The sequence below is a fragment of the Tasmannia lanceolata genome, unplaced genomic scaffold (genome assembly GCF_043159265.1).
Source record: "Tasmannia lanceolata isolate RefF3 unplaced genomic scaffold, GAP_Taslan_0.1 ptg000015l, whole genome shotgun sequence".
NCBI classification, from domain to species: Eukaryota; Viridiplantae; Streptophyta; class Magnoliopsida; order Canellales; family Winteraceae; genus Tasmannia; species Tasmannia lanceolata.
In genome coordinates this window covers 36,794,991-36,865,799 of record NW_027518692.1, presented here as the reverse complement: position 1 = coordinate 36,865,799, position 70,809 = coordinate 36,794,991, and the positions used below count along the sequence as shown (strand labels likewise).

Here is a 70,809-nt window from a genome sequence, read left to right as displayed (position 1 = left end):
TGACATATAACCCAACACTTTGCTACAATGGAACAAAAAAAATTGCAGGGCATATCCATGAAAAATAAGACCAAAAATAATGGTCAAGACAGTAATGAAATAATGCTTACCTAGGGACATCCGTGGAAGATGGTTGTCCTGATGGACGAGCATAATAACCACCATCAACAGCAACATAAGGTGAACAATATGTTGCTCCTAAAGCTCCAGCAGCACCTGCCAAGACCGGCAGCCTGGAGATAGAAAATACGACATCATTTTTAAAACAATTTCCAGAAGTATGATGTGAAGAAACAAATCAATCCTAACGTCAAAGCATATTTTTCACTGAAAGACATGCAAATTTGGCAAGGAACAAAGAGTATCTTCTAATGAGCCAATCAACCATTCCTCAAACATCAGAAATGCGTGAGCACATTTACACTCTGGTAAAGGTCGTGTACAGAAAAAGTTGCCAAACAAATGGCAAAGGGAGCTACTTCCTCATGCATCAAAGGAAATCGAGTAAACTAAGAGAAAGAATCCGAAAATGAAAATAGCAAAAAGATAAGAACTAATAAGCAAACTAACTCACCAAGTCATCTCAGAATTACCAAAACCAAGTTGTGGTTGGGCAACATATCCAGGAAGTGCCATTCCAACAGCAGGAACCCCAAGGCCACCATGATGCTGACCCCCAAATTGCATAACTGTGGATGACAACACACACAACATACGAATTTTAACTAGAAAACCCATAATCAAACATAACTCTACAGACATTTAGTTAGTGAAGACAATTATTTCAGCATATGAACCAAATAAGTGTCCTCTTGTAAGAAATTGAATAATAAATTAGATGAATTTCAATTTCAGAGTTTGAAAAAAATTGTTTTAAGGGTTCGTTCAACAATATAATGCCCCATAAAAAAAAACAATATAATGCATATGACTATACGAGTAAGCCCAGAAGCTTTACATGGCAATAGTGCAGGAGTGCCAGGAAAATTTTGATCACCGTGAGAAACACTCATAGCCCCTGTGGCTCCAATAATCTGGGGCCCATTGTACAGAAAAGAGTCCCTTCCACTTCCTTGAATACTGGTTTTTCCCTTTCCAACCAAAGCAGACTTAGATTTACTCGATCCTGATAGGGATTCAGCACCCTCAACTTCAAAGGAATTGGTTGATGGACGTTGAGAAGAAGAAGACATCTGAGTTCCACTACCCAGACGCTGACCCAACTGCTGAGTAGAAGCGATTAAAGTAGGCTGAACAGGACTCTGAGTTGACCTTTGCGGACCAACAGTGACCTGTGCCTGTGAAGAAGCTCGATTGACTTGGTCAAGGGATGAGGTTGCCTGGTAGTTAAGCTGACCTGAGATACTTAAACCTCTGCCCAGAACACTGGATTGGAGTGATTGAGTTGCGCTAGCAAGAGAAGAAGATCCAGAAGGCTGCAATTTCAAATTGGCCAACGGCTTCTCAGAAACGGGACGGATAGGATCGTCCATATAAAGCCTATCCTGGACAACAGAATCAACAGTGGTTTTCCCTTTCAGCAAGGCACCAGAGCGTGATGCTGAGATATTCTCCTTCAAAGGCACAGAAGGAGAGAGGTTCCTATTGATACTTCCAGATTGTGCATCCTTTTTCTGTGTTACAGGGATATCTTGATTGGAAGACCCAAAAGGGTAAAATGGAGGAGAAGCAGAGCTCAAGCTTGAGGCAATAACATTTTTGCGAGGAAAAAGTAGCTCGGTTTGTACATTGGATATGTGGGATGATAGTCTCCCTGAATTAGCATTTGATGTTGTGTCAAAAGATTTTCTGTATCTGCATGAGCAATGTATCAAGAAAAAACGTAACCAGAATGATACAGCCAAATTATCAAATAATAATAATAATAATAATAATTTTAGAACAGAATAATTATTATTGTTATTATAAAAGAAAAAGAAAATATTTGCATACTGTCTGTTTTGAGTTGCATGGTCCTCAATGGTGTTCTTCACAGGAGGTCGGTATCTTCTGGGCCCTCTTCCCCTTACACTCTTAGACACATTTTTCTGATTGTTAGTGTCATCATAATCTCTGGACCTATTTCCTTTTACATATCCACGGTCTCTACCACGGTTTTTACCCCGACCTCTAAAATGACCTTTAGAGGTTCTCCTTTCCTGGGGAGAATAAGAACAATTGTGAAAACATTTTTTAGATGACAGTGCATAAGATTGCAGAGACCCTTGTTAGCTCTATATAATACACAGTTCTTTCCCTGCATACATAGAAGCAAAACCAAGAAACAAAAAACATGGCATCGCAAGGGAAGGTATGAAACAGTTCACCTCATCATACTGAGCATCTTGTAAACTCATCTCTTCAAACCTATCGTGCACCCATGCCCGATCATCTTTAGATTCCCACAACTTTCGTCCACCACCAGGAGTGCGCCTACTAAATGACAGACTAAAAACAATTATCGTATATGAACTCTGATGTGGCAAATGTAAGATGGACAAGCTATGGTAGCATAAGGACAATGAGGAAATAAGGACAGCTAACAGCCTAACACATGCAAGAAAGAACATCAGAACATAGCCAAGTACAGTGCCAATTAAAACAGTGAATTCATTGACAGTGAGATATATAATGAGAATCCAAAAAGTACAAGAAAGCATAGAAAATTGTGGAGCCAGGCATCACTAGCCAAAGTCAACTTGGCTCGAACCTAATGTAAAGTGACGGATAGCCCCTACTCAGTATACATTCAGCTAATACTGAAACATTAAATGTTTGCTATTTTTTATATTCCATTTCCTCGCTGACTTGAAGCTAATGTAGCCTGTTCTTGGCTTGGGAATAAGAATCACTTGATATGACCAGCCAATAACTAACCCAGAATTAGAAAACTAATTGCCACACAAACATTAGAGGGAAGGAGGGTATTAATGTAGATGCCGCATGGCTATTCAGCAGGGAATAATCATAATCACATTTAGTGCCGTTAACACATTGGAGACCGAGTTTCCTCAAATTAACTCATTGTCCTCTTCCTTTTTCTCTCATTCTATCAATCTTCTACTTCATTTTCTGTTTTGATAAGAACCATTCAGATAACGCATGTGTATATTCTTAAAAGAAAGTAAAAAAGGATGCAAGTTTCAACAATTCTAGATAAGAACTGAAAAAAAAGGGACATTTTAACCTAGCAAAAAAAATATATAGAATCACAGACAAAAAGAAGTACCTCTGCCGACCTCCGCCACGATCTCTAAACCTATCATCATGCATGTAGAAAGCACCAACCCTCGGCACAGAGAATGGCTCGCTCTCCTTCTTCTCCTCTTCTCCCTCATTCTTCTCGCTAATCCCCGCCTCCTCTCCACCGGATCTCCGTTCATCCCCGACGGATTCCGTCACGTCAATTCCAACTCCGGCATGGATCCCATCTCCTCCTTCACTAACCCTAACCTCAAATTCTTCCTCTTCCTCTTCTTCTACACCTTCTTCCTCCTCCTCCTCCTCTTCTATTTCGGATTTGTAATCTTCATAAACTGGAGCTCCACCGTGACCGTCTGATTCAGTGTCAGATCCGATCTGGACCCTCTGATCTATCCTCGATTTTGTCTCCCTCTCCTCTTCGTCATCACTCGCCTCTCTCCGCCTCATAGATAGAGGCAAAATAGCCTCTTCTGGATCGCTCTCATACTCCAGTATTACTTCTCCTTCGATCGCCATTAATTCTTCCGAAACCCTAACCCTAATTCCACTGAGAATTCCCAACAAGTCGACGATTTTCTTCAAGACTTCCTAACCCTAGCAGCGATCAGACGGAACGAAATCCGAAAAGAAGAATCGAAATAAAAACCCTAATTTTGACGGAAAAGGAAATGAAAGACCCGGTGAAAGATTTTCTGATCTTCTGAACTTTCACTCCTTATAAAAATCTTATGCAGGAGAGATAGATTGCAAAAAAAATTCTATCTTTCCTGTTTTCAATCGGGCTTCAAAAGATGAGTAGTTGCGCAAAAGGAAACGGATTTTGTCGCTGATATTGTCACTATCTGTTTTGATAATTGCACAAACTCAACTTGTCTTATCTTGTTTAATTGATTTTTGAGAGCTTGTGGGGGAAATGTAATACTATGACACCTTCGAGTTAGCGCAATTATAAAAATAGGCAACTTATATTGGCACTACCATGTTTTAATAATGAGAATTGCTAGCGTCCATCACAGAGGGCATTTCACAGATAGCATGTTCCATCTGACATGTTCCATCCGACAGCACTCAGCAGCCATTCAATAGGCCACATGCGAATGCCTTCTGCGCATGTCAGAGCAGCCACCTCATGAATGAAGACAAAATCTACTCGAAAGTGAGCATGTGTGGCTGCTGTGACATACGACAGAACATCTGCGAAATGCCTTTTGCGATGTACGTTGGCAAATCCCGCTCCATGATTTATTAGACTCCCAAAATATTGGGAAATGATACGAGCACAACTATGTTTTAATAATTGCACAAACCTAGCTTGTATTTTCTTTTTAAATCGGCTCTAAGAGCTTTTTGGTAACTCTAATAACCTTTGACAGATCTTTAAATATTAAAGAGATGAAACGAGTCAGTGTAGATATCATTTCCCATAATACTTTATAAATTATGTTTTGTAAGTAATATATTTAATATGTACATGTAGATATAAAGGGGGAAATGGGGAATAATATTTGCATTACCATATTTCAATAATGGCACTACCAAAGTTGTTTTGCACTTTAAATTAACTATTTGTGGCAATTACCATCAGCATCCGATCCGAAAAAATTGTAAAACTAAGTTAGCAGTGGCATTATTGAGATATGGTAATGCAAATATGAGAAATTATATGGTGGCGACTGTCGAGTCCAGTCAAGGTGGTATGATTGAAGTACCATCCTTGATATTTGATCCAACAGTAGCCTCTTAAAAAGTGTGCTGCTATTGGATCAAATATCAAGTGTGGTACCGCTATGACGATACTTGACGGTCGGGCACCATATAAAAACTCTGCAAATATCAGTCCCGTTTATAAAATACTAGATAGAAAGAACTTTTATCAAATACAGATGGAACCAAATTTCCTGAGTTCAACTAATGTGAAAAACTATCTTAATTATCCTCTCCTGTTATGTGGTGGATTTCTTATTGAGCCTCCACATATTGTATACGGTACTCATATAACACAACTTGCACATATACAGTCTTTTACTGGGCATCATTGTTTAGTAAAACTTCGAAGTTATACAAACATTCAATTGAAGGGAAATGATAATTGCGCCTCTTTTCATCGCTTGGGACACCCAGTTGCATTGTACGTGGCAATCAGGTTACTTCATTCCTTAAATGTGAAGTACATCAGCCCCTTTGCAGTCATAGATACATTGTAGCTGGGTGTCCCAAGTAATGAAAGGGGCAAATTATTATTTCCCTAAATTGAATGATGTCAGCCACTTTGGTGCAGGGATCATGTGAAACGATCAATTCCTCAAAAAGCTTAAGCTGTTGGAGATGGCATGATTAAATCTTTTATACTTTAACACTCGTCCTCACGTTTGACCTTTTTTTTCAGGGTGTTGTACACGTGGCACACGTGGCCCCTGTCTTGGGTTGGCTATAACATGTGGAATTTTAATATCACAGAGTTTTGAACCTAGGAACTTTGCTCTGATACCAGATGAAACAAGCAATTACTCCAAAAGCTTAAGCTGCTGGAGATGGCACTATTGAATATTTTAAACTTTAACAGATTAACTATATCTTTCATATAGGACAACCTAATCATCAGACATTTAATCTATTCAATAAAGGGTATTTTAGTCATTTGACTTTTACGATACAATCGCATCGGAAATGATGTTGACGAACTTTTATGGTAACCGATTATTTTGATAATCAATGGTTGGCATAATCGGTTGCCATAATCAGCATCACTTGCTGAATAATCTGAAACAAACAAGGCCAAACGAAACGATCTTTCAGGAAGTATTCACATCACCCTCGAGCAAAAATAAAGATTTTTAAGGTTCCTAATGGACGGTTACAAGCAAAAATTCTTATAAATTGAAACAAGTGCTTTTGAGCTACGACCTTTCCTTCCGATATCTGGGCTTCAATCAAAATGACCAGGTTTTGGCAACTGAGAAATGTAATTCCATTCTTTCCCTTGGATATGATAGCGGCATCCAGGGGTCACAGACCGACCATAGACCCTTTGAAAGGATCCTTGAACAACTATAGGGTCTTCTAGAAATCATTACGAAGCACTACTAAAAGATGTTCTATTTTTCCATAGAAATGTGTTCACTCAAGAAGGGTTCATGAAGATGTTGATCGTTAATGAGAGGACTCTACCTAGACTTCCCAATCAAACACAGACAACGGCCTCCTCCCTTAAGCACGCTTAATCGATCGGTCCCTCGATCGGGGACCTCACTGCACTGCTCTCGCACGCACGGGGAAGGGAGAGGTTTCGTACTCGAGCAACCCATGCCGTGTTGCTCGAAAGGAATCATTCCTTCATTTCCTTCACAAGGTCCTCCCACATTGTAATTTGAGGACAACTTGCATCCTCCGATCGTATGCGCCACCATAGCTTTGCGTCACCAACAAGGTACATACTGAACTCCACCTTGTCAACATCCTAGTAAGTGGTAACTTCCAAATTCAGACCTTGGAATTAAAAATGGGCAATCCTGAGCCAAATCTTGTTTTCTGAAAACAAGGGTTCATAGAGCGAGAATCAAAAGACTCTACGCTCGATTCTCGAGATTCATGGGCGGTCTTGCGAAGATCTTCGATCCGAACCTTCGCTTCGCATCTACTCTCTCTTAGAGGATGAACCACGCCTTCGCTATCGCTCCTCGCTTCGTTGCGAAACGAGCCAAGAAACTCAGGGCATAAGGGCAAGCTTTGCGGTTAGCAAGAGCTAAGAATCCATAAAAGGAGAGTACCAATTAGATTGGCAATGTGCGCTCCTGTGGGAGTCGAACCCACCGCATAAGAGCGCTCGATCAATGAGCTATTATGCACTCTTTCAAGGGTGGCTGCTTCTAGGCATATTTGGATTCCACCAATTGGATACAATCAAGTGTAATTTGATGCAACGAAAAATTTTCTTGGACCAAATAATAAATGTGATCTACAATTGGCAGCCCCTGTTAACTTACCAACTTCTCCAATAGCTCAAGCTGTTGGAGAAAGGCAGTATTTAATCTTTTATACTTTAACACTCCCCCTCACGTGTGGCCCCACTTTCTAGGGTTGGCCTACACGTGGCACATGTGGCCCCACTTTTGGGTTTAGCCATTGCATGTGGATTTTGCTATCAAGGAGGTTTGAACCCAGGCATTTGCTCTGATACCATGTTAACTTACCAACTTCTCCAATAGCTCAAGCTGTTGGAGAAAGGCAGTATTTAATCTTTTATACTTTAACACTCCCCCTCACGTGTGGCCCCACTTTCTAGGGTTGGCCTACACGTGGCACATGTGGCCCCACTTTTGGGTTTAGCCATTGCATGTGGATTTTGCCATCAAGGAGGTTTGAACCCAGGCATTTGCTCTGATACCATGTTAACTTACCAACTTCTCCAATAGCTCAAGCTGTTGGAGAAAGGCAGTATTTAATCTTTTATACTTTAACAGCCCCTCTATTAGTAAGGTGCCTTACTACTTAACTTACAGTAAGTTATAAGACGGGAAGAGGGGGGGGGGGGCACTGTATAATAGGGGCTCGCTTTTGCAGGCAGGAGTTTAAAAAAAATGAACTTTGTACAGAGCATCTCGGAGGAAGATGAGCAATTGGAGTGAAAAAACAAAGATTTTATCCATTTACCACCGATCTGCAATATACCTTTGTTACCGTGACGGATGTTAGGGGGAATAAAAAAATTGGGGTCAAGCCAGGGCCAAAGATCGTAGTTCTCAAACAAGTAATCGAAAAGATTCTAGAGCATCCTCGGGGTCAAGCCAGGAGTTCGCCTTTGAGTTCTAGTTGTGAGTTCCAGTCTATAAGATGGGACCTGTATTTCTTTAAATGATTACAGAGGGAATGCAGTGCCTAACATGGATATATATGCTATGATTTTGAAATTAGCAAGGTTGAAAGCTGAGTATTATGATAAAGTTGTGCTATCAGGTGTATACATTCGAGTGTTTATGGCAAGCAGGCAGGAATCTCTAGAAAAAGAATTAGAAAGAAAGTTCAAATCGAGAATGGATAGTCTTTTGGATAGCTGCTAAAGAGGAAAGTTCCAACTTCCCAAAAGCAATCAGTACCTCTAAAATAGAACTCGACAAACTCCCTTCTAAGAAAAAGGCTGGGCTTGCATCATAACAATTTCCCTTGGGTTCGGTACAGTTATAGGTCGCACCTTCCCAGGCTTCCCTGCTTTGGGGATGAACAATAGATGCATTGCCGAGAATCGGAAGGTGCCTTTCTTTTTATAACGAATCCTTCTTTCTTGCTCTAGCAGCCGTTTTCTCGTGACGCAATAGCATTGAGGAGCTGGTCATCCTCTTTCAGGCTAGGTGGTGATAGAGTAAAGCGGAAGCCATCCCCATTCGCAACTTTCGTTGATGTAGCTCTTCTCGTAGGTGAAGTTAGCTTATGCTAAACTCAAGCTGATGAATACTGTGTAATAAAAGCTATAAATTAATCTGTTTCAGTTACAAAATTGCAGTTTTGTAATTGAAGCAAAACTACAGAAGTAATAGAGAAGAGAGAATGAATCTGAAGAAGTTTGAATTGAATTAACCTATATATTTATAACCAACCAATAGTCACTTTCTATAGACATGTCTTTTCTAAACATCATCAATGAATAGACATGTCTATTAGAATTAATGCATTATTTAGAACAGATGCGTTTGTTCATTTGAATCAATGCACAATTTCAGAACAGATGTGTCGGTTCATTCGAATAAACATGTTTTTATGAAAACTAGTTTGAAACAATATGATCGTTGATATAAAATCATGACTATTCACTAAAGATTGCAATGCTTAGTTATAGAATCATGACGTTCACTAAAGATTGCAACTTTTCAGGAATATTGCTTTATGAATTTTGAAAAATCCTAAATATATTGAGATTTTTTAACTGGAAGTGATATAATCGGCCCCTGCATTTAATTGGACATCCCCATCTAGTCTATTTATATCTACACTTTTACACTAGAGAAGGCTGTCTCTAGTAAAAATTGGTCGAACATATCATTTCCCATTGTTGCTCTGTACTTTGCAGGGTACGACAAACGATTGGGGTTGGATCACACAAACCACAAGACCCCACATGTAAGTAAAGTGCTTATTTAAGAAAGGGCAATGATTTTTTCGCACCCACTGTAGGATACATCGCACTCCTTTTAACTTGATTTGACGTAAAAAAGCGTGAAAAGTCTGCCCACAATTTAAGTTAACAGTGGTGCGTATTATCCTATAAGGGGTGCGAAAAAATCATCTTCTTTAAGAAAAAACAGAGACTTTTTGTATAGATCGTCATCGTCTTCCCAAAACATAAAATCCCCAAAATGATCAAATCCATGAATTCCCTTGCTTTTCCCCTGCTCTCTTCATTCTAATTACTGGATTTCTTCACCTTTCTATACGTTTCAGCACTCGAATTTCTTCATCTACATCCGAATCTGAACCAGGTCAGTTATCTTTCTCCTTCCAACCTTTCTGCAACATATTAGGGTTTCTCGGTTTTTCCTCATTGACTTTACTCTGTATCCAATCTCTCTCTCTCTCTTGATCGGAATGATATCTTTCAATATTATTGGTAGTTTGTCATTAGATATCGATCTCCATGTATAACATTAAACAGGCCGAATTTAGGGTTTTTATATTATCATTAGATCTCTACCTCGATGTATGAAATTAAACCGGTAGAATTGAGGGTTTTTATAACATTTCCTTTTATAAGTTATCTTCTGCAGTTTACGGGTGTGTCTGAACCTTCCCGTGCGATTATGGCAGATTTAGGCCCTGTTTGGATTGCAGAGAAAACATTTCTGGTGAAATTTTTTTCTTGGGAATTTTTTTTCATAAATTGTAGGACTATATGAATAAAACTTAAATCACACTGCTAAAATTTATCATTTCCACGTGTAATTAAACAGTTGAAAATTTTTTAAAAATTGGAAAAATGTGTACTTTCCAAAAAATTATTGCAATCCAAACAGAGCCTTGGGGTGGAAATGTTAAATTAAACAGACAGAATTGTGGGATTTTATACCATTTCTTTTGATAAGTTATTTTCTGCAGTTTATGGGTGTATCTGAACCTTCGTGTGCGATTATTTCTGATTTAGGGCTTTATTGATTCTATTCCACACATTTCCATATGGCTAATGGAATTATGGAATTGTAAAATTAAACAGACAGAATTGAGGAATGTTATACTCTTTCTTTTGATAAGTTATTTTTGTGCATTTTATGGCTGTCTCTGAACCTTTCCGTGTGATTATTGCAGATTTAGGGTTTTGTTGATTCTATTCCACATATTTCATTATGGCCGAACACCGTAATGGAAATGGAAAACCGTCCGAAAGAAATGCTGCTGGAGCATCCAACGCTTACACAATCAATATTGAGAACTTCCAAAAGAGATTGAAAAGTTTTTATTCTCATTGGAAGGATCACAAAACCGATCTTTGGGCCGATTCTGATGCCCTCGCGATTGCAACGCCTCCTGTTTCAGATGATTTGCGGTATCTCAAGTCATCGGCTCTGAACATTTGGTTGCTTGGGTATGAGTTCCCAGAAACCATAATGGTTTTCATGAACAAACAGATCCATTTTTTGTGTACCCAAAAGAAGGCGTCTCTGCTTGAAACCCTAAAAAAATCAGCCAAGGAGGCCGTCAGTGTAGATGTTGTGATACATGTTAAGGCAAAGAGTGATGATGGGACCGCCTTCATGGAAGAGATATTTCAAGCTGTCCGTGATCAATCCAACGGTAACGATGCGCCCGTTGTTGGATTCATTGTGAGAGAGGCTCCTGAAGGGAAACTATTGGAAACATGGTCTGAGAAGCTCAAGGGTTCAAAATTCCAACTCAATGATGTAACAAATGGGTTTTCTGAACTGTTTGGCATCAAGGACAGCACCGAGCTTACAAATGTGAAGAAGGCGGGGTTCTTAACTTCTTCTGTGATGAAGCATTTTGTCGTCCCCAATCTCGAGAAGATTATTGATGAGGAGAAGAAGGTCTCCCATTCTTCACTTATGGATGACACAGAGAAGGCCATACTTGACCCAGCTAAGGTCAAGGTCAAATTGAAAGCAGAAAATATTGATATATGTTATCCTCCAATCTTTCAGAGTGGGAGTGAGTTTGATCTCAAGCCAAGCGCTTCGAGCAACGATGCAAACTTGTACTATGACTCGACAAGCGTGATCATATGCGCTATTGGCTCTCGCTACAACAGTTATTGCTCGAATGTTGCCAGGTCATTTCTAATTGATGCCAATGCTACTCAGAGTAAGGCATATGAGGTTCTTCTCAAGGCCCATGAAGCAGCAATAACTGCACTTAAGCCGGGAAATAAGGCCGGTGCTGCTTATCAAGCAGCAGTTTCAGTGGTCGAGAGGGATGCTCCGGAATTTGCTCCCCATCTGACCAAGTCGGCAGGGACTGGGATTGGCCTAGAGTTTCGTGAGTCGGGATTGAACTTAAATGCAAGGAACGATAGGGTGTTGAAGGTGGGAATGGTATTTAACGTGAGCCTTGGATTCCAAAACTTACAAGCTGAAACCAAAAACCCGAAGACTGAAAAATTCTCGCTGTTGCTGGCAGACACAGTTATTGTCAGTGACAAAGTTGCAGAAGTCGTGACCTCGATTAGCTCTAAAGCAGTTAAGGATGTCGCCTACTCATTCAATGAGGATGATGAGGAGGAAGAAGCGCATCCGAAGGTCAAAGCTGAACCTAATGGTACTGAGGCATTCTCGTCAAAAGCAACTCTGAGGTCAGGAAACCATGAAATGTCGAAGGAGGAGCTAAGGAGACAGCACCAGGCAGAGCTTGCACGGCAGAAGAATGAGGAAACTGCACGGAGGCTCTCTGGTGTCGGTTCTGCAAATGGCGATGGGCGTGGTTCTGCAAAAGCTTTGGGTGATCTGATTGCCTACAAGAATGTAAGCGATATCCCCCAGTCAAGGGAGTTGATGATACAGATTGACCAGAAGAACGAATCTGTCCTTTTACCGATTTACGGAAGTGTGGTGCCTTTCCACATCGCCACTATCAAGAGCGTTACCAGCCAGCAGGATAGTAATCGAACTTGCTATATTCGTATAATTTTCAATGTGCCGGGGACCCCATTCAATCCTCATGATGCCAATTCTATGAAATTCCAAGGTAATATTTATCTGAAGGAGGTTTCTTTCCGCTCCAAGGACCCAAGGCACATTAGTGAAGTGGTGCAACTGATCAAAACCCTGCGGCGGCAAGTTGCATCGAGAGAGTCAGAGAGAGCTGAGAGGGCGACGTTGGTCACTCAGGAGAAACTTCAGCTTGCTGGCTCCAAGTTTAAGCCAATAAGGTTGACAGACTTGTGGATCCGTCCTCCATTTGGTGGGCGAGGAAGGAAGCTCACGGGTACTTTAGAAGCTCACACTAATGGGTTCCGATATTCTACCTCGAGGCCAGATGAGCGTGTAGATATCATGTTCGGTAACATCAAACACGCCTTCTTTCAGCCGGCAGAGAAGGAGATGATTACTCTTGTGCATTTCCACCTACACAATCATATCATGGTAGGCAACAAGAAGACCAAAGATGTCCAGTTGTATGTTGAGGTGATGGACGTTGTGCAGACCTTAGGGGGCGGGAGGAGATCAACTAACGATCCTGATGAGATAGAGGAAGAGCAGCGGGAAAGAGATCGGAAGAACAAGATAAACACGGATTTTCAGAATTTTGTCAATAGGGTTAATGACCTCTGGGGCCAACCACAATTCAAAGGTCTCTATCTCGAATTTGACCAGCCCCTGAGGGAGCTTGGGTTCCATGGAGTCCCTCACAAAGCATCTGCATTCATTGTCCCGACATCTAGCTGCTTAGTGGAACTGATCGAGACACCATTCTTAGTCATCACCTTAAGTGAGATAGAGATTGTTAATTTGGAAAGAGTGGGCCTTGGACAGAAGAATTTTGACATGACCATTGTGTTCAAAGACTTCAAACGTGATGTCCTCCGCATAGATTCTATTCCATCTGCATCCCTTGATGGCATCAAAGAGTGGATTGACACGACGGACCTCAAGTATTACGAGAGCAGGCTGAACTTGAACTGGAGACCGATCCTGAAAACAATCACCGACGATCCCGAAAAGTTCATCGAAGATGGTGGGTGGGAGTTCTTGAACATGGAGGTGAGCGATTCGGACTCGGATAACTCAGAGGATTCTGACAAAGGTTATGAGCCTGAAGAAATCCAGTCCGAGTCCATCTCAGAGGAAGAAGATGCTGACAGTGAGTCATTGGTCGAGTCAGACGAGGATGAAGAGGAGGAATCGGACGGAGATTCGGAGGAGGACAAAGGGAAGACATGGGAAGAGCTGGAGAGGGAGGCAAAAAATGCTGACAGGGAGTATGGCGATGAGTCGGACAGTGAAGAGGAGAGAAATAGGAGGAAGGTGAAAGCTTTGGGCAAGTCTCGTGTGCCTGACAGAAGAGACTCGAGAGGTGTCCCTGCTAAGAGGCCAAAGCTGAGGTAAATGTTTCTTCTGAGCAAGTAGTCTTTCTTAGTTGGGACAATCTTCTATTAGAATATTTTACCCTTTTGTCATGGTCTGTTTTCTGGTGTTTTATCTGTTCTGTTTTTCAGTTTTATTGAACTGGAAATATGTGTGAGTAGGGTCTTAGTTACCCAGTTCAACTTGTACATTGACATGGATTTGATGGAATGAAACATGATGGTCACTTTATCTTTTCTGTTTGTTCTACTGATTTGAGTTATTTTAGTTGCTGTTGTTGGGTCTTTGTAAGATCTTTGTAGAGAAGGACACAAACTTCTGTGTTATTTATTGGTTTAGTGTATGCTAACACCATGCTCCCCGGGTGTCAAAAACCTTTGACTGATGGGTGCTAGCAGTGGAACATTTTCGGCACATTTGTATCTTGAGCTTCCAAGTTAATAGAAGCTTGAGCCCTGCTAGTGTCCTTCATGAGGAATTCTACAATTGGCCAGAATACATGGACATTCACAAATGCTACCTTATTGCCTTACGCGGCCTTGTTGTGCATACCAACCATGTTGTTTGAGTTGCACATGTGATGCAGATTGTAGGCCCAATAAGAGGCATATTTGCCTGTTAGGATTTTATTTCCATGTTATTTAGTTTCTAGGATTTTATTTTAATGTTTTTAGTTTTTAGGGCTTTTATTTATTTCCATGGAATTTTACTTCCATTGCCTACACACACACACACACCCACACTTACACCATGACACAAAATCTTCACATTTGGAGTAATTTGTTTTTCTCCTGAATAAGCTCTTGTGATGACCAGTTGGTTCTTGACGTAGTTTGACAGTGTAATCCCTTGTTTTCAACAATAGGTACCATAGGAGAATCTAACTTCATCTTCATAATCAACATCATAGTCTGCTATAGATCTTTTGCTATGAACAGAACCTTCTTATAACTTTCTATAGATCCACCAGGGTTGAACTTAACTGTATACACCCTCCTCAAACCCTCCCTTTAGGAAATGGAACAAGTTTCCAAGTCCCATTTGTTCCATGCCTCTTCCATAGCATTTTTCCACTTGGGTAACCCAATGCTTTAGCTAAATTTGAAGGTTCTCTAAATACGGGTATAGCATAAATCAATAACTAATGAATGCTAAGGCATAGCATGATTAATGGATGGTTATTTCATGATCTTGTTCCTTAGATGTAATTGAAAAATCAAGATTGTTGGGCAAAGAAACAATAGCACACAAGAAACATGAGCCATTTGATATGGGATCATCAATGGCTTGCTAGGGTGTGTTTGGCGTACCGTTTGAAATAGCGTTTAAAACGCCGTTTTGCAAAACGGTGTTTTGGTTCAAAACGGTGTTTTGCCAAACGGCGTTTTCATGTTTGGTTGGCCAGATCAAAACGGCATATTAAACGGCAAACGGAGGTATTGTGTGTTTGGTTGCAAATGCCACAAAACAGAGTTTTAGTGGTAAAATGACCAAAAAGGGCATTGTTTGGTTGGCCTCAATGTAACTCAACTACTCTCTCATTAGGCCAAATATTAAAAGGTCATTAGGATCTCATTCAAACACTACTAAAATTAAACATCATTGCCAAAAAAATACAAAACAAAAGGTATAGGGTATGCTAAAGAGGAGGTGGGAAATCATTTTCAATTCAGGAAAAAACATACAAGTTTCTCACATGGTGATGGGTAGGGTAGTGGACTAGTGGGTCCCACTATCATATCTTAAAAAAGTGGGACCCACCTTTTGACTCATAAATACACGATATCCTCATAATTTTGCAGGTGGCCCCACTATCTTTCACATCCAGATTATTTGTCGGTGGTTCGGCCGATAAACTCTGGTTCCGCCCACTGCCTATCTTCCACGGAGCCATTACGAGACGTGTAATCCAGTAAAAGAGAGGTCTTTTTTCAAAGAATTATGCATGTATAGAAGGCCCCTATGGTCATATTTGTATGGCAAGAATTTTGTGGAAAAGTTAGGGAAGGAAAAATATTTCTAAAATTTCTTACTTTTTTTAGGCTTGAAAAAAAGATAATCGGAACAAACCCAATTCAAATTTTGTTTAGAGAGACTTACAATTTATGATAATATCCTTCCAAATTAATCATAATCAGAGATTTTGTACGGTGTAATGTAAGCTCTTCCAAAAAAACAAAGGTGTAAAAATGGGTTTGGTGAGGGTAAACATGTAAAAACCCAAAATCCAAAACTCCGTTCAAAACGGCGTTTTGCAAACGGACCTCTCCCCCTCCGTTTGCAAAACACCGTTTTGAGGGTTCAAAACGGTGTTTCAAACGGCGTTTCAAACGGAGGCTGCGCACCCAAACACTCCCAAACGGCCATTTGGCCCCAAAACGGTGTTTCAAACGCCAAACGGCGTTTTAAACGGTACGCCAAACACGCACTATATGTTCTTCTTTTGTTTCTAATATACACTTAGTTTTAGGCCATTGAGCCTTGTCCAAAGAAGTGTTCTCTCTTGGTTCAGAATTGTGACCAGGATGAACAGACGAGTTGAGGAAGGATCAATTTCTGATTTGCTTCCTTCATCACCCCACGTACCCAAAGGTAGTTTGTCTTGATCTCTTGCAAAAATTTGTCGCCATCATTACGAAGTGTGTCTTGATCTTTTAGATCTATAGACATCACTAAAAGGTGTTTGACTTGATCATTTGGATGGATCTATCAACATCACTAAATAGTATTTTCTGTAATCTTTAGTGACAGTTGATCAACATTCCAAGTGTGGATTTTTATGAATCTCTCTAACATATCTTTGAAGGCTTCAGAAGATATCTAATTATAATGTTTTACCTTTTTAGTGTTCTGAAATAGATTTACTGATTTATACTGATAACTCGATGAGATAAATTTATTTATGAGTTATAGTATTAACTTACTCACTTCTTCACGATCAAGAGTTGGGGACTTGTGATTTCTTAGGCATTCTTAAGAAGAGTCAAGGACACTCATCTCGGATTTGAAGTGCAAGAAATATCTTGAGATCAAATAAAGTCCGGCTTAGTTGAATCCTATAGATTGAGTTACAAGATCCATTTGGACATTGAGAGGCTCAAATCATTTTGAAGAAGTGACAAGGAGATAGGCTGTCTGATGGGGATAGTAGAAGCTACTTTAGTAGCTTTTGGAATAAGATTGATTATAGATTTTTTTTTCTCCCTTTCTTTTTTCTCTCCCTTTCTTCCTCTCTTCTCCTTCTCTTCTCTTCTCCTCCTCCTCCTATTCTTTTTCTTATTCTTTCTCCCCATCTCTTCGTCTCCTCTTCTCCCCCCTCTGTCTCTCCAGGCCCGCGTCACTGTCTTTTTTGTAAAGGGAGAAATTTCTGTTCTTCTCTAATATCCCACATCGGGAAGTGAAAGAGATGTGGATGGGCTTATAAGGACTTGGTCGCCCTCGCCTTACGGGTAGCTTTTAGGGGTGAGTTCTATGTGGGTCCCAACAAATAAGGCTCTAGCTTCAATAACATTTGAGTCACAAATTCCCGTCAGCCCGAGTAAAACATTATTGTTCTACCATTTGAGCCACAGATGATTCCTCCAATACCTGATGGGCCTGGTTTACCTTCAGAGATCCCGTCGAAATTCAGTTTGAACCACTTAGTTGGAGGTGATTGCCATTTTGGGGTGATGGTAATCGTAACTCTTTTTTCTTGCACAATTGTTTGTCATTCTCTTAAATTGTCTCCCACTTAGTCGCTTGATCCTAGTTTATCCTTTCATTCTCAAGATATTCTATCGATTTTCACATCCAGTAGAATCCTTCTTTTATTTCTTTCCTTCCAAATATGCCATGTTAGTGCACAAGGGAATGCCTTCTAGAGAGCTTGACCGGTACACAGACTTGGGAAGATTTTCCTAATGGATCTTTTCAAAGCCTATGTAAGACCAAAGCTATTGATAATTGCCTGCCCTTTTCTCTTACATTTTTGGCACGGGACAGATATCATACTGCATCCATCCAAAGATCAAGGGGACCGCACTACCATATTTTGATAATAGCATTACTCACTTCTTTTTTTAATGGTAGCGTGGATGTGTGAGCCATTATCAATATATGCTAATGTGGGTATCAACAGCACTAAGCATTATTAATAAAGTGAATAGTGCCAGTATCAAAATAGGGTAGTGCGTGATATCAACTGCCAAGATCAAGCCTTAAAAATAGATACCTGGTGTGGGACACAGACTTATAATTAAGATTGGTCCCGACGGTGCCACCACATAGTCAGTGGTTTATAACTAATGACTTTCTGTTTAACAATGCCACTCTTTAAATAACACACGTTGCCTTAAAAGATATCACGAGGTGACTCTTAAAATAATCAGTCCTCGTTGGGAGATGATACTAACTTATTTTTACTATTACGAGAAAACCTAGACGTGCTTCTCTGTGATTTAAATAAGCTTTTTGGAAGCTTAAACTCGTTGAACATTTGCATAATTATGAGAATATTTTGTTAATCTAAACTAATGGTACTGATAGACCAGGAAGACCATCTCGTCCTGATGAACGAAAAAAGACCATGACTTGTGCGCAGGGGGGCATATCTGCTTGCTGATCAGGACCGTCAATCTGATCAGTCATCACAGGATGATCAAATGGGTCTTGGTCTGATGTAGGGCTGCACATGGTTCGGTCCGGTTCGGTTTAACGGAATTTCTTAAACCGAGCCGATCCCATCGGTTTGGATTTTTTTGAAACCGTAACCGAACCGATTGGCAGTTGAACTGAACCGAACCGAACCGGTTTTGACCGGTTCGGTTCACGGTTTATCTATATTTTACCTATAAGTAATGGGCAGTCGTAAATAGAAAAAGACATAATGGATTAATATTGGGCGAACCGTTTGATTTTGGGGATAATGGACAACTTTGGACCATTTGATTTTGCTGATAATGGACGAACCGTTTGAAGTTTGAAGTTGAATGGCAAAAAATACTAAAAAGAGATATCTGAACCGGTTCGGTTCGGTTTTCATATCAATTGCCTGTTCGGTTCGGTTTTGTTTTGTGGATTAATATTTTCTGAACCGTGAATCGAACCGATTGGATCGGTTTTGTGAAAATCGTAACCGCGACCGAACCGGTAGATATAAAAACCGAACTGAACCGAATGGCCCGGTTCGGTTCGATTTATCGGTTTGAGCGGTTTTGTTGTGCAGCCCTAGTCCGATGCCAGATGGAGATCCAAGTCAAGATCAAGTCATGGAAAAAATCAACGGCTTGCATACATATTAAAGGATATCTTTTTATTCTTGCTCGATCAAAGGGCTAGAATCATCCAATAAGGAAAACGATGCTCATTCTTAAAATTTCTTTGGATGTAGGGACTTTTTTCCATGAAAAATGAATTTTATAGGGTTTGATGAACTCATACTACCAGGATTTTTGTTTCTAAAATTGAAAAGTTTTCTTCTTTTTTTTTCAAGAAAAAAATGCAATAAACCTAATAGACCCTGAAATTTTGTTGTCCATGAAATATTGTTTCCATGAAAAATATTATTTTTCATAATTTTCTTTTCCCTATTTCCAAACACCCCTAAAAGGTAAAGAAGAACATATAAAGCGCACAGTTAAATGCTAATATTAACACAAGGGATTGCATTATCAATTCCATTCATACAATTCAATAATAAATTATGGCCACAAAGGGAAGTGATATTTACGCCCCTTTTGATCACCAGGGACACCCCGCGCCAGTGTACGTGGCAATCAAACCAACTAGATTCTTCTGAAGTCAAGTACATTAGTCTCCCTCTAGTCATTGATACAATGGCGCTGGTTGTCCCTAGTAATCAAAAGGGGCGTAAATATCACTTCCCTAAATTATGGGCAGTGCTGATAAATCGACCCCTTTTTAACGAAAACGTTAGGACGTGTGAATAGAGTTTTCATCTGCCCTTAAACACCGTACGGTGTACGAGTGTACGACACACGCACTAACGTTTTCAGTTAAAAGGGGTCGATTTAAGATATACGGGGGTCGATTTATCACTCCCTTAGACTATGGCCCATTTTGAATGTTCTTATCGGTGGGCATGTACAAAAAATGGGAGATGACAAACACGTTTAGCAAAGGTTGCATTGTTTAGTCATTTTTGGCTGCGCTTTTGTGCCTTTTTTTTCTTTGCATAGAATGAATAAAAACGAAGAATGCATTTGCCAAATCTGACCCGTTCCACTTATTTCTCAAAATCCCAATTTCCAAGCAGCCAAAACGGCTAAAAAACACAACCTAAAACGATTCTGTTCTCCCCATTTCGCCCACTGTAGAATGTATAAAAAGAGAATCATTAAAGAACACAGCCTAAGCAATGTTTGGCAATCATGAATTTTTTTATTATGGAATATTAACTTACCAAGTGTTGAGGGACGTGTAGGTAGGGAGAGTGGGAGAGGGGGAGCATTAAGAGGACATGAGTGAGGTTATGGTGCCAAGTGGCTAGAAAATATGGAAAATATTGAATAGAGTTTTTCTTTTCCCTGTTTTTGAGCCACTTCTTGTTGAGCTGGCGATACAAAATCATCTGTTCCATTGCATTTTTGGAGTGGGTCCCCCTTGGCCCTTCTAAGTGGGATGTGTTCTCTGTATGTACGGTTTGAAGAAGAAAGGATAACGTAGAGAGGAGAGAAGGCTAGGGCAAGGCAAGAGGGCTTTTTTCTGGGAAGCCCTAGGATGGCTTTTGTGGTGAAGAAAAAACAAGATTTTTCTTCTTGAGGAGAAAGCTATAGAAAAGGCAATAAGGGTTTTCTCTTGGAGGCTCTATGAGGGCTTTTGTGGTGAAGCAAGAGCAAGGAATACTCAAGGTTGAAGAGAAGGTTTAGAGCAAAAAGATGGGTTTTCTCCTGGGCTCTTGAATGGCCTTTTTTGTGGTGAAGCAAAAATGGTTTTTTCCTCATCTTCTTGTTTATCAAGGTATATTCTTCTTTTTCCATTATTCTTGTTCTCCATTTAGTTTTATTCTTTGCAAAAGAAGCATTGTATTGGAGGATTTTCCAAATGAATTTTCCTCATACTCTGTGTAGAGAGTTGATGGTTGCTTTGAGTTTGCATAGAAAGTTGGAGAGAAGGGTTTTAACTGTGAATTTTACTGGTTGAGGTAACATTGTATTATTTTGGTTTTAAATAGTGGATTGAATGTTTCTTTATCTGTGGAATAGCCCATTGTGGTGAACCACTTATATTTTTGTTTTCTTGTGGTTGCTTGTGATTTGCTCTCTTTGAGGTTGTGGTTTCTTGGTATATATTTTCTCACTCTTGTAATGCAAGATCTTGAGTATTTCCGTGTGTTCGTCAGTGGTAGATTGGAGGATGTTATTGGCGGGTCTTGGCCCCAACACTTCTCTCACCCACTCCTCAATCATGCCCTCTCAAATCTCTCCCTCTCCTACCACTTTATAAACTAATATTCCATGGAAAAAACCTTCACGGCTGCTTGCAAGATTTTTTGGAAAAAGTTTGGACGGGAAAATATTTCTACTTTTTAAGAGATAACTTAAACCAATCCTCTTCAATTTTTACCTAGAGGGAGTCCTTCAATTAATGATAATATCCCTCTAAATTAATCGTAATAATTTTATTTCTCTCTAAATCATGAAAAGAAAAAATTGTAAGATTTTTTTTTTCAACAGAAATATTTTTCTTGCAGTCCAATCTGGGTCATGTACAGTCTAATCGGTCCTTTTATTGATCCACCTCCACCAACATAAGAGGGCATTTCAGTACTTTTCCACACATCAATAATTTCATATCAGGACCGGCAAAAACCGGTCTCTCTCCGCCAAAGCCGGCATCGTTTCCTGTTTTTGACCACACACCGAAAAATAGGAAAAGCAAAATCTCTCTCTCTCTCTCTCTCTCTCTCTCTCTCTCTCTCTCTCTCTCTCTCATATTTAAGAAAAAAGCATAGAATTTTATGCACAGAAAACCCTAACCAAATTCATGCGTCTTCAAAATCTACCCCTGCTTTCATCATTTCCATTACCAGATTCCTCTCTCTTCTGCTAGATTTCAGCCCTGAATTCCTCCATCTTCAGCTAAATCAGGTCAGCTCTCTCTCTCTCTCTCTCTCTCTCTCTCTCTCTCTCTCTAACTTTCTGTTTTTTTATTAGGATTTCTCTCATTTTCCTCTGTGATTACACTTTATTTGCTAATCTCGCTTCTTTGTCCCGGATCCGTGCCTTAAAACTGTTGGATTTTATATCTATTGTGTTATTCCTGTTGCATCTAGTTATGTTCTTCAATTCTAATTTTGGTCGACGATCTAGTTAGGGTTTTGAAAGCGATTTGTGTTGATGAAGCTCATTCATTTTTATTTTTTATTTTGTCTTTTTCTTACAGAGCTGTGGGAGAATCTGAGAAAGATGGCGAATCGGATGAAGGAAGACGAGAAGAACGAGAAGATCATTCGTGGTCTTTTGAAACTTCCTGGAAATCGTAGATGTATCAACTGCAACTCTCTGGTATGTTCACATTCTTTTATCACTAGTATCATTTCTCAAGGAAAATATTTTCTTGCCAAATTTGTTTCTTTTCAAGATTTAGAGGGAAATGATATAATCATGGTTAATTTAGAGAGATATCATCATAAATTAAAGGCCTTTCTAAGTAAAAATTGATTAAGGTTGGTTCAAGTTATCTTTTTTTGTAAGTTAAAAAAGTAAGCAATTTTAGAAATATTTTCCTTACCAAACTTTTCCAGAAAATTCCTGCAATCCAAACATGGCCTTTACTTGCATGTCCATATTTCCGGGAATTTGAATTCTGAGTGCTATACTTGTGGGATCAATGTTAGAGGAAATCGATATAGAACTGTATACAAGAATATGCGATTTCTATTGTAAAATCCATTTGTAATTGTGGGGAAATTCAGTTTTCATGATGCGAGCTGTTGATCAGAATAGAGTGAAGACTGACAAAATTGCAATTTCTAAAGAAAATAATGATGGCATTAACCCAACGAAAGGCTAGAATATCTCGAGTTCATCATCCTTGCGTCGTGATTGTACGAGTAGAAGGAATTCCAAATAATTGGTGGTTCTAGTGTGGTTTGATGTGTGCGGGTGGGTGGCAGGTTGAGGGGGTTTCTCTTATGAATCAAGATGCCTGTGTGTTGCGGGCAATCTATGTTATAATTCTAGGTTATTTACCGGTTTTGATGCTAACACAGTAGAAGCTGCTTTTTACTTATTAGTTAGTGTACAGACATCCAGAAAGTTTCTTTTATTTTTTATTACCTTGTTTAGTTGGCTAAATCTGAATCAACCGTGTAAGAGAGGCAGTGTGAGAAACTTGGGTTTCATTTATTGTCCTCCTCACAGACCATGACAAGATGATAAAAAGCCATGGCAAGATGGAATCATATACAGGACAGGAGAAGTTGATATTCTCCAATTCCTTCAAAACCTAGAGTTTGTAGTGAATATAACAAAACAATTGTTAAGGAATAGGAAATCATGGAATAATTTGTGCTTTACATAAAGGGTTTTGTAGGGAGCTTGTGTGCTTGATGAAATCAACTATTTTGTTCTATACTTGTCAATGAAAGTACGAATGGATGATTGCATGAAGTTGAGTTTCTATTGAAGAAAGACAGAGAATTAGATTTTTAAGGATAGGGAAAAAAAATTCTCGAAGATCTGAACTCAAAATGCATTACACTTTTCCAAATGAGCAAGCAAATAGTGTGAAAACAAGTAAAAATATCAATCATCCTTTTTTTTTTTTTTTTTTGAATGGTAAATTAAGAAGATCATTTAATCTCTTGTGGGAAGCCTTATACACTCCAATGGTTGCTTCAACTAGTTGAGAGTTGATTCCATCCACTCATCTGGAGGGGGAGGTCATGATACAGGTTCTTAATTTATCTCTCGTTGTAAGCAGTACATTTCTGCCAATGCTGAAGAGTGAATTTTATATGTAACCTTTCCAAAAGGAAACTAAAGTAATGATATGATGAAATAAAATAGGTAAAACACTAACACAATTACATAATTGGCACAACATAACCATTCAAAAATTGGCACAAAATAAGGTACTGATGGTAGACACTAGTTTCAATATACATCAATTCATGTATTCATGTGCACAGTTAAACTAATTAAAGCTGGAAAAGTACATAATAGTGACAACTTAGGGTGTGTTCTTTAACCATTCTCATGATCTTCATTCTGGAAGCCCGAATCAATTCTTATTCTTTTGCTTATTCGTTTGAGTGCTTCTGGAATTTGAATCACGTTTCTTAACTCAACTCAACTCCCTTCTTTCTAAGCATTATTTTTCTGCATTAATTTTATAAGAATTAATGGATAAATAGCAACCCTTAATCAATTCTTATGCTTTGGGTATTTGGGGAAAGGTAGATAGCATTAATTGTATTTATATAAAAAAAAGGAAGGTCCCCTTTTCATCCACAAATGCACAGAAATTCGAGTCTTCATCATCATCTCCTTTTCCCCCGAGCTGTCGTTAGGAGCTTCGGCAATGGATGGATCTATCAATATTGTCATCTTCCTTTTCTTTCTTTATTAACACATTGAAATCAGCACTTGATAGAGGCAGTGCTGATAGAGATGCAATGCTTCCCATTTCTCCAAACCTTTCAGCAATATCTGAATCTCGCCCAAGGCATCCATCACAGAAGGGAAAAGATGAAAAGATGTTGATACCATTCTGTTACAAATATACCTATATGCTTGGGTCCATTAGGGTTTCTAAGGCTAGGTTGTCTTTCCCTGTAAATCCATCACAGGATATAGTTTTGGGGAAATGGGTTTGGAAAAATATGTACTGATCGGGAGAAAAAGTTACAAAATCTAAGATTAGATGAAATTGGAAATGGGTAAAGATAAAAAAAATGGTGAAAGGGGTAGAAGCAAAGAGGACTTGCCCTGGACTCGCTCCATCTCCTATATGAGGGTGAGATTTCTCATCCTTTGCATGCAGGGAGAGTTCCGGTCATCGTTGGCTTCCCAGTCAAAAGAAATGTCCTTTGAGTTGGAATCCATGCCCTTCGACTTCGCCAGTTTCGGAGTTGTGGGCCGGGGTATCAGAGATTAAATCGTAGCAGAAAAATGAGAGGAGGGTTTTTACAGGGAGGACACAAACCTAGCCCTAGAAAACAAAGATCTAAGTTAGAGTTTTTACCCGAATAAATGAGTTTGGGGGACTTTAGATCCAAATCCGTCACATAAGATAGGTTTCTCTCCATTCCTAGTCGTCAAGGAGGAGATGGGAACGGCGTGTGAGAGGTAATAGAGTTTTTTTGTCGAGATTATGATAGCGTGGGCGAGAGTACCCCGACAAATCGTTTCTTATTCTTCAAAGCGAGAAAAAGTCGCTCCAAAATATTTGCTGCCTAAGAATTAGTATTGATGTTAAAAATGGGTTGACATGTGGTAAAAAAACACGATTTAAAAAAAATAAAATTCTATGGAGTGAAAAAACAAAAAAATCATTCTAGAGAATGGTTAAAGAACGCACCCTTAGTCACTAATATACTAAATAAATAATTCAATTAAAGGTGGAAAACACTGTAAGAATGAAGGCAATGATGCAACATTTATGTAATTAACATTAAGTGTATTCCTTACTGGAAATAGAAATTCATGCAAAAAGAGAACACAGGTAAGAAAAAAGTCAAAAAAGAAAAGAAAAGGAAAACAAACAAGCACAGGACGGCCCTTTCGGACGGGCAGGCCGGCCTTGCTTTGTTTCACAAAACATCTAATTTTCACAAAAAAATATAACTAATCTTATAAACACTTTTCTAAGATTTTGTTATATGAATACTGAAAGCCCGAGAGAGTAATTCCAGGAAGCGAAGCAAAGTGAGAGAACGTAATTTCACGAACGCTCATTGGAGTTGACGCATTGCACTCCTTTAGTCTCTCCACTGGAGACTTTGTCCTTCTTTCTGCTCTTCTCGAGACTCTTTTTTGCGGAAAAGAAAGATTCTCAAAACCAAAGACACGGAGAGGCCCTATTAATAAGGTAGAACACAGTCCAGAAAGATAGAATAGAAAAGAAAAAGACACTGAAGTCAAAGAGTGACGGCTCGGTCGTTCTCTTGTAGGTTTGGTCTCGCTCTGTCTAATGATTCAACTCTACTTTCATACTATTGCTGCTCGACAGCTATAGTTGAAGCTCCCAACTTGACCTTTACTAAGCGAGGAGCTTTTATTCGCTCTCCCCATTATATCGATGAAGTCAAGTTCCGAGCATTCACTCGCTTTGTCTCACTCTTAAACTCTCGTACTCTACTCAACACACCTTGCTTTTCTGATCTTGCCTGTGAACTTTATCTCGATTTAGGGCGCTTTCTGTTCTCATACCGTACTTGTATCACTCTTTCCTGCTTCCCATTACTCATTTATAGGGCACTGCCCTTTACAATTGCTGTCAAAAACACGAGCAAGAGAGCGATAAAGACTCGAACAAGAAAGATAAGCTTTAGTGCCATTTAAGTCGTGTTCTTCCCCTAGAATATTAACTCCATGAGGTCACTTTGTCTCAATAATGAGCACCTTTTACTGGAAAGTGCTCATTGCCTTCGGGCACGACACACCAATGACTTTGTTGACAAGAGAGAAAAGACAAGATTGGATTTCCTGCCTACATATAAATCAAAATCAAAATCAAAGAACGTAAAATTAATATCAAACATAAAAGAATATATTTACTGAAAATGAAAAATATGACAAATGCAAAATATGTGAAAATTTGTAGCAAAATGTGGCTATTTAAACACATACATATGTGGATCATGCTCAAAACATGTAGATGTAGGTCAATGACAATTAAAAAATAACATATGTTAAAAAACATGTGGAATGCTCCTGTTTTTTTAGGATTGGTATAATAGAAGTGATATCTAGTTATATTTACTTTATAGCATAGTGCTATAACTTAAAAAAGTCAACTTGAAACTTGGCGCATTGACTCCACTCGACAGAAAATTGAGTTGACTTGTTGAACAATTTCGTAGGTGTTATATATAATGAAAGGAAGAAAAATAATTAAATAACCGATGTTGGACCCGTAACTGTGACCTAAAATCTAAGGCCAAACATACTGCATTATTATGCGATGCATTTCTACTCTGTTATGTTACAAGAAATGTGTGCGTGCGCGTGCGTGTCTATGTATGCACATATACACACACATAAAACATGTGTCCATTAATAGAAACATGCACTCGACATTTTATCGAGTCGACTGACCCATTTTGATTCGAGTCCACTTTCGAGTTTTTAAATTATGGTTGACAAATGTGGGTATGGAAAAGATTTCTTTAGATAGTTCCATTTAATGAAGATTAGCAGGGCTAACATTTTTCTGTCAAGCAGGGACCACAATATGTGTGCACGAATTTCTGGACATTTGTCTGCACAGCCTGTAGTGGAATACAGTAAGTGTTAATAGCTGCTTTCTTATAGCTGTTGTCTTTTCTGTTCATGTGTTGATTTATTTTCACATTAAGTGCTTTATGGCTTCTCTTATCCCTGTACATGGAATCAAATTATCTTTTACAATTTTAGACATGAAATATTGAATCAGATTCCTGATTCTTTTGGATGAGGGAATCTGGTACATAGGATTGATTTCGTTTTCATGTTAGTTCCAGGTGCTCAAAATTATATTTCCGCTTAACAGACTATTATTATACTGATTTATAACTGAAAATATTTCCAGTCGAGAGTTCACCCACCGTGTGAAATCAGTATCCATGGCTAAATTTACTTCTCAAGAAGTTAGTGCTCTTCAAGGAGGGGGAAATGAGGTACATGCATGCATTTTTCACAACCAATTAGGATTTGTTCTTTTCAATCTTCCAACAACCATCTTAAACATCTCCCTCTCATTAATAAACGAAAAAAAAAAAAAACATCTCTCACATTGTTGGACTAATCTTTTATCTCATTTCACAGAGGGCGAAGGAAATTTATTTCAAGGAATGGGACTCACAAATACATTCTGTTCCTGATAGCAGGTTATTACTGAATCTATGTTGTATTATCTTGAGAAACTTACAAATGGATGAAATTCTGATCTGAGTACTTGATTTTAGCAATGTCGAGAGACTCAGGGATTTCATTAGGCATGTTTACGTGGATAGAAGATATACGGGGGAGAGGACTGTTGACCGGCCTCCAAGAGGGAAAGTATGCTAAGTTGTTATTTTTTATGAAGTTGTAAATATTTGCTATTCATTATTGTGTTTCTACTTTATACTATGCATGTTTTTTATGATTTTTTGGAGCCCTGGACCCACTTTCATTTGTTAAAAATGTTGTTTTTCTATACCATACAGGGTGACAGGGAGGATTCTAATGAAACCAGGAAGTTGGATAGTTATCGTGGTGGCTCTCGAAGCCCGCCATATGAGGAAACATATGAACGTCGTTACAATGAACAATCTGGTCCCGGTGGAAGGAATGATGATAGAAATTATAGAAACTATTCTGATGAACGAAGAAGTCCGGGATACGAGCAAGAAAGTGTAAGGTATGGTGATTACAGGAAAAGTCCTGTCCGCTTTGAGGTTGTTGATGATAGGGTTCGAGATGATAGATTTCGAAATGGAAATCAGAATAGGAGATCTGAAGATCGGAGGCTTCCTGATGGTGCATCCCAGCCAGAGGGTAGGTCACCAAACCATCAGAAGGGCGTGGATATATCCAGTCCCCCGTTGGTACGCCCTGTTAGAGATATTTTGGGTGAGGATACTCCACCTCTACGTATAAGTGAACCTCCTAAAGCAAATGGTGGGAGGTCCCCTGATGGTGCTGCGCATACACAGGTGGGTTTTCTGCTGAATTCTCTGCTGAATATGTTTTAGATTTGAGAAAGTTCTTCTACTCCTTAGTGTTTCTTGGTCACTTGGCATGTCTACGGTAACACAAAAATGTCTACATTGGCATTGGTTAAAGATCATATTTACTTTTAATAATTTTTATATTTAATTGCTTGATGTTAAAGCACATGGTTGTTTAAATGCATGGGCAAACCATAGTGATGTTACATGGCTATGCTCATATCTTTCAGCAAAAAAGAAAAAAAGGAGGTTATTCATAAGTTCCATATGACAGATATTGTCTAACCTTTTGTGGTTCTTTAGTTCTCCAAATGTTGACTCTACTCATAATTTCAAGCAATTTTAAACACATTTTCATTTGTTCTAGATCTGAAGCATATTAGTTCTGCAACAGATATGAGTCGGAAATCAGAATTGTGTGTCTTTTAGGTGCTTCTGTTGGTTTTACTTTCTTTGAACAATTTATCAACCCCAAATAAGTGTTCGCTAATATCGTATTAAGGATTTGTAGTCTACACCATATTGTCAACGTAGTAATTTTAAGGATTTTCCCAGCATGCTCCCATTGCCTTACATCCTCAGATGGCAACCTTTCTATCATATTTCAGTGATAGTCAATTCTCTCTTTTTTTGAAAGGTAACAATTTAATTCCAAAGATGAAAAGGGTACATTCAATAGGGACAAGATGTCCCCACGAAAAGGTACACGTAAACAAACAAGGAAAATGTAGCATCTGAGGGTGGGATTAGAGAACCCCCAGTGAGCCTTCGTTGAATACTATAGCCGTTTCAGATCGCCATACACCCTCCTTCGCTAGGCCATCCGCTAGTGAAGTTGCCGATCGTCTCATATGTACCTAGGATGGACGGATGATGCGGATTAGGTCTCTGATCTCATCCACGGTATTGGCCAATCTCCAAAGACCGGCACACCGGCTCGCCGCCCAAGCAATGACGTTTGCGGGATCCCCTTCAACTATTAGGGGTCCCAAATTATGGGATAGGAAGCCCCTAAGACAGAAGAGTAGTGCCTTCGCCTCAGCCTCGTTTGCATCGCAGAAACCCACTGAACCGGAGTAAGTCATGATAGTGGTGCCATTTGCGTCGCGGATCACACCCCCGATCCCTGCCATGCCCGGGTTTATCATGGAACTTCCGTCAAAGTTCAGTTTGAACAAACCGGTTGGAGGTGCTGTCCATCGAGGAGTGATTCTCAGTGGATTTCTTCTCCGCCATTACAGTCGACCAGTGATAGTCAATTCTACATGTTTGGTTTTAGCGTGAAATCCGGGTTGGGGTCTTCTCAATTGCTTGTCAAAGAGAGCCCTTTTAAGTGGCATCACGATGACTTGATTTCTTTAGCTGCCACCTTTTCTGTTGTGCTGTAGTTCTACATGCTTGATTTTATTACGGAACATTGTGTTGGGGACCTATACAAATCTCTTAGTTGGGGACACATACAAATGACTCGTCAAAGTGAAATATGGTTAAGCTATGTAAGCAGAGGTAGCTTTTAAAGATTCCATGACCAGTCATTTTTCACATTGATTTACCCAAGGAGTTTTTGGAATGGGATGATTTTTACTGCAGCTTATCTAAGGCGACAATTGAACCATATCGCCGTACTGATCACTCAGTAATTCTCTTCTAGGAAGGTATTCCTCTCGAGAAATCTTAGGATTTTTGCATATTTCATGCTGTCTACTGAACAAATTTGGTCGCACATTTGTGATGTGGCTGTTGCTTGCGGGACAAGTGCTATATCCCAGTTTCAGGCAATGTTTTAGATTCAATGCATTTTTGTGACATTAGGCTGCTGCTGGACCCATATTTGGGGAAATAAACGGTAAGCCAATGAAAGCTCTGTTACATCCAATGCTGGAAAGGGAGAAAGGAAGCTCTTGACGTGGAAGCGAAGGTATCTATCTTTAATGGGAAGATGAACTGTGTTTTGAAAATTGACAAGTCTATTTATAATAACAAAATTTACAAGAAATTGGGGACACGTAATCCCAAAGCTTTACATATTAACAAAGGATGCAAAAAGGGTACTCCAATGGCCAAAAATAGAAAAAAAAAACACCATCAGTATACTCTTTGTTAAAGTATAAAAGATAAATAACGCCTTTCTCCAACAGCTTAAGCTTTTGGAGAACTTGGTAAGTTAACACTCTTGAGCGCTCCCGATTGTAGCCTAAAAAATACTCCTTCGGCAGAAATATCGGGGTTGCAGCCATTCCTAGATTTAGAGTCCCTAAAGTCAGAACCACACAAAACTATCGCCGCCAACACACCCAACATTAGAAATTTTGAGACCATTTGATTTCACCATAGGTTGACCATCGAGGGATCAAGAGAGATCACAAGCAGCGAAGGACCAAGATCCCTCTAGCACCTCTCAGATAGCAACACTACTCATCCATATCAACCTAATACTTGAACCCCTATACCCAGAGAGACAGGTAAATTACCAAAACTCCCAAAAAAACATTCATTAGCCTAATTTACCTCCCAGAGAAAATTCATCACCAAGCCTGTAATAGCAGCCAACAAACAATCAAAACAAACTCCTATGCACTTCTATTAACATCGCCACCCGCACAAAAAACATAGAATGACCCAAACTTCCTTATCAGTCCATAAGAGCCTTAAGCTCTCTACTACCATGCCCCGGTGTTTTCCCCTTTTTTCTTCGAAGCCAATCCCTAGAGCCCTTCTCACCTATTCATCTGACATAGCCTTTTCATCTTCTCCCGAGCTCACCTTTGCCTTCTCCTCAGATTCTTGCTCAGCCTTGAATAAGCACCTCCTAACATCCAAGGAATCTCGGGGAAGGGCAGACCCACTGTAATGGCTCTCACTAGTATCTTCCATCCGGAGCTCATATCTTTTAGAATCTTCGTCTAATGCTTTTCGTTCCCCCTCCATAGCTTTCTTGAAATGTGGTAATTCATAGACCGATACACAGCATTCTTCTATTGATAAGGGGAAGATGAACTTGATTAAAGCCATTCTTTCCAATATCCCTGTCTACTTCATGTCTCTTTTCAAGTGCCTAATAAGTGTGATTGGGTGCATTGAACGCCTCCAAAGGTTTTTTTTTTTGGGTGGAATGATAGTGAGAATAATAGAGCTACCATTTGGTCAATTAGGATGAGGTTTGCATGTTAATGACAGAGAAGAGAAAGAGGAGGGGGGGGGGGGGCGGCGGGCGGGGGAGGAAGCTGTTGTAGATGAATCAAGCGCTGCTTGGTAAGTGGTTGTGAAGATGGGTTCGATGGCCTTTGGGAACAAGTCATAAGGAAGAAATATGGCGAGAGCATTGTCAAGAGGTTTGTAGTTTATGAAGAGCCTGGGCCCCCCACATTCTCTTTTGTTTTGATTCAGAAAGCATACAGTTGGTTCAAAATAAATTCTGCGTGGAATGATATGGAGAATAATAGAACTACCACTTGGTTAATTAGGATAAGGTTTGCATGTTAATGAAACAGGAGGGGGGGGTGTAATTGGTTGGTGAGGAAGCTGTTGTAGATGAGTCAAGCGCTGTTGGGTTAGTGGTTGTGAAGATGGGTTCAATGGCCTTTGGAAACAAGTCATAAGGAAGAAATATGGCGAGAGCCTTGTAGAGAGGTTTGTAGTTTATGAAGAGCCTGGGGCCCCCACGTTCTCTTTTGTTTTGATTCAGAAAGCATACAGTTGATTCAAAATAAATTTTGGCATACAGCTCAATCTTTCCTTCAAGAACAGTTAATCAAATTCATAAGATACACATCTTATCAATAAATTCTGTTAATTTATTCTAGACCAAGGACGGATATGATCATCTATTCCTAAAGTCTTGACATCATCCAAGTTCCATTGGTTTGTATAAAAAATAATTGAAATACTTATCGTAAGGGTTTTCATTGCAGAGGACTGCATCTTCCAGTAGCCTGGGATCCCCTGATGGGAATTCGGTGGAATTGAAGGGGGTAAATTTGGGAAGTTTGATTGATTTCAATTCAGATCCTGAACCTCCTGCTGTGGCAGCATCAAGTGACCCATTTGCGGGGCCATCTCCTCAGCAACCAACAATGAGTCCCACCAGTGATGGCAGTAATTGGGCATCTTTTGATTTTGCTACACAGGAAAAAGCTCCTCAGGCTCCTTCGAATGCCACCACCACTCTGGAATCTGCACTGTCACAATTGTCAGCTCCAGCACCTACACCTGCAGGCAACCCATCAACATTGCCTTTAGGTGGTGTTGATCCCTTTGTGAAAACTACCGATGGAGGGCAGTGGTCGACTATGCAACAACCTCAGCCATCCTTATTTGCAGGTGTTGGTACTCGGCCCCCTGTTCAGCAGTTCATTCCACAGGTTACTGGGACTCCAAATAATCAAGTAATTCATGTCAGATCTGCTCTCTCTACACTTATTACATTATGTTGAATAACTGAATATGAAGCTCTCTATTTTACTTATTTTGCTTTCTTCTTTACAGCCGTGGAATTCATTGCTCACACCAAATGCACACGGAACTTTGATGGCTCCACCAGGACAACCAGCTCAAGCTGGCCCAAAGCCACGCCAAGAAACAAGTGCAGGAATTGCACCACAACTTCCCCCCGTGGAACCAAAACCTAGTGGAAGAAATGCACTTCCGGAGGTATTAGTGTTCCCACTTGTTCATGGCATGGGGCTCTTATGTTTAATTAGCACTGACTTGTCTCTATCTCTCTCTCTCTCTCTCATATCGGCTTATAAATATTGAATGCTCTGTAGGACCTTTTTGCTCTAACTTATGCCCCAACACATGTACCAGTACCGGGTTGGCAAACTGGCACACCTCACGGCATGGGATTTGGCATGCAAATGCAATATCCGACCACAGTGGTACCTTAATCATTATCTTATCTAATGATTTCTAGCTTATCTTTCTTTTCTTCAGTTGATTGCTCTAGGTAGCCGATAACAGCTTGTAAATATGGATCTGCAGATGCAATCAATGCCAGTTCTTCCCCATTTATCTAAATCTACAAATCCATTTGATCTCACCAGTGAACCAACTCTCAGTCATGCTCCCACGGTATGCGAACTTTCAATTTTTTGCAGATGATTTTATTTTGCCTGTGTTACTGCTTTCTGTTTCTCTTTTATATCTTTTTGTTTCATTTGTCTGTATGTGTTACCCTGAGCCAGTATACTGGGGTGAAAAACGGATATTAGGTTGCCCTATAAATTATGCTTATACCGCCCTAAATGTGAAATGGATTTTCTTGAAGCCTTTTGTGGCTATTTTGACTTTTTTAATTTGAGTGTAAAGTGGAACTACAGCTGAGTATAAAATTTGAGGTCAGGCCATGATTCTTGGAAATTCCATGACCGTCGTTGGAATACAGCTCAAGTTAGACTTGGTTTTCTAGCTTGTTGATTAATAATATCATGGCTGTGGTGCCTATTGGTTTAATTTTAATCTGTGTGGCCCCACAGTTTTTTTTTATTTACTTAAAGTGTTCCGTGAACCGCAAGGTTTTCGTTGATAAGTTGACGTGTGGATATCTATAATACATTTTTTGGATGCAGATCCCACCCATGTCATCTTTGCAAGGTGCACTACCAAACATGCAGTTCCCATCCATGGCATCTTTGCAAGGTGCACTACCAAACATGGGAGCTCCTCAAGCCCTACTGCGTAGTTCCAGCTTTGGTACCCCTTCGCCGCGATGGGTGCCTCCCCACACACCATCTTATCCATCTGCAGTGCCTTCAGGTACAATTATTATGTGGTTTTTTTATTTGTATTTCTAATATTACTTCAAATTTTCTGATGTACAGTACTGCTTTCAGGTGCATATATGGTGCAACAAGCACCAAGTAACATGCCACCTCTTGGGTAAGTCTTTGTCATTACTTCTATGTTTAGTTTACAGCCCACTTAGCTAATACGAGACCTCCCCAACATTTCATTCACATGACCAAAAATTTCCACGCGTCCAGAAGACAATGTTTAAGTGCTCCTTTTTTTTTTTTTTCTGATGAATGCTCTAAACTGAAGACTTCCATTGTTGTTTCATTTGTTCATTGGAAACATTTTGTTTTTGGAAATGATTGATGTGCAAGGAAAGGTTACAGTGAACACTTCCTTAACAGAATGATAACCAATCTTTCTTAACAGAATGATAACCTATCTTGGCCAATTAGATGTGCAAGGTTGGTTATCATTGATAGCCCTCAATCTAAAGAGTAGGATACTGAAAGCTTATTCTCTCCTCAATCTAAACCATTACTTGGGCTGGTGCATTCATATGACTCAGAAAAATCAACTGAACTTATTTTTCTAATGTGAATGATACAATTGCAGACATCAAGGAAGTGGAGGCTTTGGAAGTGATGGATCTTTCTTCCACACCTTTGGTGTGGATCAACCGCCTGTGGGCCGATACTTGGAACCAGCCACCCCAAATTCTTTCTCTTCTGTTGGAGGAAACCCTTTTGGATAGACAGGAGAGCACAGCTTCTTGGATCCTATTTTAGTGTCATCATGTTGCAGTTGCCTGTTATAATTGAAGGAAAAGTTTGACTGGTTTCTTTTGGTTGAGGATCAAGTGAACTGATCAGCCCGAGTAAAGGATTTTCAGTCATCCTGGCCAAGGTAATGGTTAAGATTTTAGTTGGCCTTGTAAAATTAGTGTAAAGATTAAACCAGAGTGTATGATTGAGAGGAAGAGCATGGAGGCCACCAAGGGGGGGAACTAAGGCAATTCTTATAGTTCCGTAGTTTGGTGTATATCTCATTATCTTATATTTCACTGGTATTGTGTATGTTTTCATCTGCCTGGTTGCTCACTTCAGGGTTTTGTATCCGTTATATTGGTTAGTAGTCTTCTTTATCTGTCTCTAAGATTTGTAATTTTGTAACATGTTGCTGTTTGTCATTCCATCATCATTGTTATTGTTGTGGGGCTCAGAAAGACTTATGCAAATTGATCAGCTAAGAGGATTTTGTACTGATGAACATTTTTATGTGGTTTGGCTTTTGTTGCTTTAGATTTTACTGGGTTGCTTGAAGTGACTGCATTATGTGGAACCTGGACTTTTTTTTTGGCATTGGGTTGCATTTTTTCATGGTTTCTTTGAAAAATAAAAAAACATTTGAGAGTTGTCTCCCCATTGAAATATGATTTTTCTTAATTTTCTTTTCCCTATACCCAAATACCTCCAAAAGTTATTCTTATTTTCAAATGGGGCATTGAGGTTGTTTGAATGACTGAATTGTATCATTTGAACATGGAAAAAATAAAATTAAACCCTTTTAACAAGTATTTGCAACTGAGATTACTAACCCCCCTCCCTTTCTTTTTGAAGGGTCATCTCCCTTTGTTGGATCCAAAAGATGACTGCTAGGATTGATCACTAGTGTCTATATCTGCCTAGGTGTGACTCAAAACATCAAGGGGCCATTCACCATGAAGATTGAAATCCGTGCATAAGTTGTTCCTGTGATTGGGTATCCCGTTCGGATAAGTTTCATCTTAAAATTATCTTGACCATTGTTCACCAATTTTGTTCTGCTAATATTTTATCCAAGAACAAAGATCGTGAACAGAGAATAGCAAGTCTATCCAAGGATAAAAGCAACCTCAGATTGTTATCCCCATGAGCAGTGTCAAAAGCATTCATCCCAACTTACTTAAAAAGGCTTTCATTTCCGAGCAACACCTGAAGACCCTTTGGATCTAGGGAAAAAATACATGGGTAAAAATAATTCCATGGAAAAAAAAAAGAAATTCCAGAGTCTTGCAGGCTTGAAATTTTCCTGGAAAACAGGGAAATTATCAAATATTGGACAATATTATCCATACAAAAAAATCCGTGCATCCAAAGAGTCCAATGTTCCAGAAAATTAAAACGTTAGAAGTGATACACTCAGCAGTCCTGCCATTTTGCGGCAGCAAATAAAGTACTTCCAACCCAATACAGCCATGGAAAAAAAAGCTGCAAGATGATATGCCATTAGGTTGCATAGAGAGAAATGTTAAGATCCTTGTCTAGAGGTAACACAAAGGGATTAGATTGCAGAACAAAGCCAACCCAGTTTCATAGGACTATATAACCTACACCTCAGCGATGTAAAAAGACCATAAACAGGCTGAGAACATCAATGAGAATCAAACTGAGAATTCCTGCAGCGGTTACCCAGGCTGAAATATCCCAGCACTTGATTTTAGTTTTCGAAATCTGCTATTTTAATCATCATAACCCTTCAGAGAATTTTCTGGTGTGTTCAAAATGTCTTCTTTCAGCCTTTGTGCGCCATTACAACTTCTTGAAACTTGTCCACGACAGAATAGTCCTTGAATTTCAAAGCAAATGTAACCAGCCCATCCTTTACTTCGCCGACGCTATTCATACATGCAAATGTGATGCCTCTTTTTTTCCATATTGGTGAGCTTTGTATGTGGGTAAAGACTAGCATTCAAGATCAACCTATAGTTACCCCTAGCCCTCATCACAAGCCTGCCACTTCTTTCATCATCTGTTGTAGAGACATTCACTTTCACCTCCCCTTTTCCTCGTTCCTTCCAAACTCCATCTATATACTCAAACAATGCTGCATGTTCAGTAAAAACTGTCTTTTCATTCTCTTCTCCAGTTTCAACAGACACCTCCCGTATTGCAGGCAGACAACTTCCCTCTGTCTGCAGAGAAGAACTGCCATTGTTGGAGGATGTCTTTTCATTCTTTATCCCAAAAAGAGGCACAGAACTCCCACCAAAATGAGACCCATCTTTTGGAATTGTCCCAAGTGAAAACGAAGAACTCGAAAATCCAGTTCCTGCAAGTCCTGTAAAGGCATTCTGGCTGCTAGACAACTGTTGGAATAAACTCAATTGAGTATGTGCTGCAGCTCTATTTTCTTCGTCATTGGCTTCCTTAACTTCATTATCACTTTCTTCGGGTTTGCTTGCCTGTTTAACAGAATCTTTTGTCTCCTCATAAGCTTCATCTTTCAACTGCTTATCGCCTTCGTCAGTGCCATTGGGCTCTTTTCTACTGGCTTCTTTTTCAGTTTCTTCATCATGAGTTTTTCCATGAAAGACAGTACTATCTATCCCCTCGGAAACTCCTTTATCACCAAGAGATTGAAGCTGAACAGTAGCACTAGTAGTGTTTGCACCAGAATCAGTCAAAGGAGGTTTATGCCGGCACACTTTAACAATCCTTCTGGGTGCCAACACTTCCTCGCTGGTTCTGAGAAGTCCCAGTCACTTGTTTGGGAGCATCATTATCATCATCAAGTCCCGGATTATCCCGAGAAAGTTCCCTCCCTGCAACCCTCTTTTTAGAAGGAGAGAAGGCATTTTCTGCACCCTGAGAATCAGTCAAATGGGGTTGATGCCGTCGAGCTTTAAAAATCCTTCTGGGTGCCAACACTTTCTTGCTGGTTCTCTGAGAAGTCCCAGTCACTTGTTTGGGAGCATCATCATCATCATCAAGTCCCGGGTTATCCCGAGAAAGTTCCCTCCCTGCAACCCTCATTTTAGAAGGAGAGAAGGCATTATCTGCACCCCGGGTATCAGTCAAAGGGCGTTGATGCCGGCGGACCTTAACAATCCTTCTGGGTGTCAACACTTCCTCGCTGGCTCTCTGAGAAGTCCCAGTCACTTGTTTGGGAGCGTCATTATCATCATCAAGTCCCGGGTTATCCCGAGAAAGTCCCCTCCCTGCAACCCTCTTTTTAGAAGGAGGGAAGGCATTTTCTGCACCCCGGGTATCAGTCAAAGGGCATTGATGCCGGCGCACCTTAATAATCCTTCTGGGTGCCAAAACTTCCTTGCTGGTTCTCTGAGAAGTCCCAGTCACTTGTTCGGGAGCATCGTTATCATCATCAAGTCCAGGGTTATCCCGTGAAAGTTCCCTGCTTGCAACCCTCTTTTTAGGAGAGAAGGAATTTTTTGCACCCCCCATTGAGAACCTACGAGCTGAGACTATGATTGAAGAACTATCATAAGTTGCTCTTAAAAGGTTAAATAAGCAGACCAGATCCCAGCACCTGGACAACAGATTATTATAAGTCGCTGCACGTGTAACACATCACCAACCAAAATTTTGAAATACGAACGAAGAAGCAACTAAGTAATCAACAAATTTCTATTCCTTAAAAAGAAAGAGGTGAAGGAATCAAGATAATAGGTGACGTAGAACGGGAAATAGGAAGGGAAGAAGAGAAATAGGAGGGAAGAGAGATAGTAAGAGAAGAAGAAACTTGCACATAATATTATTCCAAAACTAAATGTACAAATCAGGCCCCACAAATAGAGGCAATTGAAAAGTACTAAATAAAATAAAATAACATGAAAATAAAATGTCTAAAGGGCGATTATGACACTTATTGGCCCCCCACAAGTTTGTGACCGCACTTCGTATTAGTCTGAAATGGGTGCCTACGATCTCCATCAATAGGTACAAAAATCAATGATAAATGCAATGCTCGGAATGATATAAATACTGACAAGGAGTGGGTGATTGTCTAAGATGAGTAGCAGGAACCGGCTGTCAATTTTTCATGGACCAATTTTCGACGATGAAAAATAACAGACTGCAGTGAACAGTTCACACAATGAAGAATATAAATGCAGCAAATTTCAGTTACAGCAGACTGAAGTCCCTTAAATTAGTGAAGGCAGGAGATGTCTAGAAAGACTCGATACAGATTTCTAGATATGGCACAAGGCAGATTAGATGGAACAACTTTAAAGCATCACTGAGAGATTATGGGAGGCAGAATACAGTAGCAACAGAACTTAAAAGCATGTAATGTTTGGGATAATAGTTTTAAGACACCATGCATCATTTCTTTGTAGAAAGTGGGCATAAATGGCTTCTGAACTTGTTCAAGAATAGAAGAACCCAAGTGCAATAAATTCATAAAGAAAGAAAAAAAAGGCATCAGTCATCCCTTTACAAGAATACAAACACTGAATACAAAAAGGTTAAGTAACAGAAACTGAAAATCACTAACACCAAAGGGATGTTATGCGCAATTCTTCCAACAAAAAACATAAAAACACATCATTCTATAAAAATGAGTTTGAACTTTGAATAACAGAACGTCAGACACCAGAGAGTGGAATTTAGCAACAAAAAACCGATGTTTCTTATTATTCTTAAAAACCTGAGAAAACCCCAATTAATTACTTAAAAACCTCGACGGGTTATTTACAACTTGATCAGTTTATCAACCTAACATTCAAGAGGTTTGAACCAAAAAAGATTTTCAAGTTCGGATAAGCTTTCATGCTCAAGTCCAACACTGCTCTGAATCCCCCATCTAGCTTTTTTTCTCTCAAGCCCTATGCCTAGCAGACACCCACTCTTAGTGAGGAGATATCGATTTTTGTTGTACATGATAGTTTTATGAGGAATGATAGATGCAAGGGCCAGAGAAGGGCCCTTGAATAGATCCACGTCGTTTTTAAAGTCGGTTGAGAAACTGAATTCGGTTGCACTTGATGTGGATCTATTCAAGGGCCCTTCTTTAGCCCTTGCATAAAGAGGGCCCTTGCATCTATCATTCCTCTAGTTTTATATTACTTCAATGAATTATTCTTTAACAATAAGAATGTATAACACTACAGAAAATGGAAGGCACTTCTTTATGGTCCATATAAACTACCATAAAAGTTCACAAGAATCTCCCATTTCCATTTATCAGAAAATGACACAAACAAATATGCATTCTTTAGAAACTACACATTAAATTATTCAAAGGAAAAGAGAGGAAGAAAAATCAAATTCATGATCTAACAGTAAGATAACATAGAAGAATAGAAACCCACAAGATGAGAATAAAACATCACAACTTCAACTAGATTAATTCAGCCACTAAAAACCCTAGAAAGAAAGAAACTAAGTAAAACTTTCTATTCATGTCTGAAGGATTAAAGGAGAAAAGAAAAGAAAATCATATATGCCAAAAAAGAATTTACATATAAGCCGATAACCAATAAGAAGCATTCCAAAATTTCACTACATCGATTTTCTATTATCAGACAAAGTCAAATCATAAATAAATATTAAACAAGATAGAAAATGCAACAATAAAAAAATAGATACGAATACAAAAGTACAAAAACCCAATAAGCAGAAAGAAAAAGATGAATAGAAAAAAGCCCAAGAAAGGGAGAAGAAGAAAATGAGGATGTAGAGAACATATACCCTAACAGGCGATGAGGTAAAGTTGCAGAGCGCCTTTGAGAAATTTGCAGGTGTGGGTTTCCCTCTTCTTCTTTGTGGGTGCTATGTTGGTTAAATTTCTCGTTATAACGGAATAAAAAGACGACCGATATCTGCACGAACATGTTTTGATAGTGGGACGAGTAGCCCATTATCAAAAAATGGTCGTGCGGATAACAGCCCAAGTACCTATTGGCTTGTGGGGCTTACAATCTTTTGTCACAATCTAAAACGCCTCAGGGCATAAATAATCTCTCCCTTCTTATCTTTTGGTAAGCTGAGATTGAACCTCAGAGTCTTTACCAATTGAGCTTTGGTTCCTTTTGTGGGCAGGTTTGTGCCCTCAAATTCCATCCTCATCAAAGGGTTAGGATCATCCCATTGGGGCAGCCCCCCATCTAGACCAATAAATGAAAGGACTAGATCATCTAAAATATTGGGCCCCACTTACTTTTTAATGGGTTGTGCGCATTTAGTAAACAATGGGATCCAATCCTCCAATTTGTAGAGGTTTCTATCATGTGCCCTCCCTCTATTGATCCCATGGTGAGGATCATCATGTTTGGTGCATAACCTATTTACGTTGGAGCATCATATGATGTGGACCCTATTTTTTATTATTTTTTTAAGAGAACGTTAAAATGTCTTTAACTAACCTTTTGTCCAATGTAATGCAACTATTTTACCCTCATAATTAGCATATTATGTTAGGTACCTTACCAATATGCCACCAGTTCTAGAGCTGATGGAGCGCGTTAGGCAAGGCTCTTTAAACCTGTTCCATACCAGGTTGGGTCCCACCTAGTCCCATAGCTAGACGGACCCCACTTAGGACCAACATCCCACCATGCTTCCGCATCTGCGGCGGCCCACTAAGTGGCAACTTCACTATGGCAGCTTTCACTTGGTTTTTCATGTGCATTGCCGATGGAGAGGTAATTTTGTCTGTAGGAAAAAGAAGTCTCCCGAGAAAAGAAACGATAGGGACTCAATCCGACTCCACTTTCAACCTCCAAATAGTTTCCTCTTTTTCTTGTTTTAACCGACGGGTTCGTTTTCAGTTTTTAGCTACGTCTCCGAAACTTCAGGCTTTCAAGAAAGGTGTTTTGGTAATTTTGTGAGACCTAACCCAAGAATCCCACTTCCACCAGGAATTGACTTGGTCATTTCGACTTTTTTGCAGGCTATTTTAGTAATTCTAAGCAAACGCCTTTTCCTCACGAGCTCTCCGACTCGTGCGAGAATCGTTCTGAATTCAGACAAGAATCTCTCTCTCTCTCTCTCTCTGAAGTGATTAGAGGAGTTTTCATCTCTATAATCTTTTGCTTAAGCTCTCTCTAGATCTCGAATTCCAGATTTAAGGCTTACGTATCTCATACTTCAAAGCACTTTCTTACTCTCTTAATCAAAGATCAGATGTGATATCCGCTTATCGCATCAAGAACTTTGAGTGAGCAGCTCAGAGGCAGTTTTTTTCCGAACGGTATGATCTTTCTTTAATGCTTTTCTTAAATCAGATTTCAAAGATTTTTTTTCTATTTCTTTGTAATGTAGCTTTTTTTAATCATCAAGCAGGTTTGAGTGTGAATCTGAGGAGTTTTTTTTTCTTCCGAATAAATCGTTTTGGCTAAAGTTCGATCTTTGTAATTTGGAAGATGATAAGTGCGGATTTTCTTACTTCTTGTAAGTTTAAGCATCAAGAAGCTGAAAATTAGGTTTCAGCTGTTTAAAGATTCCTACGGCCATGTCTTGGAGTATGATAGTTGGTTAGGGTTTATTCAGCGTTTGATCTTTGTCTTTGAGTTGTTGTTGTGGTATGTTTGGCGGTTTTCTATTGATTTAGTGTGTGAATTTGGTGAAAATCAAATGGAGGAGATTTGAAATAATATTTCTTAAGGTTTTGAGAGTATAAAGTAGAAGGAAAATATGTCAGAAAGCAATAACAGAGGAGATTTACAAGTAAATGTTGTGAGACAGTCATCTTTACGTCCGAGCGGTACCTTAAAATCGACATTATCAGGGAGGTCAACGCCTAGGGGTTCTCCTTCGTTTCGGAGATTGCATTCTAGTCGAACTCCTCGAAGAGAAGCTCGAACTAATTTGAGCCATTTTCAGTGGATCCGAGGCAATCGTTTGGTATTTTGGTTGATTTTAATTACTCTCTGGGCTTATCTAGGGTTTTTTTTCCAGTCCAAATGGGCTCATAATGATAATAAAGAGGGGTTTGTTGGTTATCAAAGTAAAAGTGGGTTTGGTATTTCTGATGCTGACCAGGATCAACATTCAAATACAGATAAAAGTGTGAATGTTTCGTTAGCCAGCAATGCTTCTAGTGAAATCAAAAGTACGGCGAATTTGAAGAAGTTTGTTGAGGTGAGTTTGGCAAAAAAACCGAATCGAGTTTCATCGCGTAGGAGAAAGAGTAAAAGGTCAACTATAGAGCGCTCACGTGCAAAACAAAAACCTGTGGTGCAGCAACAAAGCAGTGACTTGGAAGAGGAGATTCCTAGAAGAAATACTTCCTATGGATTGATAGTCGGTCCATTTGGTAAGACGGAGGATAGCATTTTGGGATGGAGTGCTGAGAAACGATCAGGTACCTGTGACAGGAAGGGGGAATTTTCACGCATCGTTTGGTCGCGATCATTTGTGTTGATACTTCATGAGCTGTCCATGACGGGCTCCCCACTTTCAATGATGGAATTGGCAACCGAGCTTTTGAGCTGTGGAGCCACTGTGTCTGTTGTGGTTCTTAGCAAAAAGGGTGGTTTGATGGGGGAGCTTTCTAGACGAGGAATCAAAGTGTTGAAGGACAAGGCTGAGCTCAGCTACAAGACTGCCATGAAAGCGGATCTTGTTATCGCAGGATCAGCAGTCTGCGCATCATGGATTGGTGAGAAATCTTTCGCAAGCTTTAGGGTATCTAAATTTTGTAAATACAGGAAACTGATTAATGTATCTACGTAAGTTTTTTCCATTCATTTTGAAGTGTAATATAACCAAATTGCATGGTGTTCTTAGTTTATGAATACACCTTGATGTGATATGCTTGTTCTGTTATCTCAAATATTTGTTCTGTATCAAATAGTTGAAAAGTGAAAACATAACCTGATGTACACCACTTGGTTGAATGATTAGAGCATAGAACAGAAAACCATGGATTGACTTTGTTTGAGTGTCCTTAGGATATATAATTTGAACTATGGGTAGTTCTATGGAAGCTACATTTTACTTGAATGAGTATGGGTCCATACTATAAGCTGTCCATTTAAAGGCATGAAATTCCCCCAGTTCCAAAAGTAAAACAAATTCTATTTATGCCACTAACTACCAGACCATATTTGTATATTTCCAATTTCCTGTGTGGTTAATTGGTCTCTAGTATCATCAATTGCATGGATGTTCTGTCCTTTATATAGGCTGTTTTATAAACCGGGGTGGGTCTCTTTGACGATTTTTTCCACCACCATTTTGTTCACAAACTCATTCTGGAAATTGCTTCTTGTAAGATGGGGACGTTTATAGCTTCTGGCATTTTGAATGATTCCGTATAATGTATTTTTATCGATAACTAAAGGTCTCAAAAGGACATGTTTTTTACTGTCTTCTGCTTTCAGTGATGTATGTCGTTGTATTTATCCTGGATTTCTTCCTAATCTGTTTGCATTGAAATTTGAAAGTTGTTTTTTTTGTTCTATAAGCATTTGAATGTTATCTAGTTCTATGTAGTATGTATACTCTGCTTACCCAAAATAAGGATATTGTGAATTGAAATCTAGTATTAGTTTTCTCTGGCTGTTATTTGTTGCAAGAGGGAAACTTCCCATACCTTTTTAACCCAGAAGCAGTTTTTATTACCTTATCAACAATTAATTCTCCACAAGGCAGCATATAGTGGTGGGCATCAAATGTTTTTCTATTGGTAATGGTATTCATGAAGATGATGTTTACGATACGTAAGTCGTGTAGAATAGAGAGATACGCAAAAACAAATATTTTTAGCTGAAATTCTTGAAGAATGAGATGAATTGGATTAACAAGTTTGATTTAACCTTATTCTGGTTGACCTGATGCCTTTTTTCAGAACAATATCTTTCACATTTCACTGCTGGATCAAGTCAAATTGTTTGGTGGATCATGGAGAACCGACGGGAATACTTTGATCGGTCGAAACACATGCTTAATCGAGTGAAGATGTTGGTATTCCTGTCTGACTCACAGTCGAAACAATGGCTGGCCTGGTGTGAAGAAGAACACGTTCAGTTGAGTTCCCAGCCTATGATGGTTCCTCTATCTGTTAATGATGAACTTGCATTTGTAGCAGGCATTCCTTGTTCCCTGAATACTCCATCATTCAGTGTTGAGAAGATGCTAGAAAAAAGGCGTTTGTTACGAAATGCAGTTAGAGAAGAGATGGGATTAGCTGCTAACCATATGCTTGTAATATCTCTAAGCAGTATCAACCCTGGAAAAGGCCAGCTGTTGCTTCTTGAATCAGCTCTCTTGACGGTTGAACAAATCATCTCTTTGGAAAATAACACAAGCAATGGTTTGATTGAAAAGAAAATTATGTCAGGGATAACCGTTGGCCAGGGCCATTCTACCATGGATGGCAGGAAGCATTCAAGGTCTTTGTTTCAAAGAGTTAAGCGCCATGGTAGATCTGCTGATAGATTCCACCGAACTAATGGGTCTGATGTTACTCCCGATGAACTTAAAAGGAAAAAATTGAAGCTAGCAGATGTCCTTCACTCCAGTAAATATCGAAATAATGTAACCCATAGTGATGATAATAAGATAAGGAAAATGTTGCCAAACAATGAGGAAAGACCAGAGCAGACTCTTACTGTTTTAATTGGATCCATAGGGTCCAAGAGTAATAAAGTGTTGTATATCAAAGGAATTCTCAGGTTTTTATCTCAACATTCAGCCCTCTCAAAGTTAGTGTTATGGACCCCAGCAACTACACGTGTTGCCTCACTCTACGCTGCAGCAGATGTTTATGTTATAAACGCCCAGGTAAATTTGGCTCGTGCCCTTCAAATATTTGACTTGCTTTTTAGTGTTAATACCATTTCACAAGTGTTTTTAATTATGTCTTTAACGTGGAAAGCACTGCTATTTCTCCTTGACTTTTATGAAATTTCAGATAGATCATTGTATAAAAAAGTTTCAGATTTACTCTTGGAATACTCCATGTATGAGCATGTGCAAGCAATTTATTAGCAATATGTTCATTTGTTGGGTTGTTTCTTCATAGAAAAATTCAACTGATACATGAACCTCTTAGTCTCAATCTCACATCTGACAGGGTTATTTTCTAGAAGATAAGGAACTGTTGAATTGCATAACCCTTTTTTTTAATGGTAAAAATTACATAGCCCTATGCATTAGGGTACAAACCGAAAATTGATATCCTCAGCCAGAACACTTGAATTGCATTTTTAGCAAACTCCATTAGTATTTTCCCTTTTTCTGTAAGCATTGGGAAACAGTTTTTAATTAAATTTGGTAACTGTTAGTGCTTGTAAAATCAGTCTTTTGTTAGCAACATTACCTTAGATATATACAAAACAATTACCTTGGATATAGCATTTCTAGTCTTGCCTTAAATGAGCCGCTGGTCCTAATGAAGGTGGGAAGCTTTCTGATATCACTAATGGATTCTTGCAACATTTTTTGTTGCTAGTATGCTCTTTGGACCTTTGTTACTTGTTTGGTGTAGAAAGTAAGAAGAGAAAGGGGAGAAGAAGAAAGGAGGGAAGGAACTTCATGTGGATTCAAGTCGAACCCATTACTTCCACTCTCTGTTATATTTCACTGATGTTATGCTTCTTCTACCTTGCATGAACTAGAGTCTCAGTAAAATTGGAGTGTTCTTTGATATTTAAAATAACTGAAACAACATCCCTATAGGCAGTAGAAAAATCTTGATACAGACAAGTTGATTAGTTGGATGAGTAATACAAGGCCTCTTTCTTTCTGAGGGTAATAAGAAGCTATAAATAATATTAACTTTGGAGCAAAAAATGAGGGGAAAGTATCTGATTCCAGGAAAGGAATTAGGCATTGTCCTGTAGGGTGTAGCAGTTTGTTGTTTCGTTTCTTTCTATTATAATCTTGCCCCATAAAATACCTGCTCTTTCCTTGTCTGATGATGGGTCCCAGGCAAAAGAAAAAAGCAGTGTCTTAACTTACAACATAAAGAACAGAGACAGTTGTATCTTCAAATAAACTAACATTCCTTCTTTAGCAGCAGGAGGGGGGATCACTGATGTCCTTTCCTTCGGTTTAGAAGTGTGAGACGTCTCATTCAATGCCTCACCAACAGAAATGTGGCTTAAGTGCAGCACTTTCTATTGAAAGATTCGTCAAGGAATTTTATTGGAAAAAATAAAGTATGAATGGCCCAGGCTCAAGATGACCCACACTAAGAGTTACAAAAACAATAGCAAAATACAGATCCACAAAGCTAAACAACGGGAAAGAATGCCTGAAGTTAACAGTATAAATGATGATGTCACCTATGCATTTTATGGGGTTTGGTCCCAGCAACAATGTTTCAATGATTCTAATCACTTCCTAGATCTTACTAATCATTAATCAAACATATAATTAATTGATATTCAATCGAGAATTTAAAGATTTCCGGTACCATGTAGAGGAAGAACCGTGAAGATTTTGAGGGAATAAAAAGAACCTAATTCTACTGAATTCTACAAATCACAACAATACTAATTAAGTGTAGAGCCGTAAATGACTCAGAATCTAAAGTCAATGACTAAACATTCCTTACCGAGCAACAACCCTGTTACTGATTTATATGCAGGAAATAGAAAATAAGTTATCTTAGATAACTATTTGTTGTTGAATTTTCCACTTTCGTTTTAACTTCTGGAATTATGTCTCATTGAAATTAAATGGATTTCCATATTATATAATTTGTGTCGAGATTTAATAATCATCTCATTCTTCTTTATAAATATTTAACTGTTGACTGATTGGTCTGTAGGGACTTGGGGAAACGTTTGGGAGGGTGACCATTGAAGCAATGGCGTTTGGCTTGCCGGTATTGCAATCACATTATCTTTTATGCATCTTGAATTAATGCTTGATTAGTTATAATATCGTATGTTTCTACAATTCAATTCACATGTTGGAAAGTCGGTGCTTCATTTCATTAGTTAAAACCATATTGACTATCATGCTTCTCATTTGAGAGCAACATTTAAGCGCATCATATTTTAACAACACATTCTTACGGGCATGCATAGAATAGTATTGTAGACAATTGAGTGTCACTCCTCACACATAGTGTAGGTGATGGCATAGCTCTTCCATCATTTTCAAAATGCCACCCTGTTTTTTTCCTCTTTTTTTTTGAAATGATGGAATTTTAATAAAAGAAAGAACGAATACTCGTGGCAGAGATGGTCGGAGAAAGAAGATACAAAGCACAAATAAACAAAGAGAGCAAAAAGATGGACAATCAAGGAGGTAAATAATAAAAAAGCATGTCAACTCCCACTTGAGCGAGGCAGTCCATCTCTCAATTCGCCGACCACGGGACATGCTGAAAGCGAACCGAGTGGCCCTCCACAGGGGATCCAAAATATTGTTTATCATCTCTATAAATCTCCAAGGGTGAGGGTGGCTTCCATCCATCCATTGAATCGCATTGAGGGAATATCCCTCCACAATCATATTATCCAAGTCTCTTTTATCCACGCCTTATGCCATGCAAGATCGCCTTCATTTCAGCTTCGTTAGAATCCTTAATACCAATATGACCAGATAAGGCCCATATGGTCGAACCAGTCTCACCTCTTAGGAGGCTACCAATGCCAGGGTTGCCTAAGCTTGATCTCTGAAATTTTAACTTCAGCCAGCCTGGGTCGAGAGGGTCAATCTGGGTCAATAACCTCCAGCCTCTCTTTGTTGGTGCAAATCTCCTTCCATTAACAATTGATGTCAGTGGCCAATACATCTTGAAATAGGGAAAGATTCTAGCCTAAGAGATGGTCAATGAAATGATCCTCGAGTAGGTAGAGATGGCAACTTTGACAACATTCTTAAATATACCAGCGTTCCTTTCTTTCCAAAGGACCCAAATAGTGGCCAACAACATTAGCTTCCAGAGAAGCATTCCTTTTATTAGCCCCAACACAAAGAACTAACACTCAAGCAGATCATACGAGCGAGCAAGAAAGACCCATGCAATCCCAAATTTCTTCAGGGTTCGGACCCACAATCTCTGGAGAATCTGCAGTGGAGGAACATGTGGTCCGCAAACTCCCTCGCTTCCACACAGAGCACAATGATCGATGATAAGCATTTGCCAATATCAGAGATGGTCAACCGTTTGAAACTTATCCTGGAAAGCTGCACATCCAAAAGTTCAAACTCTAGGTGGGGCTGGAACACTCCAAACTTTGGATCGCTACCAGCACTGAGAGCCAGAAGCTATATGATGATAGGAAGACTTCACTGTGAAGGAACCAGAGGAGTTGAGGATCCAAACCCTTTGAATTCCGTTTCGTTCACCGTTTCGTTTTGGCTCCTAAAATGAAATGTTTAGGAATTTCAGTTGTTTTGTTCGACGTTTCGTTCGAAACTTTTATTACATGAACCAAATATGTAAAATATTCAACACGGTGAAGGAAAATCCCAATCAGCTGAAATGCCTGTGTTGGTCCCAATAGCTCGATTCCATACACTATTTATCTGCTAAAGCCTAAAATTGTACTCCGTCTCCAGTGTGGACTCTATATCTCATGCCTTCAAGAAATTTATGCTTTTACCTCAAAATGCCCCTTCACACCGTCAATAATTTCTCATTGGAAATCCAATTAACTGAGCAAACCTTGTACTTAGATTTAATCACCCTTGTCCATAGTTGGTTCCTTTCCTCTGCAAATCTCCACAACCATTTTCCTAGAAAGGTTTTGTTGACAATTCTCAATATGCAGATTGCTAGTCAAAATAATAAGGTTAAGCCTTTGTACCTGTATCCTATATGTCACCATAAGTCAGTATTTGTACTTGATTCAAACTCCCCCCTTATGGTTTGGCATAAGGTCTCCTACGTCTGATGATTTCAACTCAATGAGGGTAGAACATACCATAAATATAAGAGTTACAACAAAGGACTACAAAATTATAAAGGCCTATATATGCAATACAACTATTCAAAAGAAATCACTTAAAGGCCAAAAAGGACCACGCCACCCCAACTTAGATTTATATTACTGTTAGAAAAGGAGTTAGGGTTAGAAGAGAGGAAGAAAAAGAGGAGTAGAGATGATGGGGAATCTCTACTAGGGACCTCCTCATGTATATGATGTATATATAGGCCCCAAATTGGGCAACAATCTACAATGACTGTAATGCCCCTAAGACTACAAGTGATGACTAAACTACGGTAATACATGTTATTCAACAATTACAAAAAATACAGATCACAACTGTCAACACCCCTCAAACACTACCTAATGTCTCAATTAGGGAGAGTTTGTCAACTAGGGAGAAGTCCTTTCCATTCCTTCCTCACCCAATCTCATATCACTACTTAATGTCTCAACTAGGGAGAGTTTGTGAACTACGGAGGAGTCCTTTCCAGAGGCCTTCCTCACCCAATCTCATATCACTTCCCTTCAAAGGATTACACATTTGGGGATTGAGAAATCATTCTTCATTTTTCCTCACCCAATCTCATATCACTTCCCTTCAAAGGATTACGCATTTGGGGATTGAGAAATCATTCTTCATTTTTCTTTGAACATGTGGTTATTCCATCTGATTTCAGATGAATTGGTCGAGCGAAAAATCCTTTAGGAGGATCTCTTGGGTAATGCTTGTTCACAAAATGAAGGGTCTTGAAGAGTTGAAGTGGCACTTTGTTCCAAGAACAGGATGTTTTTAGAGTCTCTTCATTAGAAAGAAATAAATCAGGTCAGAAACCGATCTATTAGACAAAAAGGAAGAGTCCTCCAACTTATCCAACTTGAAAAACAAATCTGGTATAAGCTCAAACAAGAATGGATAAATTCTATTTGTTTTATTTTACCTATATCCTACGATGTTGTAACTATGCATCTCAAGGAATTCAGTTCTTATAGGTAAAATGCTCAGTACCCAAGTACGTTTACTAGTTTGATCATGATCAAGTGCTTTTTTGTTTGTCCCATGCCTCGTGTTGGTGTCTATCCCCGATCCCCACCATCTCTCGTGTCTTCTTACAAAGGATTTACTTGTTACTAATATAATCTAGCCATTGTCTGCTCCATGTAAAGAAATTCCTTCAAGATAAGATCAATAAGTTTGATGTGAATGATATAGTCTGAAAATCTTCTTATACTTGTCATGGTTCTATTTCTCCCTAGAGTTGACCGCGTCAATCATTGACCTCCCTAGAGTCAACTCCTTTTTACCTTGCCCAAGTCTGGTCTGAGTTCAAGTTTTTAAACATTACTTTATACAACCCAAAAAAGTAACTCCAAATTTGGATAGGCTAGGATTATATATAAAAAACTCCCAGGGAATCAACAGAAAATACATATCACATATTTTTCTTATATGATAGGTTTCCCGTGAGGATTTTCCCGTGCAATGCACACTATAAAATCGTTATAGCTCTAGGAGAAGCTAGAGAAGTCTAAATATTAGGGAACCTTGTCCTAGTAGAGAGGATCAACAAAGAATAATAGGATTTAACAGAAAACCGGCCATTCTGCTTGAGGATCCATATAATCCCATCATTATATTCCGTAGTGAAGAAGTAAAAAGACTTAATCTTTCTGAAATTATCATGAATTCATTTTAGACTTATGACACTTAATATTAGGGTAATGACTATTTGTTTTAATGGTTGGGGTAACGAGGTAACGAATATTTTGGACCTTTGTTGATGGATAAAATATTACCAAACAAAATCAACGAAGAGCCGACAAGTTAATTTCAAGGTAAATTTATCCAAGCAGGATCGCCAATCCCAGGAACAGCTTATCGAAGGATTTTTATCGCCGAGGTGAACAGTCGCAATATGTATTGGCTGTGTCCTGTTTCTGAATCATAAATCGTTTGGATGGAACCAATACCTTTAGGCAGATGAGTGCTTAGTACTTCTTGTTACATGATAAACTAATTTAAGGGAATAAATGCATGTGATTTACATCACCATCTAATTACAGTCAGATGGGGGTTGTTCTTTGTCACCAGTATATATGGATGCAACTTGGGTTGGGTTGGATCAGGATGAATTTTTGCTAAAAAATGAATTGGAATCAACCCAAACCCGACCCGATTTTAGGGCAAAAGCTCAACCCGAATTCCCAAAAAAGTCGACTCGAGTTGCACCTACGACTATCTAATCATGATGATATGGCTATGAACACCCAGATTATTGCTAAGTTAATCCTACCAAGAATTTCTTTAACATCATTTTTGGTTTGTTTGTTTAGGTGCTTGGAACAGATGCAGGAGGGACTAAGGAGATTGTTGAGCACAATGTAACAGGTCTTCTTCACCCTGTCGGCCGTCAAGGGATTCAAGTCCTCTCGCAAAATCTCCAGTTTTTGCTAAAGAACCCATCAGAAAGGGAGAAGATGGGAATGAGAGGAAGAAGTAAGATAGAGGACAAGTTCCTGAAGATTCACATGTACAAGAGATTTGCAAAAGTCCTCATCAAGTGCATGAAAATCAAGTAGTATTGGAACTATTTCATTCTTTTTCCAAGTTCCTGAAGGATCACATGTACGAGTAATATGCAAAAGTGCTCTTCAAGTGCTTGAAAATCAAGTAGAATTGAAACTACCTCATTTTTTTTTTCCAGGTCAGAAATGTATTGAGACTTTGGGAATCAGTTGCCGCATAAACTGGTTGAGTTTCAAGACCAAATTTTTTTTTCCCCAATGAACTTAGGGAATAGCAAAATTGCTCATTTTTCACGAAGGAAATTATAATTCCACTCCCATTTCCAGCATTCCACCCCCTTTTGTTTGTCTTTTCCTAACCATCCAATCAACCTCAAATATCTACATAGCGCACCCCATCTTTGGTTGATCCATACCATCCAAAACTAGACCTAAGATCCAATTAAGGGGATGTTTGGTAACCATGAAAAAAAGTCATGGAATCCCTGTTTACTTTTTAATCATGCTTTCCAGGAGAAAATTATACGATGAAAGGGTGTATGAACATGCAAAGGTGGTACATCAAATATCAAGGATGGGATGATGGGTATGAACATGCAAAGGTGGTACATCAAATATCAAGGATGGGATGATGGGTACGTGTTTACACGGCCCTTCAACATATAATTTCTCTGCTTTCCAGTACAATGTTGTGCTCTCCTCACTCACCTCTCTCCCGCAGGCATTAGGTTAACAGGGATTCCATCATTAGAGTTGGGACAGTTATCCGAGAAGAATTGCCGTAGAAAATTATAGGATCAAATAGCCAATTCAAATATGTCTTAATTTACTCTTTATCTTATTCTTTTTACTTGAGTTTTAGTTATCTTAGTTGTAATTTTAGTCAGAGATACAAAGTGTAGAAGAAATGGAATTATCCATTTCTATTCTCTATCAGTGCATCTGTGCTTGTTCTTGCTATCTGCTATATTAGACAGAATGGCTTACTCTTGACTTTTGTAGTCATTTATCTTAGGTGGATGCCTCTGTTTGTGATGGGACCAAGACCATGATGTTCTAAAGAATCAAAGGTCATGATTTCACATACGTGTCGTCCTATGTAGGACCCAAAATTGTCTTTTCCCAAGGATTGTGACAGTGATGTGATTCTTTCCCCATTTTTCTCTTTGGAGAGTGAGATTAAGACCCCCTGTTTTAATAGATACACCCCTCCTCCTTTCTTTGAGCTGCATCAGTCAATGGAGAGAGTCAATTAGTCATTTACCAAGTATCTAATCTGATGTCACACATATTACTTAATAGTTCTTCTTTTTTCTTTTTGTTGGGGTGGGGAAGGGGGGCGACTACATACCCTAAGCACATGCACACCCAATCCATCAAAAACAGCTTCAAAGTTGAGCCACAAAAGGGTCCAATTCGGCAGGTGTAATATTATTTCGGCCAAATTCTATATCATTAGCAAACACTTTCTGGAATGAGATGCAGGAAAGGGTGGGAGCAAAATTATGTACAACGATTAGCAACCAAATTTCTACACTCCTTCCTGCTCAGACAACAAACCTACCTGCAGCAAAAAAGCGTGCCGGTAAATTGGTAAATCGGCACAAAAGCTACCCATCAATGACCATGATTCTCCACGCCCGCACTGTCAAAAGCTCACTTGGAATCCATCACTGATGACGAAAGAACAATCTTCTAAGGTTAACTGTCCGGGCTCAACAGTTCAGTTCAAGCATAAACACCTAAACCAATGTCTCCGCAGAGCCATTGGCCATCAAATCATTAGCAAAAGCCGGATAATGTTCGATATATTTGTGCCCAGATTGTCTCTGATTCAATTAGAAAATTACCCATCACCAATCAAGTCTTTCTCAGACTCTTTTATTGCCTCTGCGGTCATAAGTGCAACTGTGGCTTTGTGAAGTGCAAGATCTGCCCTGCGCAGAAGTCTCTGAGCCTTTTCCCGCTTAAGCTTAGCCATGTTTGATGCATGTTGAGCTGCACTTGATGCATCTCGCAATCTGAACTCTTCGAGATCTTCACCTCCTAATTGATGGGCTCTCTGCCGCTGAAATCCATCCGGTTGGTACTGCTTCGAGGTAGGCCACTCAGGTACGCCCATATTCCACCGAGACACTCCATTTCTATTGCCTGTTGTTGTTTGATTATATCCCATTCCTGCCATTTGAGAACTATTTGGGGACATGAGCATTCTCATTTTCTTTGATTTTTGTCTCTGGAGTTTCAGGTACTGGTTTCTATCTGATCCATGGCTTCTTATTGATAGAAATCCAGTCTTTGCATCCCTTGGAGAAAATGCCATCGATGGCTGAAGCCGAGGGGAAATATCTGAAGGTTCATGGTTGTGAACAGAAAAGAAAGTCTCCTCTCCGCTGACAATCCCATTTACTTTTCTACCTGGTAGAATGAAACAAAGTATGGAAAAAATTATAAATAATAATGGAAAAACTGATGACAAAATTCATGCATATTACATATAAAGGAGAGTAGAATCACCCGGAGTGTAGAGACCATCCTGGTCTCTGTAAAAAGAACCATTATACCCAGTGGCTGGAAACCTTCTCTGTGATCTTTGCTTTGTACCTTTGTTAGTAGACACTTCCAAGCCTCGTGGTCTCAGACAGAAAGCGAACATGGGAGGCCTCTCAACCGGCACAGCCTTCTCTTTGCATCCATTGGAAAAGGAAAAGTGGTGCATTTTCAGTTCCCATTCTTTTACTTGTTGCTGGTACCACTCCCACAATGGAGGCTGAATCATGCACATGGGAAAAGGTTGAGAAATCATGTATAACAAGATTGAAGAACAAGTGTTCAATAAATAGCTCCCAACCCAGTCCTTCATTAAATTGTGATAGCAAGCAACTATTCTGTGATACAGATATCTCGGTACCCCTCAAACTGTTGTACCCAAGTTCTGAGCATGATGTGTTAAGTTCAGGGACACAGAGAAAAGGATCTCTGGTTTTTCTATTTATTTTAATATATTCTTCTGAACAAGTGAGATGTTATTAATAATAACAATAACACAATACGACATCTAGAGAGCACTAAAATGTATCCAGCATATAATTCCAATAAATTACTTCACTACAAGATACACCACAATTGGCCAGACGGTGTCCCAATGAGAACGAGCATCTCACGTCAAGGTGACACATTACCGCTGGGTTATATCCCTTCCCTGCCACATTGAGAAATAGAACTGACTAATCCTAAGGCAAACTGTCTGAACTGTTGCTATACACCTCAATAGTCCTCTAGGGTAACATAAACTGAGATAAAATTAACATTGAGTAACATCAACTGAGATAAAAATTAACATCGACTGAGATCAAGTAACCAGAGCTGGTTAGCTCTTTCATTACCCCTACAAAGGGAACTTGACATGGATTCTTGTGGCTAGTGGCTTTAGCAAAGTAGGCAGTGATTCAAAATAATGGGACGTCAAAAATAAGTTATGTTGACCACACAGGTCAGAGATGAGTATTGTTCTCTTGTTTAGTCAAATCAGTTGGTCTCTTAATGCAAACCCTAGGCTCTGATACCAATTAACACAAACCTAGGGAGGCAGGTAACTTCTTGAATTTTTGGAGCAGTAATTGAGTTCTAATTCAATAAAATCAGCAATATGCATTCCCAAATCAGCATAAACCTAACAAGAATAATCAAACTCAGCACAGGATTTTTAAAGAAATTCTAAGCTGAAAATTTCAGTCATTCATAAAAATTAAATTATCCACAGCATGTTCCATACTGTAATATCAAATAAGAAGTCACCAATCGATACAAAATATAATACAATCCTCAACTATAAATGTGTCCCAATAATTAAATCTATGACATCCAATTAGAATGGCCTACAAGATGTCCCAAGGGGTGAGGATGTGATGGGTGAATGATATAAGGTAGAGGTTGTGGGCGACAAGGTAGGATTGATCCAGGTAAAAGAAGGATGTAAGGACAGTTGAAAAAGTCTAAAAGGCTAGGGAAATATGGATAAGATGTTGAAAATGAGAGTGAAGGTGTTTTGTACCTGGGAATGACGTGCTGGATGACTAGCGTTGCTCGCCTGCTGCAAGATGTGTCAGAGAGAAGAAAGAGAGAAAGCTAGGTGAAGGGAAAATGGCTAATCGCAGCCAAGATAAGGAGAAATGAAGGTAAGAATGATCAAGAACAAGAAAGATCAAGGAATGATCACGATCAGGACGTAAAAGAAATAGCAAGATCCAAAAAAAGATCAAGATCAAGATCAAGAAAAAGAAAAAGAAAAGGGGATCATGATCCAAGAAAAGGGAGAAAGAAGATCAACAAAGAGAGAGAGAAGGGACAAAGGGAAACGGTTTATAAACCCAACTGGGAATGGTGAAATGGAGGAAAGGGCGGAGAAGGGGAGAATACCTTATGGGAGCTCCTTGAGTTTTCTTCAAAATGTCGAAAAAATCCCCATATCGCTTCTTCCTTTAGGTATTTTTTATGGGATTGAGGATTTTTTCTACCATGGTTCATACTTAATAAAAATAGTAACTTCGCACTTAATATAAATAGAAAGTTGTTGGGAAAAGGGTGAGAAAGGTGGGCCATATGTCGATGTGGATATCACCCCCCCCCCACACACACACACATCCATATCTAGGATAAAAAAATTATAACTAAAACTAAAAATAAATCCCAAATAAAAGAACTAAACAAGTATCATAAAAACACTATCTTGGCATGAAAAAGGTCAGAAATGCAACTCAACGTTCAATAATATCATCAAAATTACCTTACCCCCCCCCCCCCCCCCCCCCAAAAAAAAAAAAAAAAACATCAATTATAATATGGGAAATCGGGTTAGAAATACGCAAATGAAGAATGAAAAAGCAAAAGACACATACTAATATGATTAAAAATAAAATAATAGCACGGTACAGGGCCCTGAGAGATTATACAAAAACGATGTCCAAATGCAACCTCATAGAAAGATTATCTATAGAATAGGTCAACATTAGAATTAAAGATCCCATCCCGAAGAAATTATCTTTGATTTACTAGAAAAAAACCTAGTGGCAATGAGCAGAACGTGGAAGGTGCAGCTAGAGGCGATCCTGGTATTGCTGGAAGAGGTATTACCAGAGATAATAATAGTAGGGTCGCCATCCAAATAATAATAATAATAGGGTCAGATTTGCTTTTTCTCACTTCTATGATGTGAATACTAACATGGCTGAAGCTAGAGCTATGAAAGATGGTCTTTGTTACTGTGATGCTTTAAATATTAAAAAATCTAGATTGGATCTGATGTTGTCCTTACAAGTATCATCAAAGGTAAAGACAAACGCAGTATCATCAAAGGTAAAGACAAACGCCCTTGCGCATTCACTATATTATAAAAGAGATAAGAGATATATTATCTACTATGGTTGTTGTTATTGTTCACATTTTCAAGGAAGGTAATCATGTTGAGGACAGATTGGCCAATCATGCATGTGATACCAACACTAATGTGGGTTTTAGGAATGGTCTACTCACCCCAAGAACTCTAGAGGAGCTGTTAGACGCAACCATAGTTAGCAAAACGCCGTTTTAAACGGAGTTTTTTTTTTTTTTTAAATCTCTTTTTAAGTGGCTGTATAAAACGGCATTTAAAACTGCAGATTTTATTAGGCGTATAACATTTTTTTCCTGTTTTTTTTTTTACTTTTCTACTCCTTTTTTTCAACTTTAACCTTACCCCTTTACTAAATAAGAAAACCAACAAAACACTAATCAACTTTTCCTCTTTTCTTCATCGCCCTTCCCAAATCCCAACCCAAACAGCTCGCCGTCCCCTCTCTCTTGCCCATTTGCCTCCCTCCCCCATCGCCCTCCACCCTTAGCCGTCGCCCTCGGCCCTCCACCCTTAGGCCATACTGCCGTAGTACCGCACAAGAAGAAGAAAAAGAAAAAGGGAAAACGAGAAGGAAGAAGAAAAGAAAAAACCGGTATATACCTAAATAAATCCACTTCCAACTTTGATTTGGAACCATTTTTATTTTGATAAACCGTATTGTGTTGTCTTGTGCGGTATTTCTTATCTTTTTTTTCCAATTTTGTTGAATATGGGCATTTTTCTTCATTTATTATAATTTGATGACACTAATTGTTATCGACACAAAAATGGGCAGAGCATTTGGAGTATAGAATTGAAGTTACATGGTTTAGGGCCTTTAGGTATATAACTGTGATTTCGAATTGAAGTTACATGGAGTATAGAACTATGATTTGGAACCACAGAGTTGTTTTTACTTTTTTTTTTATGGCATAGGGTATCCTGTATGCCCACCCCAATAGTTGTTTTTACTTATAAATAGGAAAAATGAAATTTTTACTTTTGGGGGATGAATTTAATGATAATCTTAGTTTTTTTGTTGTGTTACATTTACATATAGAGATACGAAGTCACGGATACACCAGTTTTTTTAAATTCGTTTTTTTTAAACCAAAACGTATTACCCTACTTTTTTTCATTCAAAGTACTTTTGACGTTTCCGTTTATTTGACCAATTTTTTACTACGTTTTTTAATCCGATACCGTATTAAACCCAAGGTTTTCCCGTCCTGCTTTTCTGCCGTATCATGTTTTGCTAACTATGGATGCGACCAATTAGGTATTCCTAATATGCGCACTAAATAATTTTTTGTTGTTTCTTTGTAAAGGGGTAAAGGGGTTTTATTTTTCCTCTTCATGTATCTTGTTGAGTTGGAGGCAAGGTTCTACATCCTCCTCTTGTAACTATTTTTTCTTATTAATAAAATTTAAGGTGCCACCCCAGGATCCTACATAAATTCCGGGTTAATAAAATCAAATTTATGGCTGATAGATCACGTATCTCTGTAAGAGAATCAAGGTATTGCAATGTCAACAAGAAAAATCCTGAACCTAACAAGTGTTTTGCTTTGCAGCATCAAATTATCACTGCCACCTCTGACAGGACACAGGACAGAAAGAACAGCATGATGAGAGAGAGAGAGAGAGAGAGAGAGAGAGAGAGAGAGAGAGAGAGAGAGAGAGTTAGGGAGAGAAATCCCACTGTGGATGGAGCTGGTCAATTGAAAACAATTAACCCCGGTTTAAAACAACTGAGTCAGTCCAACAGAACCTGCAGGGAAGGCAGAAAGGGGCGAAAAACAAATTGCTAAGAGTAACCTTACCTGTTCATAATGACATAGCTAAATAGGTTTCAACAAAGAAAGTACAAATAAAAAAATGAAGGAAAACAGCTTGAGCAAGAGCCACGTGAATCTTCAAGTTGAAATAATTGATTGATTGATTCATCCATGCACATAACAAGTCTGTGCAATCATATAAACAAGCAAACATGCCGATGCAAAACCAATCACGTGTGAATCCAGCAAACATGACAATGCATCATTATGCCTTTAATAAAATGAAAAACCAACAAAATATACATCACATTTTGATGCACACTTAGCAAAGTTAGCAATTCCATCTATAGAAGAAAAGAAGCTAAGTTTTCAATAAGAAATCATGAGACCATTGATCATGCTCTGAAAGCAAAAGGAACAAATGAGGGAAAGGTAGTTTAAATCACCTGAAATTGTCTAATCAAAGGCATGCCTTTCCTCTGCCTCTTCTGCCGCCAATGCTCATGGATGGCTTTAATAACATCCATTGGTCCAACTCCATCCATGAAATCCTCTATTTCATCACACGTGAATTCATCACGCTGTTCAGCATATGAAACTTTCTCAAACATGTCCATCACCCTCTCAAACATCTCCTCTGAGATCTCCTTCACCTCACTCCCATTAACATCCGATGAATTCCTGAATTTTAAAATCCAGTCCTCATCATCACTGTCCATGTCATACAAGATGCGAGATGGATCCAAAGCCATATCAACTTCCGTCACAAACTGCCGAAAATACTTTGGAGAGCTGCGAACAAATGGCACTTCAATAGCATTATCATCACTATCCTCAACCAGGCGGACCCCAGGAATGGGAATGTTCTTAACAGAGGCAGCTCGAATATTTCGTTTGTAACATTCTTCATACATCTCTTTGAAAAGAGTCCACTGGCTTCTGTCTGAAAATTCCAAGATCCAATCCTTCCCACCTTTCCACATCATGGCATGCGTGTGACGGTTTGTTGTCCCTGGCTGCAGAAACTGGTGTGCCTCGTGAGAATACCTAGCTGCCCCCGAAAATTTAACCAAAAGCCTCCAATCCTTCTGATCAAATGACTCTAGTACAACATGTGCCCCACATTCTCTCCACCCTTTGTCACCTATTGTAACCAAAACATTTGCGTCACAAGATAATGACTCGGGGTACTTTTGAGGACTTTTAGAACCATCAGTTGTTCTCTTCGCATTATCATTTCTCACTCTCTTGTAAGGCCGTCCCTTCCGGTGATGACTTCTCGGTTTCGAGCCAAATTCGTAATCTCCGAAAGGCAGTAAATATGAAACCTGAGTTCGAGGCTTCCTAGAGCCATTCACAAAACCATTATGAATAAAATCTTCCCTTCCATCTGGCCATAATTTTGTGCGATGACCAAATGAAGAAACCGTGTGATGTCTATTGCGGTGCCCTATACTTCTAGGTGCAGTGGGGTTTGTGCCGCGTATAGTGTAGTCAGTCATGTTCCAGGCCAGATCAGTTGCCGACTGCTGTACAAAAGACGCATCTCTCTCGTTCTTTCCGGGATCTTGGCAGCCTACAGAAGTTCCAGCCACATTAACCTCACAATTTAGGGATTTCTGAGAGGACTTTATCAAATCGCCATCATTGCTTACGGAGAGAGCATCAGTCTCTACCTTTGAATGTATACAAGAGGAACCGATATTGTCAAGTGTAATTTCTGATGATTGGTCTGAAGAATCTTCAACAGGAGAGCAATCACCACCCTCTGGTAAAGACATTGAATCGTGAGAGCTGATAGAAGCAACATTATTTTCCATCAGCCGCTTGAGATGCAGGCGGAGAAAAAAAGGCGTAGCAGCAAAAGGAAGAACAAATGGAGAAGGTCTTCTGAGACTTTCATCAAAACTAGAAGATGAACACTCCCAATGCCTAATACCCTGTCTAGACCTTTTCTGTGAAGCCTGAATAAAAGAAACAACAGCAAGTTACCAGCATATGATTAAACAGAGGCACAGAGTTCATATTCCGAATCGCTGACACATTATCTGCTCATTAGAGTAATAAGTTTTGGTAATTTATTAAGAAACAAGGAAAAAAAGAATAGACGAATGTCAAACATTATTGCTAGAGCAAAGTTCAAACCAAATATAGGAATAGCAGAAATGACCAAAACATGCATGCTTTTTACACCAATCACCAAAATTTACCTAAAAGTTACTTAATCCCTAAAACCTATTTACTTTTTAAAGGACTTACCAAAAACCAGCTTCAAAGCTACTACAATCATTTTGCACAACTCTCTAGACTATTTAGGACAACTTTTATCTTGCACAAGTAAAACACGTCTCATAACCTAGAAATTTTCTCATTTCAGCGATTATTATAAAATTATTGTATCAAGCCCTATTTTTAAAAAGAAAAACGAATGCGGGAAAAAGTACAGGGCAGGACTCCAAACCATTCATTCATAGTCTGCAATGTGGGTAGGCCATGTGTCTTCCCATTGGACAATCCAAACCCTTCAAATTGTGGCACGTAAAATAGATGGTTCAAAAAATAAGAGTAATAGTATAAAAGCACAGGGTTTGGTCATTTTCAAAAACAAAAAAAACCAATGTTTGGTCTTTCCAAGCCCCACCCAAGGTCTGTGCATCTGGATGGGCAGCTCTCTTTGAGTGGATTCAGACAATGGATTTCTTGCGAAAGGGGGATATGTTTATCATAGATCACCATGATCTATTTAATAAGAAGCAGGAATCTTCCCCTGCATCGGGGAATAGCGATTCCTCGGAACCCGGTTCCGAATCAGGAATCACGGAGCTTACCCAAAAAGTGGGAGTCGCGCTTCCCAAAATGGGAATCGCACCTCCACAAAATGGGAATCCCGCCTCCCCAAAATGGGAACGTGCTTCCCTGTCGCTTCCCTTCACGATTCCCAGACGCTTCACGCTTCCCGCCATATCTTGGGAGCCTTCGCTTACCGCTTCCCCCTTTCACTTCCAGGTCTGGAACCTTGCTATGCATAGAGGTGGATCATTTATTCATTCATTGTAAAGTAGCTCGGGAAATATGGAGCGGTATCTTGGGAAGATTTGATCTTGGGTGTTCCCAAAGCATCTCATAGATTTATTGGATTGATGGCAGTCGGTCCCATGGAGAAAGAATGGAAAAATTTTGAGGAATGTATCCTTCCTTGCTGTTAGATGGGTTCTCTAGAAAGAAAGAAATGCTAGAGTATAGTAGGGACTAGCTAACAATATCTTCATAGAGTTCTTCTTACCTATTCATAAAGGCGATTGCATTAACAATATCTTGGGTAAGGACTATCCCAAGTTTCAAGTTTTTGTCCGCCTTCGATTTTTGGAATGGTTGGGGGGAGTTATGGTATGCTACAGTTCGGAATTGTGACCCTCAATTGTGCAAGATTAGGAGCCTCCGGCCCAAGGCTTCTTGAAGCTAAATTAGATGGGTCCACCTTTGGAAACCCAGGATCAGCAAGGATCATAGTTTTAAATTTTGGCTGAAATCCGAGATTCGGATTTCAGTTGAAATATTTCGATGTCGGTTTGGACCGAAACCGAAAGTACATTGAATCGGAAAAATACAGGATTTCGCCGAAATATCCCAAAAGTTTTGACGAAATTCCAAAGTTTTGCGAAAGTTTGGAATTCACCCTTCTTTACAAAATTTCCACCTAAATTTAAAGATTTCCACTGAAATTTCCATCAAAATTTTTATCAAGGTTTTACATGATTTCAGCCGAAATTTCCGCCGAAATATTTTGGTTTCGGTGGTGCCCGAAACCAACATTTAAATCCTTGGCAGGGAATGGGGGAGTTCTAAGAGCTGAAAGGGGATTGGAGAGGTGAGCATTCGCAAGCCCCTTAGGAGTTGTTGACTCTAGTGAGGCAGAAGTACGAGCGGCTCACCAAGGCATAAAATTGGTGGTGGGAGAAGATATGGATAAAGTGGTGGTAGAAAGGGATTCCCTTAATGTGATCCGTTGGTTGAGAAGCTCACAAGTTTTCCCAAGGAGATTTGCACAATTCTTCAACAAAATTCATGATATATTGGGCAATTCGAGAGTTTTTATTCCCCACGTGAGAAGATCCGCTAATGGGGAATTCGATAGACTAGACAGGGTGGAGGTCCGGTTAGCGGCTCTGTAACAATTTGAATAATTGATTTCCTCCCGCCTTGAGTCCTTTCTTTGTCTTTGCATGACCCTATCTTGTGTTTAGCTTATGCATTTATCTGTTTCTTTCCATCTTTTCTATTTGACCATCTTGGTTTTTCTCTTCTTTTAATGAAATTTCCAACCATTCAAAAAAACAATATAAAAATCACCCCGAACAGGAGGGGGCAAGGAGTGTCTGATCGAGGAGATTTTTTGTATATGGCTCATTCATTGTATCATCAAATCAGTGGACCCCACTATACTATTCCAATAGTATTGCTTCCATCCAAGAAAAGGCAGTTATATGGTACTAGTATTCCAAGCCCATGCTATGCATGGGTGTAAAATGGTGGATACCACAACACAGAAACATAAGGTGCAAAAAGGGGTGGAAATATCTTTTGTGCTATCATTTTTTAGAATGATCCAAAAGCCGAAAACAAAAGCCGCCCCTATTTAGTAAGTTATTGTGATTTCCAAAGGCTTTTTTAAAAGGTGAGTAACATTTTCATCAATGTAATCCTAGCCATTAGATATGTCGAGGTGTCTATACCTTATCATTTTGAGATTTCTGAGCCATCCATTTTTCAAAAAAAAAAAAAATTCACCAATGTACAGTGAACTTTAGAAACAATGACAAATAAGAGCTTTAAATGGTAGAGAAAGGGTGGAAATACCATTTCCACTATCACTCCCAAGAAAAAACGAAATGCTGAAAGTAAAAAAACCAAGATCTAACATATTTGTTGGAAAATTAAAATCACGCTTCATAAGGAATGGTGAGAGAAGGCTTGAACGGGATATTAGATTTACCCGAAGGAGTTGTAAGAGCTCTCATTCATCAATGCTTGCCCTTAGCTTTTCACATTCACGGAAATGAGAGAGCCTGCTTGGCATATTAGAAATTCCAAAACATAAAGGCGCATACCTTGTAAAATGGTCCTCTCGTAACCCCTATCCCACGTCTCCTCTTTCTTCTAAATCCCAACTTCCCAAACTCTCTCTCTCTCTCTCTCTCTCTCTCTCTCTCTCTCTCTCTCTCTCTCTCTCTCGTGACGTGCATTTCAACTCAAATACCGTAATTTCGCAGTGAGAATTTCTAAGACACCATATACTGTGGGCGAGATTTTCCCACTCCTAACTGTTATATTTATTCACATTTCAATTAAATACCAAATATACATCGTGGTGTGACAGATTTCGCGAGGTTTTCTAGGATGCCATATTTCGTGGGGAGATTTTCTCTCTCGTTTTTTTGAAGGAAAAGATAATTAGTATTAATGACAAAAGAAAACAAGTTAGTGGGGCACGATTTTCTCACTAATTTCATGGGATTTTCTCACACGCCGTATTTCCTTCCTATTTCAACTCAACCTAGAATTTTTAAAAAGCAACTGACTACATGGAGGGAGATTTTGTTACTGATTTTATGGGAATTAAAACATTGTAGTGGGAAGGAAGGAGCGCACGAAATCAGGTGAGAGCGAACTTTTAGGATTTAAAAATCATTTTAGTAGTGGCATTTTATTGGAGGAAAAACTTTTCTAGAAGAAACTTTTCTCGGAAAAAAGACGAATGACAACGGGAAAAAAAATGCTCAGTATATATTATAGATGTGTTCATAGTTTTCTTTTGAAATACATTAGCATACAAAAGAAGAATTTAAAAATTCTGACTTGGAAGAGAACTAGAACGTGGTAAAACAGAGTCGACTCGTGCAAGTTTTCCCTTGGAGATTTGCACAGTTCTTCGGCGAAATTCATAATATATTGGGCAATTCGAGAGTTTCTTTTCCCCACTTCAGAAGATCAGCCAATGGGGAAGCGGATAGACTAGCCGAGGTGGGGGTCCGGTTAGAGACTCTGGAACAATTTAACTTCCTCCCACCTTGAGTCCTTTATTTGTCTTTGCATGGCCCTATCTTGTGTTTAACTTATGCATTTTCTGCTTATTCCCATCTTTTCTATTTCTTGTATTTGACCATCTCGGCTTTTCTCTCCTTTTAATGGAATTTCGACCATTAAAAAAAGTATAAAAAATACCCCAAACAGGAGGGCTAGGAGTGTCTGATCGAGGACACGGTAGACAGAAGTACATGTTGTTGTGGGTGGGAGGGTGGGTGGGTGGAAGAGAGGGGGGGGGGGGAGGGGGGGGAGGGGGGGCGGGCGAGGTTGGCATTAGTTTAATAATCCAAAGTCCAAAACATTCTCTTGTTGCTGTGCAGTTCCACTGCACTATAAACAGACTATGATTTGTGGACACGGGCATGAGTGTCGATGTAGACAGAAAGTGTCGTATACGGCAAACCCCCAAAATTTAGAAACAGGGACACGGCTAAACCAGAAAGTACATATAATTATGATTTGTGGACACGGATTCGTTTGTCGAGTTTTGATGTGGATACAAGGTGTCTGTCATGACCATGGCTTTAAATTTCGTCCGAAATCTGAAATTTTGGACCGAAACCGAATTTTTGCAAAACCGAAATTTCGAGAAATTCAATTATTTTTTTCAAAAATTTAGCATTTTTCCAAAATTTCAGCTGAAATAATTAATTAATTCTTTTTTCCTGGATTTTTTGGCCGAAATCGAAACAGAAATTTAAATCCATGGTCATGACAAACCCTAAAAATCTAGAAATAGTGACACGCATACACTTACGTACATATAAAATTACTTATTACCATCATTATTTGCTACAATATAAATATGATATTCATTAACCTAAAAAATATGGAATTCACTTAACTAACTAATAAATATTAGGATTAATTTACTATAATTTAAAACAAACATGAGATAGTCAAATGACAACACATTCACCAATTTAATCTTATTCTCTTTACGCTCCAATATGCAGCGAGAAAGGGAGACCAATAGGAGCCAGTGAATATAATATTAATAAGAGTTTATTTAGGGGAGGGGACATAACATCAAATATTAGATAAAGAAGAGTTTATAATAAAAGAAAAGTTAATAATAAAAGAGGTAAACAAAATATTCAGTAATAAAACAGAATGTCACATTTGGCATGCCCACATTAAGTTTAACACTTCTAGCAGTACATTAAAAGTATCTAAAGGAGTGTCGACACGTGTGTCGTGTCGGACACAGCACAACAAGTGTGTCGGCAATAAGTTCAAAAGTTCAAAGTGTCGGCTAAATCATAGCTGGCAACCCACATTTACATTGAGGAAGTCTCCAAAACCATATGGTAAGGATAGCACAGCAGGCAGAAACCCTACCTCACACATACAAATAAAGGTAAACTCATCCTAAACTGAGAAAATTGTCTAGAAAGACATGATGTTAAGTTTCAAATAAGTTTTAGCAAATATTCTAAAAAGTAAATAGGCTTTAGAGAGAAAACAATTCTTAAGTTGGTACGTTTTGATCAATTTCTTAAATGAACGTTGGTAGCAGGAGAAGAAAGAACGTAAAAGGCAGAAACACATACCTCAAGAGAAACTGTTTCCTCATAGAATGAAGTAACAGGAATTTGGTCCCCTCCGCTCCGAAGGACCTTAATATTGGCATAAGTGCATTCAGTGAGAGGCAACTCCTTAGTGACCGAACAATGATGCTTGAATTCACCATCAAGGTGCAGCCATTTCGAACTTCTTAGCTCCAAGAAGCTGTAGAACACAAATACTAGTTGTCTTCCCAGGTCAGGCAAACTCGAAAGCTTAAACCTGATGGATGTGACTGGCAACTGCAGGTCTAGAATCTTATCATATCCATTAGGTTGAGGAAATGCTGCCAGGATCAAACAAACAAATGCCACAGCCTCTTTCAAGCATCCTTCAAACAACAGAAACTTTAACCCCACAACATTGTCGACCACAAGAATTTCCAAGTGAACATTTGGCCATACAATCATTAGCCCCCCACGCTGACACAGAAGAGTATGATATAGCCAAAACCAATCAGGACCAAACGCAAGATCAAGAAGTCGTAAACGGGGTAAGCTTGAATTCAACTTAACTTGCCCAAATTTAATTGGAGAAACGGACAACTTTGATAAAGCCACTCTTTCCTCAAACAACAATGTTCTGTCTCGATTCAAGCATCTCGAATCTTCCATAGTTGAACTTTGAAGTGAAATATCAAACTCTTCTAGAGCTCCTAACCTGTCGACGATAGAAGCAAGAAAGCTAACAGAACCAGTAACACTTCTCAATGCAGAATTCTCCACTATTATATTGCCAGATCCCTGTGCTCTCTTGTGGAAACGCCTCCTGAAATAAACATAAGGTATCTTCCTACCACTGGAACATGTTTTGTTCCTCATTGTAGACTTTTCAGTGATTTCTCCGTCTACTGATCTCTTCAAAACTACAGAACTAACAGATAATTTATTCATATCTGTTCTAGAGGAATCCACAGACAAGAACCCCTTTCGAGTCCCGGCAGAATTTTCAGATGATGTAGGAGGTGAAATGTTCTCGGATGCACGAGGTCTTTTGGGTTTCTTCACAGTACCAAATGGGGAAGATTTCACTTGACGAGCTGTCTGAGCCAACCATGATATAAGGGGCTCCGAATCCATGAAGCTACTCGTACAATTATCATCCAAAACATTGGCATCTCCGTCTTCATCCTTGCGATTACCTTCCAACCCCGACTTTTTGGTAACAAATTTACCAGGAACCTCGCCAGGGAGGAGCAAGAGCTTAAATCTCTCATTTTGGAGATTAATCCACTCCTCGTCGCGATCATCATATTTGACATGGTGCATCTTAGTTACTGGATCATATTCCTTGACAAGGCCAAAATACCAAGTATTGTCCAAGGGCCAAAGGACCTTGATCCTTTTATTTACAACCCAGTTCACATCCAAGTCCCTAGAGCAGATCTCATAAAAGTGCCGTCTTTTCCTGACAAAACGTTCATGTTTGTATTGGCTCCTTGGTCGCAATACTCTACCAAAGGTTCCAACAGAAACAGTATCCGGGCCTTCTGAAGCATTCGCGCCTGAACTCTTCAATTGTCTGTCAATCCATGGGGAAAATGATGACCCATTCGCAGATTCTGCATTGTTACCAGAAAACCCAGTACAGCTGGGATCAAACCGAGAAGAGAGCATTCTTGCGGCATTTTGTTCAAGGTTCTCCTCGTCATCTTCCTGAACATCTTCACATTTGTCAGCGGAATGCTCAACCAAAGGCTCAATCGCTGCCCGAATCTGTTTTTCTATCCTCGACCTCTGCCTCTTTCTACGATTTCTGTTGACCCTTTTTGCCTCTTCACCCTTAATAACTGAAAGTGAATTAGCTCTATTGGAGTTATTTCCCTTAACTGCATTCAGAATTTTCTTCAGTTTACCTACCGATGACTGAATTGGGGTGATTGGATCACTAGTTAACTTGCTACTAGGAGTAGACAAACTGGTCACTCTCTTAGATGCAGAACCGACAGCCTGCTTGGCAACATGATTGCTTTCCAATTTCCTTCGCCCCAGAAAACCACGAGGGCGCTTTGGGATCGCTATAACTTTATCATCCAAACTCTGTGAAATATTGTTTAAACTACTAGACCCATCAACTGCAACTAAACCATCATCCGTCTTTGTTAGGTTCTTCTGGTGCGAAATTGAGCCATTTAACTTCAGCCCCAACTTGTTTGAATCCAAATCCCCTGAATTCAAACCACCACCACCAACCACAGCATTTAAGCCCTTCCTACTCTTCTTAATTACGGGCTCGAAACTACTTAGAGAGACTTCTTTTCTACGCTTTCTTCTCTTTCTCACTTGCCCTAAACCACCCCAATCGTTCTTCAACGTAGACCTACGCTTCCTCTTCGAAACCCTACTGTCCTGAATCGAACCATCATTTCCCTCCCCAACAGAAACCCTAGATTTCTCATCATAGAGAGTCCGTACATCCAAAGATTTCGATTTCTTAGAATTTTCAAAGATATCAGAATTTTCTACGCTATTTTCCATCTACAAACCCTCAATTGATAAAAGCAAAACCAAATGCCCCGATTTTCAGCTTCCATCATACATATTGTACAACTCGAAACCCTAATTTCAGATCTGAGATCGAGTTTTCAAGACAAGAACTGTGAAAAACACAAAAATGGAACCCTAGAACAACTGCTGATGAATCATAACGCATTTCTACAGAGGCAATAGAAAGATCCGAACTGCTCATAATACTAGAACAGATCAAACATCAAAAAAGGCCAAAAAAACACATACCTAGAACAAAATCGACGGAAAAAGAGAAATTCCCCCTCCGATCAGAGAGATAAACATGAAAACAGAGACTCTTCGTGCGAATCCCTTGAAAATCCAGTGACTCTTCGATTTTTTTCCCAGATTTTTACCGTATGAAACGAAGAGGGTTAGGGTTTCTTCAATTTCACGAGACCTAGGGTTTAGACGAGAAAAAAACAGAAATTTTATGAAATAAAAAAAACAGCTTCGTTGTGCGAGGACTACGATTGACATGGACCGTGAGATTTAGATCTAACGGTTAATATTTCTTGGTAGCGATGGAAACCCTAACAGCATTAAGTGGACCTCGAGGATTTCGGGGTAAACGAGGAAGATATGGACGGTGAAGATGGTTCTTGTGGGTGAAATGGACGGCTGATCTGTGAGAGAAGGTTAGAAATGTGAGGGCTCGTTATGTGACACGGCAGGCTAGAGAAAAATCCCGAAAAAAATTTTGCCTTTTTTTGTTGTGTTACAAAAGTACCCCTGTTAATTTGTATTTTATCAGGATTACCCTTATTCTTTCCTCTTTTGAAAAAGTATAGACTAATCGAGAGGCGCCAATGAGATCGTAAAAAGGCCAAAAGAGTCCGGTTACGGTAGTCCACCGGAGTAACTATTTCGGTAGTAACTCAGAGTCCCCTTAAAAATTAGAGTTTAATACGACTAGTAAAAGTGCACGTGCGTTGCGACGTGCGTGCTAGTAATCAGAGGGGAACAAATGGAGAGGTTTTATTCGACATGAATGTTCACGAGGAAATTAATAATTGAAGAATAATTGATTCTTCCCGATCATTGAAG

At 39.2% G+C, this 70,809-nt stretch overlaps 5 protein-coding genes and 1 pseudogene across 10 annotated transcripts in view; 3 read left to right on the top strand and 3 right to left on the bottom strand.

Annotated features, from left to right (window-relative positions):
* LOC143847000 (protein MLN51 homolog) overlaps positions 1-3,992 on the bottom strand; it is a 13,848-nt gene extending 9,856 nt beyond the window's left edge. For 2 of the 4 annotated variants that reach the window (XM_077355644.1, XM_077355645.1), the window contains exons 1-6: positions 3,230-3,992; positions 2,328-2,448; positions 1,954-2,159; positions 959-1,815; positions 575-689; positions 111-233 (exon numbers count right to left, since the gene is read on the bottom strand). In XM_077355644.1, coding sequence (XP_077211759.1) covers positions 111-233; positions 575-689; positions 959-1,815; positions 1,954-2,159; positions 2,328-2,448; positions 3,230-3,720 — 1,913 coding nt within the window. In that variant the 5' untranslated portion in view covers positions 3,721-3,992. The remainder of the gene's footprint in view (positions 1-110; positions 234-574; positions 690-958; positions 1,816-1,953; positions 2,160-2,327; positions 2,449-3,229) is intronic. The other 2 variants (XM_077355646.1, XM_077355647.1) reach the window with 2 other exon arrangements.
* Positions 3,993-9,520: 5,528 nt separating this feature from the next.
* Positions 9,521-13,962, top strand: LOC143846999 (FACT complex subunit SPT16-like). Its single transcript, XM_077355643.1, has 2 exons — positions 9,521-9,674; positions 10,495-13,962. Exon 2 carries the CDS (start codon positions 10,533-10,535, stop codon positions 13,743-13,745), a length of 3,213 nt encoding a protein of 1,070 aa, XP_077211758.1. The 5' UTR covers positions 9,521-9,674; positions 10,495-10,532; the 3' UTR covers positions 13,746-13,962.
* Positions 13,963-21,696: 7,734 nt separating this feature from the next.
* Positions 21,697-35,636, top strand: LOC143846998 (putative ADP-ribosylation factor GTPase-activating protein AGD14). 2 transcript variants are annotated; one of them, XM_077355642.1, is made up of 14 exons: positions 21,697-21,814; positions 22,110-22,231; positions 27,116-27,177; positions 27,462-27,549; positions 27,698-27,759; positions 27,838-27,931; positions 28,081-28,569; positions 32,496-32,969; positions 33,070-33,234; positions 33,351-33,461; positions 33,565-33,654; positions 34,152-34,338; positions 34,416-34,461; positions 34,930-35,636. In XM_077355642.1, exons 2-14 carry the CDS (start codon positions 22,133-22,135, stop codon positions 35,066-35,068), a joined length of 2,106 nt encoding a protein of 701 aa, XP_077211757.1. In that variant the 5' UTR covers positions 21,697-21,814; positions 22,110-22,132; the 3' UTR covers positions 35,069-35,636. The 2 variants fall into 2 exon arrangements, with proteins under 2 accessions (XP_077211757.1, XP_077211756.1); XM_077355641.1 differs by having other exon boundaries at positions 32,496-32,978.
* Positions 35,637-36,452: 816 nt separating this feature from the next.
* On the bottom strand, positions 36,453-40,882 carry LOC143846996 (nuclear pore complex protein NUP50B-like; annotated as a pseudogene). The gene is made up of 2 exons (XR_013234895.1): positions 40,788-40,882; positions 36,453-38,622 (listed from the first exon to the last, which is right to left on the bottom strand). The product of XR_013234895.1 is annotated as a nuclear pore complex protein NUP50B-like (transcript).
* Positions 40,883-41,852: 970 nt separating this feature from the next.
* Positions 41,853-52,774, top strand: LOC143846995 (uncharacterized). Its single transcript, XM_077355639.1, has 5 exons — positions 41,853-42,288; positions 42,381-43,698; positions 44,890-45,824; positions 47,818-47,874; positions 52,265-52,774. Exons 2-5 carry the CDS (start codon positions 42,732-42,734, stop codon positions 52,508-52,510), a joined length of 2,205 nt encoding a protein of 734 aa, XP_077211754.1. The 5' UTR covers positions 41,853-42,288; positions 42,381-42,731; the 3' UTR covers positions 52,511-52,774.
* A 1,076-nt stretch (positions 52,775-53,850) lies between these two features.
* On the bottom strand, positions 53,851-70,192 carry LOC143846994 (Enhancer of polycomb-like transcription factor protein). The gene is made up of 4 exons (XM_077355637.1): positions 67,243-70,192; positions 60,052-61,569; positions 54,974-55,226; positions 53,851-54,874 (listed from the first exon to the last, which is right to left on the bottom strand). Exons 1-4 carry the CDS (start codon positions 69,730-69,732, stop codon positions 54,303-54,305), a joined length of 4,833 nt encoding a protein of 1,610 aa, XP_077211752.1. The 5' UTR covers positions 69,733-70,192; the 3' UTR covers positions 53,851-54,302.
* Positions 70,193-70,809: the final 617 nt, after the last annotated feature.

Excerpts from the sequence above, each read along its gene's own strand:
- LOC143846999 (XM_077355643.1), top strand. The coding sequence starts at position 10,533 with ATGGCCGAACACCGTAATGGAAATGGAAAACCGTCCGAAAGAAATGCT.
- LOC143846998 (XM_077355641.1), top strand. The coding sequence starts at position 22,133 with ATGGCGAATCGGATGAAGGAAGACGAGAAGAACGAGAAGATCATTCGT. Across the intron at positions 27,178-27,461 it reads ACAGCCTGTAGTGGAATACA|TCGAGAGTTCACCCACCGTG; the intron begins GTAAGTGTTAAT and ends AAATATTTCCAG. Across the intron at positions 34,339-34,415 it reads TCCATCTGCAGTGCCTTCAG|GTGCATATATGGTGCAACAA; the intron begins GTACAATTATTA and ends TACTGCTTTCAG.
- LOC143846995 (XM_077355639.1), top strand. The coding sequence starts at position 42,732 with ATGTCAGAAAGCAATAACAGAGGAGATTTACAAGTAAATGTTGTGAGA. Across the intron at positions 43,699-44,889 it reads AGTCTGCGCATCATGGATTG|AACAATATCTTTCACATTTC; the intron begins GTGAGAAATCTT and ends GCCTTTTTTCAG. Across the intron at positions 45,825-47,817 it reads TTTATGTTATAAACGCCCAG|GGACTTGGGGAAACGTTTGG; the intron begins GTAAATTTGGCT and ends ATTGGTCTGTAG.
- LOC143846994 (XM_077355637.1), bottom strand. The coding sequence starts at position 69,732 with ATGGAAAATAGCGTAGAAAATTCTGATATCTTTGAAAATTCTAAGAAA. Across the intron at positions 61,570-67,242 it reads AGGAAACAGTTTCTCTTGAG|GCTTCACAGAAAAGGTCTAG; the intron begins GTATGTGTTTCT and ends TCTTTTATTCAG. Across the intron at positions 54,875-54,973 it reads GGATGGTCTCTACACTCCGG|GTAGAAAAGTAAATGGGATT; the intron begins GTGATTCTACTC and ends TCATTCTACCAG.